This window comes from Gastrolobium bilobum, unplaced genomic scaffold (assembly GCF_033153095.1).
Source record: "Gastrolobium bilobum isolate Gb01-03AN ecotype WA unplaced genomic scaffold, APGP_CSIRO_Gbil_v1 utg5203, whole genome shotgun sequence".
Classification (NCBI taxonomy): Eukaryota; Viridiplantae; Streptophyta; class Magnoliopsida; order Fabales; family Fabaceae; genus Gastrolobium; species Gastrolobium bilobum.
Genome location: NW_026897637.1, coordinates 258692 through 330780, shown reverse-complemented (window position 1 = coordinate 330780; position 72089 = coordinate 258692). Strand labels below are relative to the sequence as shown.

At 33.6% G+C, this 72089-nt stretch overlaps 3 protein-coding genes and 1 pseudogene across 3 annotated transcripts; 3 read left to right on the top strand and 1 right to left on the bottom strand.

The window, feature by feature from the left end:
* Positions 1-31779: 31779 nt before the first annotated feature.
* LOC133308902 (uncharacterized) lies at positions 31780-33370 on the bottom strand. Its single transcript, XM_061509637.1, has 3 exons — positions 32907-33370; positions 32214-32725; positions 31780-32126 (listed from the first exon to the last, which is right to left on the bottom strand). Exons 1-3 carry the CDS (start codon positions 33368-33370, stop codon positions 31780-31782), a joined length of 1323 nt encoding a protein of 440 aa, XP_061365621.1.
* A 4280-nt stretch (positions 33371-37650) lies between these two features.
* On the top strand, positions 37651-44712 carry LOC133308908 (ABC transporter B family member 15-like). Its single transcript, XM_061509645.1, has 7 exons — positions 37651-37899; positions 38024-38078; positions 38185-38363; positions 38472-38929; positions 39048-39588; positions 41729-42664; positions 43308-44712. The coding sequence occupies exons 1-7, from the start codon at positions 37651-37653 to the stop codon at positions 44706-44708; spliced, it is 3819 nt and encodes a 1272-aa protein (XP_061365629.1). The 3' UTR covers positions 44709-44712.
* A 4071-nt stretch (positions 44713-48783) lies between these two features.
* On the top strand, positions 48784-50536 carry LOC133308901 (glycosyl hydrolase 5 family protein-like; annotated as a pseudogene).
* A 6986-nt stretch (positions 50537-57522) lies between these two features.
* On the top strand, positions 57523-70570 carry LOC133308894 (paired amphipathic helix protein Sin3-like 2). The gene is made up of 23 exons (XM_061509629.1): positions 57523-57990; positions 58124-58205; positions 58808-59035; positions 59134-59314; positions 59396-59494; positions 59603-59779; positions 59867-60158; positions 60874-61010; positions 62220-62295; positions 62430-62459; positions 62684-62877; positions 62981-63135; positions 63353-63480; positions 63585-63839; positions 64247-64906; positions 66542-66624; positions 66780-67400; positions 67486-67583; positions 67756-67894; positions 67981-68133; positions 68267-68430; positions 68655-68766; positions 70140-70570. Exons 2-23 carry the CDS (start codon positions 58126-58128, stop codon positions 70272-70274), a joined length of 4197 nt encoding a protein of 1398 aa, XP_061365613.1. The 5' UTR covers positions 57523-57990; positions 58124-58125; the 3' UTR covers positions 70275-70570.
* Positions 70571-72089: the final 1519 nt, after the last annotated feature.

Sequence of the window (72089 nt, the reverse complement as noted above, 5' to 3'; positions counted from 1 at the left end):
TCTTAATAGAGTAGTGGCAAGCTGGTAGTGGCAAGCTGGTATTGTCCTCTGTTTATTAGTACAAAGGCGCGGTAAGTTTGTATCAGCTCTTGAGATAGCTTTCTTGCCTCTGAAGTTAATGCCAAAGGACGGTTTCATGCGCGATGGGACCATCGCATCGCGTCATGCGCGATGGTGGACATCGCGCTTAGTTCTGGGCCCTCGTGAGATTGAGCTTCGTTGTATGTCTTTGAACCTCTAATGGGCCTAATATATTTTATCCAAATCATTTTTCATTCAAAATAAAATTATATATTATATATTTTTAAAAATACATAAATATAATATTAGAGTTTCTTTTTCTCATTAAAAAATATGTCAACATAGATATTACATTTTTATTGACCGGATGTAAATATCACGTTAGCGTATTAAATATTTCTCATCAGCACCACACTTTGTAAACAGGAGAAAAGTTTGGCACCTATCATGCGTACAGTACATGACAGCTTTTGCTTAAGAAAAATTGAAATAAGAAGAAAAGCAAATGGGTATACTATATATATATATATATATATATCAGTTGTTTTAGCATCAGTGGCGGAGCCAGCAAAATATTTTAGTCAGTGCCAACAATTTTAGCTATTACCAAAATAGCTACGACAGTTATATAGCTATGTTCACTAATTTTAAAAAAAAAATTAAACGTGGATAAATTAGTCAGTGTCAAAGTACCTGCTGGCACCAACGTAGCTCCACTGTTTAGCATTGTGACTTTGTGGATGTGGACCATTATGACATTGAATACTGGGAGGCTTGCTATTTGTGTTTCGTGTATATAAGTGCTCTAACGACAACAGCTAAATATGGGATTTCAATTCAACATCAACTTGAAAAAGACTCAAGTTTTGTGGGGAACAAAGGGAGAGGGGGTCCTTCTTTAAGTCACATAAAGAAAGGGACAAGACTAGACTTCCAATTGAGAACCATGTCTCAAAAATAATGAGAAATTCGTGTGTTATGGACTCGTACTCTTTTGGGTTATTGAATTTATGTCACCTCAATTTATGGGTCATCATTGTCCACATCTACATTTTTAATACTGGTTTAAGTTATCATTGTTTACCGGCAGGATCAATTTAAGCATGTATAAAAATAAAAATAAAATCTCACATCAATTTTATTTATTGATCTGCTTGCATTTAATAGCTTATATATCTAACAAAATCAACAGTTAAAATTGATAATATTAATCACTCGGATCGATTTATTGACTTAGCTAAGATACTAGGTCATATGGATCATTGATTTAGTTAGTAGGTCGATGGTTGAATTGTTTGAATTATATATATATATATATATATATATATATATATATATAATAAATTTACAATTATAAGCATTATAACCAATAAGTGAAGTTGGTCTAATGGTAAAGAAATTTTTAATTTTTTCAAGTATTTCAAACTAAATTATATAGGACCGGTTTAATTAAAAAAACTAGTGCGAGTTTGATATTGGTTGAACTTGGTTCATGAGTGATTTACTGATTTCATATCAGGTCAAATATATAATCAATTCTTTAAGTATAATTTACACCGATATAAAATGATATACCTTGCTAATATTATAATTAAGATTATATAAATTTGTAATGATACACAACAAGCTAAAAACTCTAAACAAATTTCTCTTACAAAGTAAAGCTCCACTAACCAAGCATATCGAATCCAGAGAAACATCTCCCTGAAAATAAGAAGATCCTTTTTTAAAAGTAAAGCCGCATCAAGATCCATGACACCTACAAGAACCCCACTTATGGTACTATCATTTCATAACCATCATCCACAGTTGCCAAATGCAACAAAAGCGGCTGTACCTTACCGGTAAAAGTAGTCCATCTAATTTTGAAAACATTTGACCTTATACATATGGCGAAAATAATGGGAGCAGAACATGCTTACATGTCCCACCTCGTAATGGGTTATTATGCTTGTGATTTTGTCTTTTGGAGTTTTCAGAACCCAAACGTATGTACAACTCAATTTTAGTTTTGTTAATAGATATAAATTTATCTCATATATACATATAAAAGTGTGTGGGATCCATATAAGGAGAGGAGAGGAAAGAGAAAAAAAATGGGTCCCGCATATATTTATGTGAGTGTAGGAGATAATAAAGTTTATCTCCTACAACATGAGAAATATTGTTCCCTATGTTAAATATGAATAAAAGATTTGTTGTTTCTCATGTTGCAGGAAGAGATAAAAATATCTCATATACATATATAAAAGTGTGTGGGGCACATGTGAGACTATGTGAATAGAAGAAAGAAAAAATGGATCTTACAAACTTTTATGTATATGTAGGAGATAATTGTATCTCCTATAATATAAGAGACATTAAACCTATAAATAAATTATAATAATTAAGGTAGGGAAGGAGAAAATGTAGGTTCAAAGTAATATTTTTTTATGTATAATAACATGATATGATACCACAAATGTGTTATAAAAGACAAAACACTAACCCTTCTTTACAGTAATACTAGATCCATAATCTTAATTAAATAAAAAATTAGGAAATATATAAAAAGATCATTCAAGATACCGTACGATATATATTGCAAGATACTATAACGATATTATAAAATATATTTAAAATATTATAACACTCGATCCCCTTAAGTTAAAGATTATTAAAACCTCCGAGGGTAGCTCAGTTGGCAACAGAGCTTCCAAGAGTTTGCTTGAGTCAGGGGTTCAAACCTTGCCTCAAGCAAATTCTTGAAAAATCTTTGGGAGCCAGAGGATGTGCCTCCCTCCTCGAGTGGAGGATTAGTCTCATCCTTCCTCCGGTAGCGAAGCTCAATGCACCCGTTGTTCCAATGAGGGGCTAGCCTATAAGGTCGTACCCCGAGAACAAGGTGATCGGAGGAGGTTGATTGGTAATACCTCCAGGTTATACAAAAAAAAAGATTATTAAAATTTAACTTGTTACGTACAATTAAACACATATATATTAAAAGAAAAATAAATTAAAAATATAAACTAGTGCCAAGAGACAAGGTTAAACTGCATCTTGTTGAAAATCGACAATCACACAAATCGCAAACGAAAAGAGAAAAGAGAGAGAGAGAGAGAGAGAGAGAATAGACACAAAGATTTATCCTGGTTCACCCAATTTAGGCTACGCCCCCCCCCCCCCCCCAGACCCCCGCCGCGGCGGCTACCCCGGACCCCCGCCCGCTCACCTGTTGCCTTTCTGCTGACCCCGACAACTAGGGGCCTCATCAGCATGCGAAGTATGAGCCATACCCAACATTCTCCCACTTGGTGAATGTTTCGCATGTTTCTTCAATCCCAATGCAGTTGTACACCATTCAAACTTCTTTGAAGTCACTGCCTTGGTCAGAAAATCAGCATTGTTGACCTTTGTGTCAACCTTCTCCAGCAATACAACCTTGTCTTCAATCTTCTCTCTGATGAAGTGCTACCGTATGCCGATATGCTTGGTCCTCGCATGGAAACCTGGGTTCTTAGCCAAGAAAATGGCGCTTTGACTGTCACACCCAACGATCATCTGTCCTTGTGCAAAGCCAAGCTCTTTGCACAACCTCTATAACCAAATAGCTTCCTTAACAGCATATGTCAAGGCCATGTACTCAGCCTTTGTAGTAGATAAAGCAACAGTGCTCTGCCTCTTACTCATCCAACTGATAGATCCGTCAAATGATGAAACAACATATCCACTTGTAGACCTTCTACTATCAATGTCACCTCCCTAATCAGCATCCACAAAGCATCTCAGTTCTAATAATGTCTGTCCCTTGATCCCTTCACGCCTTCATAGCATAAACCAAGGTCAGACATACCACGAAGATAGCGGAACACACGCTTCACAGCCGTCCAATGCTCTTTTCCTGGCTTGGAAATATACCTGCTGAATACTCCCACTGCTTGAGAAATATCAGGTCGAGCACAAATCATGGCATACATCAGACTCCCAACTGCACTAGCATAAGGAACTGACGCCATCTCCTCTTTTTCTTCTTCCGTCTTGGGACACTGGTCAGCTGATAACTTAGAACCAGTAGACATGAGAGTCAACACAGGCTTTCAGTCAGTCATCTTGAATTTCTTCAAAACATCTTCTATATACTTCCGCTGACTTAACCATAATCTTCCTTTGTCACGCTCCCTCTTAATCTGCATACCCAAGATCACATTTGCAGCGCCTAGATCTTTCATTTCAAACTGCTTTGCTAGCAGTCCTTTAATAGTGTTGATCATCTTCAAACTGTTTTCAACGAGTAACATGTCGTCAACATACAAAGTTAGAATAAAAAAGTCACCTTCTAACCTTTTCACATAAACACAGTGATCAGCAACACAGTGGTCAAAGCCAAGCTTCACCCCATAAGTGTCGAACTTCATGTACCACATCCTTGGGGACTGCTTCAGGCCATACAGAGATTTATTCAGCTTGCAGACTAGCTCCCCTTTGCCTCTTGCTATGAACCCCTCTAGTTGCTTCATGAAAATAACCTCCTCCAAATCACCATGAAGAAAAGTCGTCTTCACATCCTGCTGCTGCACCTCTAAGTCATATGCAGCTGCTACAGACAAAACCAGCCTTATGGAATTTAATTTTGCAATAGGTGAAACACCTCACCATAATTAACCCCTTCTGTCTGTGAATATCCCTTTGCAACCAATCGAGCCTTGTAGCGCTCAATCTCCCCATTGGCACCAACCTTCTTCTTGAACACCCACTTGCAACTAATTGCTTTTCGGTCTGCAGGTAGATTCACCAAACTCCAAGTTTGATTTTTCATCAGAGACTTCATCTCTTCTTTCATAGCTTTCTCCCATTTTTTGGCATCCTCCGAGCTCCTAGCTTGTTTTACAGTGCTCGGATCATCACCTGTAATACTAAATGCACAAACATCATCACTAGCACACAGGATAAAATTTTCAGGTGTATACCTCTCAGATGGTCTTCTTTCCCTCGTGGATCTCCTCAGCACTGGTGCTTCAACCTCAGCCTCGGTTTCAGAAAATTCATCCTCTACCTCGTTATATTCAGCAGCTTCAGAATTCAAATTTCCCAATTCAACCTGTGAGTTTATTTTATCCTCTTTCAAATCCACATTCAACTCCACTGTCTGTGACTTTTCAGGAGCTTCAGGAAAAATTTGATTCAACTTAGATTTTCTGAATACAACGTCTCTACTGTAAGTTACACTTCTAGTATCCGGATTCCACAACTTATAACATTTGACGCCATCTTTGTACCCAATAAAGATACACTTTTCAGATTTACTGTCAAGCTTGCTTCTTTTCTCCTTGGGTATGTGCATATATGCTCACAGCCAACACTCTGACATGAGATACGTCTGACCTTTTTCCAAACAGTGCTTCATACGGAGTCTTCTCCTTCAAGGCCGATGTAGGAGATCTGTTCTTCAAATAACAAGCAGTAGCCAGTGCCTCTGCCCAGAACTCAGCTGCCAAGCCTGCACCGCTTAGCATACTTCGTGCTTTCTCCAAGAGAGATCGATTCAACCTCTCTGCCACCCCATTCTGTTGAGGTGAGTAGGGCATAGTCTTCTGCCTTGCAATTCCATTGCTCACACAAAACTGGTCAAATTTTGTTGAACAGAACTCCCCTTCATTGTCAGTTCTCAGCACCTTGATTTTTCGATCAAACTGATTTTCCACTAAAGCCTTAAACTCGCGGAACTTATTGAACACTTCATCCTTGTTGCGCAAGAAATATAACCACACATATCTTGAAAAATCATCAGTAAAAGAAACATAATACCTTGATTTTCCATGTGATGCTATAGGTGTGGGGCTAAACACGTCGTTGTGTATCAGGTCCAGAATCCCCTTAGCTCTTCCTCCAATGGAATCAAAAGATACCCGATTTTGCTTCCCTTGCAGGCAATGCTCGCAAAATCCAAACCCCATAGAGCAGCTCAGAATTCCATCCACCAGCTTCTTTGATGTTAGAGTCTCCAGACCTTTTCCTCCAATATGCCTCAGCCTCCTATGCCATAACATAGCAATGTCTTCCTCCGCCTGTTCTGAAACATAGCTTTCACCACTGAATACTATGCTACCCAACAATTTCTGCAATTTACCATGGCGCTCTCCCCTTTCAATAACCAAAGCTCCTCTAGTCATCTTGCAAGAATACTTGTCACTGCTGAAATCAATACCAGCGTCTACCATACTACCAACGGAGATTAGATTTCTGGTAAGCCCCAGAATATGCATCACACCCGGCAGATTCTTGACTGTCCCGTCACTCATCTTCAGCTTTACCTTCCCACGACCCACAATAGCATAAGTCGTGTCATCTTCCATTCTAACTGTACCGCCAGAATATGATTCATAGGTGCAGAACCACTCCCTATGAGGTGTCATATAAAACAATGCTCCAGTGTCAATAATCCAGTCATTGCAATCACTATGACTGTCAAACGCCATGTACAGGTCCCCTGTACTATCATCATCATCCTTCTTGGTGCCCGAAGCAGAAGGTTGTGAATCATCCCGCTTCTTAGGACCTACGCTTTTGCTTTTGCAATTTCTACTAAAATGTCCAACATGTTTGCACCTCCAACATCTTATTTCAGATTTATCAGATTTATCACGGGACTTTGACCGTCCCCTCGATCTATCTCTGTTACCAGACTTTGATTTGTCACCACTCCTCCCTCTAACAACCAGAGCCTCATTGTTGGTACCTTTAGAACCTACCCTTCTCATCTCCTCGGACAATAAGGCAGCAACAACTGTCTCGAACGACAGTTTATTAACACCAGTACCAATTGACACAATGATGTGCTCCCAAGAGTTGGGCAGTGAACACAACAAGGTGCAAGCTTTGTCTTCCTCATATAGGATAATGTCTATAGAAGAAAGTTGCGCACAAATAGTATTAAATTCATTTAAATGAGCAGAGAAAGAATCACCTTCGCTCATCCGCAGATTATACAGTCTCCTTCGCAGGAACAACTTGTTCACGAGTGACTTGCTCTGATAGAGACCTCTCAGCTTCGTCCAGAGATCTTTCGCAGTCTTCTCAGAAGTTATGCTCACCAGAACGTTATCTGCCAGGCATAACCTAATCAGGCTTCGCGCCTTTCGATCGTCTCTAGTCCACGCCTTCAACTCCTTCGACTCGCCTTCACCTGACGTTACATCACCGACAGGTTTCGTTGGTACCGATGGCTTCTCATCTTCGATCACGTACCATACCTCCCTGTCAACAAGCAAAGCCTCCATCTTCAGCTTCCATAACTTGAACCCTTTTCCTCCGAACTTTTCAACCTCGATCCGTGATTAGCCAGTCGACATCCTCTCCAGATCAATTTCGCAGTTTTCTCTATGCCAAGAAAAAACCCCAAATCGCGAAACCCCAATCTGTCACAGGAACCCCGGTCGCAGAACCAAAGCTCTTGATACCAAATGTTGGAAAATCGACAATCATACAAATCGCAAACGAAAAGAGAAAAGAGAGAGAGTGAGTGAGTGAGTGAGTGAGAATAGACACAAAGATTTATCCTGGTTCACCCAATTTAGGCTACGTCCAGCTTGTCTGTACTATATTCACCTCACCGCCACTCATTACACGTCACTCGGTTTACAAGAAAAAATAAATAGGATTAGAAAACCCTAACAGCAGCTATTCATGGGCCTAAGCCCAAACTACTAAGAAAATTACAATAAATCAGAGGCCCACAACAGTACCTAGCCTCTACGGGCCTGGGGGCGCTGCCCCCCCGAACCCCCGCCCGCTTATCTGTTGCCTTTCTGCTGACCCCGACAACTAGGGACCTCATCAGCATGCGAAGTATGAGCCATACCCAACACATTTGAGATTAGAGATGAAGTCTGGAAGTGAAATAATCTATAGAAAGATAGGTTATAATAGAGTCAACTGAGTAGAGACAGGCTAAACCGAAGCCAATACGTGAAAAATACATATTCAAATGGAGCTAGCCAATCTACGCAAACACAAACTAGAACGAAATTAATATATAAAAAGATAAACTAGATCAGAATCAACATGTAAAATTAGAAGTTAAAACAGATTCAATTATGTTCAAAAGCTAAAATGACTACAAAGACTCACAATGAAACAAGAGCTCAAGGGCTAAACGTTCCATAGGACAAAAGTCACAAAGGGGATATCCGGAGCAAACAAAAACAAAAAATTGAGTCTGTTTGATTATGTTATGGTTTTTTTGTTCTTAAAACTGTTTTGTAAAATAGTTATGGAAACAGTTGTTTTCTATATTTTTTTCTTTTTGAAAGTTAAAAACCAAAACAGAAAACAAAAACAACTCATACATGTTCTCTAAATTTGATTTTAAAAACAAAAAAACAATTATAGTTTTCAAAACCTTTTTTACAAAACAGGTCTTACCAAACGAGTCTTTTAATTTTTTTGTTCTGGAAACTAAAAAACTGTTTTGCAAAACAGAAATCAAACAAAGCCCTTGGTGGGTAATAAAATTCTATGAACTCAAATTCACGGAAGGGAAGAACTATGTTCATGGAAATTTTTTTATGTATAATAACGTGATATGATGATGTGATAAGTTGTGTTACAAAACATTAAACATTATCCCTTAATTATAATAATGCTAAACTCCTAATCATAACTAAATAAAGAAAAATTAATAAAATATAAAAATCATTTCTACAATATCATCAAGATGGTAATCAAATTCCATGAACTCAAATCAACGGAAGGGAAGAACTATGTTCATGGAATATTTTTATGTATAATAACGTGATATATATGATGTGATAAGTTGTGTTACAAAACATAAAACATTATCCCTTAATTATAATAATAATACTAAACTCCTAATCATAACTAAATAAAGAAAAAATTAATAAAATATAAAAATCATTTCTACAATATCATCAAGATGCTTTACACTATTTTATGATGCAATACTAAAATTAAGAGATGGAGATATTTTCTGAACATCTCATAATTGTAACAGTTTTAAAAAAAATTCCTATTGGCTTCTCCTTCTTGTTGGCTTGTGGTTTTTCTTTTTCTCTTGCATATGATAATTAATATGATACCATTCAAAATTTTAATTTTAATGGAGTAATGGTTCTTAAATTAAAATTCTTTAATCAATTAAGATGCCAGTATTAAACTACTTTATACATTATAATTTATATTTAAGATTATATCGAATGCCACTACTCTTATTATATAATGGAGTTTTTTTTTTTTTTTTTTTTTGTAAATAATGGAGTTTTTTTATAGTGTACTTATAAACTCATTACCTTATTTATAATTTATTGTACCATAGATTTTTGGCAAAAAGTTCATGTAAATGGAATTATTTTTAAAAGTAAATAAAGATGTATATATTCTTAAATTTTAATAATTTAAGATTGTGATATATTTAAAATTAAATTGAAAATAAATATATAATTACTTACTCACATTATAATTAAATATATATATATATATATTTTTTACCAAAAAAATAATAATTTATATATCTATCCAATTGAATTAACTAAACCCAAGATGGCCAACTACCTTACAGTCACAGCACGTAAGAATGTGGAGCATCTAGTTGGTGGGGTCCAATTTCTTTATCAAATTGCCCTTTTTGGGAGACAAATATCTTTGTTAACCAACTATAATAATAGAACTTTGATAACTTGTAATACCACTTCACAAATTATGAAAGTTTAGGAGATAAGAGCTGGGGTTAATCTACCCGGTAATGATTTTTTCTGATGTAACATTGATGATATATAAAGTGGAAAATAGTGAAAGAGAGCACATTATCACAGTTTTTATTAAAATGCATTGTAGGGTTTTTTTTTAAATAAATGTAATGGTATTTATGAGGAAACTTAATTTTAAGTCAATTGAAATTAAGTTTCTTCTAAAATAATCTAAAGGATGAACCAACACATTGTCCTGGTTCATTTTTATTGGAATGTGTTTTTGATATCATGCATTCCATATTTTTGTTTTATTTTTATTTTAAAAATAATTTGTATCTATAATACTATCTGTTAATTAAGGCCATAATGTAAGAATTGAATAATATTATTTAAAAGAATTAATTTGTAAGGAACCATATATTGTTTTGGTGTCTAATTGTTGAGATATATAGTCCACATTGGTTGTATGAGCCAATTAATCTGGAGGTTATAAGGCCTTGGGCACTCCCACCATTTGAGCTAACTTTTGGGGTGGTGTATCCCAAGGTTCTTTACATGGTATCAGAGCCTCGTGTCCCAGGTTCAAACCTCGTCGCCCTCCACTTTCTCTTGTGGAATTTCTTAACACAGGTAGGTTGGGCCTGTTGCATCATCCACTCTTCAAGCCCAATGGGCTCTCGTGTGAGGGGGCGTGTTGAGATATATAGTCACATATTAGTTGTATGAGCCAACTAATGTGGAATTTATAAGGCCTTGGGCACTCCCACCCTTTGAACTAGCTTTTGGGGTGGTGTAAGGTTCTTTACACTAATTGCAGTAAACTTGTAACATCTAAAAAATGTAGTTTTTTAAAATAAAAATCATGAATTTATTTTAAAAAAAATTCCAGTGACCAGTCTCTTTAGAGCTCATTTGTTTGAGCTTATAGAAAAAGTTTTTTTATCACTTTCTTATTTTAGAAGTATTTTTTATAAAAGTTAAAGTTGTTTATATTTTTATAAAAACATTTAGTTTTTGAAAAAAGTATTTGACATTTGATTTCTGCTTTTTTTAGAAGCTAACATTTTTAGCTTATTAAAAAAAGCAGATTTTTGATTTTTTTTTATTTCGGCTTTTTTTAAAAAACAGACATCCAAATGAGTTTAAAGTGAGAAGTGCTTTTTTTCATTAAAAAAAGTAGCTTTTAGAGAAAAAAAAGTCCATCGACATAGCTTCTGTCCCAGGTATGTACCACAGGAAGGCCCACCGAGTTTAGTCCCATGCAGATTAAGCCCAAGAGGATTAATCTAACTGATATAATTCGTAAGGCTTCTCTACCCGCCCAAGGCTTATCTGCCTTGGGCTCAGACTTCTGAGCTTGGGGTCATGGGATCCAACCCATGATCCTTTCTCATTTGCTAATACTCATGATTAGCCTAAAGGTAAATTGCGCCATGCCCACAATATGAAGGTATATCATCAGAAACGCAGAAGCGCATCGTACCGATGCGATGAAGAATAAAGATACCGCTTTGATTACCTGGGGTGAAGTAGCGAGCGTGACACTTTCTCACGTTCAGTTCTCTTTCTCACGTCTCACGATCTGCAGTAACGCACCACAAACGGTCGCAATTCCGCTCTACGATTGATCTTCCAGGCTATAACTCAAGGGGATTAGGGGGTCGTGTGGGCAACCGTTCAGATGATAAACGTCTGCCTCTTTGGTGTGTTTCTGATGTCTGTAACCCTTGGAGGCACAAGGGAGAAAAGAGTGTTTATATACCCTGTCCAATCTAAAACTAACCCTAAGCTTCATGGGTTAAAATTAGACTTTGGGCTCACTCTCACTAAAGCTATTGGGCGTAAGTGAAAAATGCATACTAAACCCAACAATCTCCTACTTGCTCTTTTGAATACAAACTTGAGTTCATAAACCCAAGACTATGTAGCCCACAAGCCATCATCATCTGATTATACAATCCATCCCTTGTCTCAAGCTAGCCTGGGGATCTACCATTTGTCACGCATCAAGGCTCCTGATAATCTTTGAAAGATTATCTAATTCGGCGGTACTCCACTAAAAGCCCGAACGTGAACTCCAAGATTAATGACCTTTATAACATGAATATGCATTGCCCCTTTACAGAATGTCTATAATTGATTGATTAATTTTCTATAACTCAATCAATTATTTATTCACTTGACTATGATAGTTTCTCTAATGGATTAATTGCACTGGCTTGTGTCTTTAATATCCAAGTACTGAATCATATTAAGAGGACATTTCCTATAAACTCCTTGTTGTTTATTTCATAAAAATCGATAATCAAATAATCTCACTCCCAAAATAGAGAGTATTGGCCCTCAATAGATCGAACCTCACTCGTTGGTAAATCAAAGAATGAAAACTATTTGATTACCTATTTATAATAAACTCAGGATTTAGAGCAATTACATAACTATATTTAAGTGGAGATTTGATACCTTATGACAAGAAAACAACCTTAATCAAATCTCTCCTTGATCTTTTCAATGTGAATATTAATTCACACCAATACTTTACAATGATTCGGACAAAACCATTTCATAAAATATTGCAGCCTAAATAAAGCGCCCAACTTTATTTAACAGCTATGAATCTATTCATCAATTGTGAGAACCTATGATCATGTCCTCCATGAACGTATCCATATGATCATATACTCCACAATTGATCCGGACCTTTATGTCTGTAAATAGTGCGCAAAATAAATAATACCTTATTGTAAAATTCAGAAAATGATTACATTATTTCATTGTCTTACTCCAAGAGCACAATGAACCCAATATCTCCCACTCGTTTAATGCAAGTCTGGGATCCTCCTAAGACCCAAAGAAGTAACATGCCTCTCGAACACAAGTTCAGGCAAACTCTTAGTAACTGGGTCTGCAAGATCCACCTCTAATGCTATCTGAGTTTAGTGAAAAACTCATAGCTCGAGGTTGATTTCTTGAGTCAATATTCGCTTGAAATAACAGAATTAGTGAAAACTCAGCTTTTCAAGACTCCCACTAGAATATACTAGCATATAATCTCTCGTTATCCAAAGAACTTGAGTACATGCTTAAAAACAATCTAGTATTCCTCTAGGTTCAAAATGGTACCTACTCACTACTCCCACTGCGTGACAGATGTCTAGTTTAATGGCCAACATGATATGCATGAGACTACCTTTGCCAAAACATAAGATATCCTGCTCATACATTCTTCCTTTTCAGAAGTCTTTGGTTACTCCTTAGGAAGATGAATTCCACATCTGAGAAATTATAATTCTTCTCTTAGAATTCTCATGTTGAATTTTGTCAAGAGTTTTGACAATGTAAGTAGCCTGAGGTGATGCCAACAACTTATTCTTCCGGCATCATAAGAGTCTTATACCAAGAATATAATTGGCTTTCCCAGTACTTCCATACCAAAACCCTAACTTAGCCAACTCTTTATGCTTGATATTACCTCCGCATTGTTTCCAATAAGGAGCATATCATCTACATAAAGTACCAGAAAAACTACTGTCTTCCGTTGGATCCTTTACATACAAATACACATCATTCATCAAGGTTCTCTCAAAATCAAAATTTTGATAACCTGATCAAAACTGATGTTCCAATACCTGGATGCTTGCTTAAGTCTATGAAATAGACTTTCACAACTTGCATATCGTGTGATCCTACCCATTTGCTATAAACTCTTTTGGTTATTGTAAGTAGATATCCTGACATTCAACTCCCAAAATGAAATCTCATAATTGAGACTTATAGCAACTAAGAGAATTCGGATAGACTCAAGCATGGCGTCAGGCAAAAAATTGCCTCCAAACTAGCTTTGAAGGTTTTCACCTTCCTGTCCATTCTCTCTTTGCATTTTATGTCCACATGAACTTTGTGGGTTTTACCCCTCTTGGTGTCTTTACTAGGACCGAACGGAGTTGAAATACGAGTATTTCATCTCATTGTTCATAGCTTGAGCAACACTTGATCAACAACATCTTCTAGTGCATTATCGTAACTAGTAGGATCAATGTCACTCAACAAGAGACAACTTGAGAGTTAACAAGGTTCTCTCCAACTACGAATGTACTGCACTAGACCTTGTGTATTTATAGGTAAAACAAAGAGTGGGTCAAATGGTGGATCTTTAATTTCTTGAGGATCCGCTTATTCTTGATATTGTTCCTCCACATGTGATACTAATATTTCTACTAGTTTCACTTATATATTATCATGTTGAATTTCCAATTACGGTTCTCTTGTTTGTTCACCTAGAGATATATTTATCCCCTCTTGAACAATCAAGGGAACAATGGATGAAGCTTCTAAATATTCTGGAAATTCTTGATCTGAGATAAATCTCATCAGGAATAACCTTACTTAAGATCTTATAATTTCTCATCTAGTCCTCCTTTAGGAAAATCATATGAATGCTCACTTAGATTATCTTGTCCTTAAGACTAAATAAGAAATCATCCCTAGATCTCTTAGGGTAGCCAAAAGATATGCACTCTTCCATACAAGATTCTATCTTATTTGACTGCTGTTGTAGGACGTGTGCAGTAGCACCCTAAATCCGAATATGGTTTGTTCTGGGCTTGCACCCTTTCCATAATTCTTTAGGTGTCTTTACAATAAACTTTGACGGAACCAAGTTAAGAAGGTATATTTTCTTCTCTTAGGCATCTCCTTTGAACAACATTGGCAAAGATGAATAACTGAACATGATCTTCACCAAGTCTAAAATATTTGATTTTTGCATACTGCAACTTCATTCAACTAACGAGTTCTTAGAATTGATAGTTACGAAAAATTATCCCCTCTTAAATGAAGTAAGACCTGAACTTACCAGACAGGTAGCCAACACTTTAGTCAGACCAAAGTGTTTTGATTTGAACACCTACATGTTTTTCTGCCTCAGACTTAAACCTCTTGGAAATTTCCAAAAGCTTTAAACTTATGGCTCACTTGGTTCATCTGTCTAAATCCAGAGCAAACATTATATAATGAAGTACTCATCACCTCTTCTGGTCTGAACGCTAATTGGTCTGCATATATTAGTATGTACCAGTTTTAGTTGAATAGTTGCGCAAATCTTTTTGGCCCCTTGTAGAATTGCTTGGCCACTTTACCTTCCAAAATAGGACTAACATGTAGCTTTTAGTTAAAAGATTCTTGAACTTTCAATCCCTCTTTTAATCTAAAAGATGTTTCCTACTTGAGGTAAAGTGACTCAATCACAAAGGCCAAAGTTATGTTTCATTTGAAACTTTTATTTCTTTGGCGAAAATCCTTGTTCATCATCTTTTCCATTCAACATAATAAATTAAATGGGATATATAACTCAAGTAATAAAGACAATTTAATATACCAGAATAAAAGAAGATGAACTTCTTATTGAAACTGAGGAATTAAATTGTACTATTAAATCCTGTTTCCACAAAACAACTAACAGAAATAAAATTCCTCTTCAAATCCGGAATAAATAAACAGTCATTCAAAACTAAAGTCATAAATTATCAAAAGATAAAATAACTTGTTCTACTGCTAATGCAGACACAAGCTCCCCATCTTCAAGCTTAAAATATCTTTGTCCAATGGTAATAGGCCCTTTATGCTTGAACCACTACAAAGAGCAACAAACATAGTTAGTGGTTCCTGAATCATAGATTCATCCACTAATTAAGCCTTTTAAATTACCCTTACCTTTTTCTTTTTATCACCTCTGGGGCAATCTTTCATCAAGTGTCCCTTCAGCCTGCACTTGAAGCACTTGCCTTTCGGCTTCTTCATTGCAACTGGTTTGACAACTGATAACCAAGTCATTTTGTTCTTGTTACCACCCTTGGGTTTCCCTTTGGATTTAACAAGACTCTTAGCAAAACCTGCACCGACTGCATTCTGTCTAGCAGAGCTGCTAGACGCAGCAAATATGTCATTTAGAGTCTGAAGCATTTCTACTCCACTCTTAATCATGTACATTTGCTTCTGCAAGTATTTGGAAAGACTGACAACAATGTAGCAGCGAACTACCATATTTGTCCTTTCCCAATCTGAGAAATGCATCTTAGTTTCCTTAGATACACTCTCTACAGGTTGCCATGGCTTTGGTACGGTAAGGACAAATTTCAGTTTTTCATGTTTAAGAACAATATCAAGGTTCCTTTTTCATTCTTCATAGTTTGTACCATCTAGAGGTTTTTGACTCAAAATCATGGCTATAGGATTTAAGGAAGTCATTTTCTGAAGAAAAAAAAAAAAAAATAATAACATATACAGCACACAATGTCAAACAAAAAATGCAATAAACAAACGAAGTGCAAGTAGATTCTCATAACTACTCATGTTTATTGTTAACAATCCTTCAGTTTTCTTAACAAGGCTTACGATGGGCAAGCCACTTGTAAAAACCAAAATTGTTATTTGGGCCTTCAGTGCCATTGCCAGAGCCTCGATGGGAGGGTTAACAATTTTACCAAAGTTGAATGCAATTAACCATTGTTTAATTTTAAAAATTATCCTTAGTGTCTAAGCATTGCGGACGATGGGTCGTACAATACTTTACTAAAATTTTGAAATTATTAAGATTTAATCTAGTGAAATCTGATTATCCTTATCCGATGGGGCTTCAGCGATAACCATTTCACTAATAAACCCACAAATGGAGCCCGCAAGTTTTAAAATTAATTAATTTTTAAAACCTTCACCCATTCAACATTTTTGTTTGAGAATTTTCATAAGCCCTGTCGAATTCATTGTTTAATTTTAAAATTATCTTTAATAACTTAGTATTATCGACGATGGACCATACAATACTTTATTAAAATTTTAAAATTATTAAGGCCCAATAAAATCCAATCATGCTTATCCGTTGGGGCCTCACATGATTATTTTATTGATAGGCTCACGATGCGCCTGGAGGTTAAATTAATTTCTTAATTTAAATCTCCTCCCATAATTATTTAGATCCAATCTAATAAAAATCCAATCATGCTTATTCGATGGGACTTCACATGATTATTTTATTAATGGTCCTATAATGTGCTAGAAGGTTAAATTAAATTCTTAAATTAAATCTCCTTCCATTCAACATAAGCAATATTTTCCAATTTCCAAGAATTATTTAATTGAGAGTATCATTTGTTTGATTTTAAAAAATTATGTAAGCAAGAGCGCCGATGAACGTGCATCACTTAGCTTATCTGAATTTTCAAATCATTAAGGTCCTAAAATCCTGTCATGATAGGCAGCGTGTGCTTCACACAATCATGATACATGATTGTGGTATACAGCGCATGTTTAACACATGACCATTTTAGTAGACCCACAAATTACTCGCAAAATAAAAAAATTCTCTTAGGAAATTTTCTTACTACTTTGTCTTGATTTTAAACTCCAAAAATAATCAATTTGATTATTCTAGATTTTACCAAAATCATAATAATTAATTAATTTTCGAAATTAATATAACCATTAATCTAGATTTTGTTTCTAAAATCATAATCTTATTTTACCGAAATATTTAAAATCAAAAACTACGTGCATAAACTATCATACTAGTCGGTAATGACATAATAGTAAATATGCACGTATGACATGTGATCATGCAACAATATGACACCTTCCTATCCTATATGACATGTTATCGCAAATATCATGTTAATCGCACAAATAATTCATACCAATCAATAAAAGCATTAAATAATAAATTCTAATTACTTTAATCCATGGCCTTCCTATTCTAAAGAAAATAAAAATAAAAATAAAAATAAAATATTACAACTTTGGAATTCGACTTTCGCTTAGCCTATAGTATCTGTCTCAAGCCCCTTTAGGGTTTCCATGGACCCAAAAGTCCAAAGACTCAATCCTTTGGCGAGAAACCCTAGGACGCGAAAGAGGAACCCTAGCTGTCAGGTCTGCCGTGACGTCACCCGAAGTCAACTCAGGCCGAAACTCCAGGGGAAGGACCGCCACATTGAAACGAGGTCTCCGCCATCGGAACCACCCAAAAAGGTGGCCGCACGCTCCCACATGCACTGGTTCTTTGCCGGAGAGTGGCGGCCACTCGCAGCCTCTTGTGGCAACGCATGGAGGCTCAGGTGGCGGCGATCCACCCACCGTTGTGTTTTTCTTTCCGTCCTCTTTCCAACCATAAATGGATCGCCCCATTCTGAGCTCGGGAAGTCCTCGAAAAGTCTCTGACAGTGCTGACTGCGCATCTTCCTCGCGGTCTCTCGATCTTGAACTTTTACAAAATATTGGAAAAATACACAGAAATTCCAAAAAATAAATAAAAACAGCAAGGAGGAAACCTAATCATATGGGATTAGCCTCCTTGTTACAAATTGAGAAATACACGAGAGACCCTAACCATGAATTAAAGTATTTTTACCGATTAAAATTTAAACTTTTATGAAAAAGAACTATAATGAATCAACATGAATATAAATAACAAATACAGAATAAAGGTGTCATATTTTGAAAAATCACATAGAAAAAATAAATCAAAACTGATCTTAATCCCCATCACAATCCGGCTCTGATACCACATGAAGGTATATCATCAGAAACGCGGAAGCGCATCGTACCGATGCGATGAAGAATAAAGACACCGCTTTGATTACCTAGGGTGAAGTAGCGAGCGTGACACTTTCTCACGTTCAGTTCTCCTTCTCAAGCCTCACGATCTGCAGCAACGCACCACGAACAGTTGCAATCCGCTCTACGGTTGATCTTCCAGGCTATGACTCAAGGGGATCAGGGGGTTGTGTGGGCAACCGTTCAGATGATGAACGTCTGCCGCTTTAGTGTGTTTCTGATGTCTGTAACCCTTGGAGGCACAAGGGAGAAAAGAGTGTTTATATACCCTGCCCAATCCAAAACTAACCCTAAGCTTCATGGGTTAAAATTAAACTTTGGACTTAAGTGAAAAGAGCATACTAAACCCAACACAATCACCACGATAAGTCGATAATTGTACCTTAAGTTTAATATATAAACTACGTACCGTACCAAAGAAAAGACACTTCAGTTACATTGCATCCAACCACTCGTAGCCTACACATTCGTCATTCAATACACTTTGAGTAAATCCACACTTAGCCTTACTGAATATCCCATACACTATACATTATCCTATCGTTCACTCTGAACAGCTTCAATGGGCGATTTAATAGTTTTTTACTTTTAAACTGTAAACTTTTTCAATGTATTAAAATAGGTCTTGAAGAGGTACCAAAACTAGAATGTGGTCTTAACACAATCTCCTCCAATATAGATTAGTTTCCTTTCACTAAGCCATGATTACGATCCTAGATACAACTCCTGTACATAAAGGAGATTATCATGGTAGTGATTTCAAATCTTAAGAACACTTTGATGAAGTGCCCATTGTGTGTTCTTACATATATATATGTGGTTGTCTAGTCACAATCACAATATTGTTGAATCGATTCTCAATTAGCATCACAAATCAAATAAATCTTTTTAGAAGTACGGGCAACTTAATGAACTTATTTTATTAATCTGTCATCTTTATCTTTCTATTGCTTTTCACATCTCAAGATACAAGTAGGGGGACACAAGTGATTTGCAAAGTGGGAGAAAGGAATCCATGCTAATTACCTTTCTTTTCTAGTCAAATTTGTCACCTTTTGAGACAAATTGGTTCTTTTCAATCAAATAATTGAAGAACTAAATTAAAGTCAATAAAATTAATAAGTAGAAAACTGTTGTTTGATTATAGTGATTTTTTTTTTTCAACTTGCAGATGGAACTCATACTCAAATTTAGTAGGGAAGGGAAAACACCCTCTTACAAAAATTACTCTTTTTTAACTTCGGACAAAAATACTAAATTATGACTTTTGATTTGTAAAGTTATTTTTCTTACTCCACACACTTTTGTGTGTGTATAAGATAATTTTATATTCTACAACATGAGAAATATTAATTCCATAAAACTTTTATATAAAAAAAATCGACAAGAAAAGTTTTCCTTATTAGTTACTATTTCTTTGAAGACATGCCACATATATATATATATATATATATATATATATATATATATATATATATATCTTTCATTCATTAAAATATTAAACACTACTCATTAACCACTAAACATTAAAATTCAAAGAGAGAAGTTGCAATAAAAATATCACTATTCTAATTTTGTTACAATAAAAATAGTAATAAACAAGGAATAATTTGGTTATAGTAAAAATAATAATAAACAGGGAATAATTACTATGCATTTAAATAGTAATTTTGTTACAGTAAAAATAATATTTTTATGATTTTGCAGTAATTTTGTAATTACTATTTTTACTGCATAGTAATAATTTTGTTGCGATAAAAAAATGTTGATTAATATTAGAGTTTCTTTTAAATTAATGAATTAGTGAATTGTTGTTATAATTTTTTTAAGTTAATTCTTTTTTTATCCTAACATAGGCATGTGTGATTAATAATATGTAGAGATTTTATGGTTAATGAATAGTGTTTAGTATTTTAATGAATGAACGGGAAACGAGGAATGAGTGAAAGGCTAGGATTATGCCACTTGACACATCCGTGTGAATTCCGTGGTGGCTCAGTTGGTAGCATGAGGACTGAGTCGTGGGAGAGGACCTTGGTTTGAATCCCACCAACACCATATGGGGAGGGGCATAAGTACCGTAATCTTTAGACTCGCACCCGAACTCTAGATTAGTCTCATAGACGGCTTAAAAAATCGAACCCGTGGAGATACCAGAGGATTCTGATTCGCCTCAAAGAAGTAATTAGGATCAGTTTATAAAAAAAAACTTAATTGCGGGAGAAGGGGTGCGGGGCTCAAACCTGTTACGCCCCGACGGAACTTGAAAACCTTAAACGATAATATATCTCAATCAAATACCAAATTGTTATATTTAAAGTTCAACGCCCTAGTCAAAGAACCCCGTATATACCTTTACTTTACTCGTCTCAAATCTTACATCGGTCTTGGAGTTTTTATAGTTTAAAAACATCACATTAAAACGGTGAGATAGCAATATACAACAAAGATTGTTCCGTATATACGGGGGGAAATTAAAATATTAGTATTCTAATAAAAAGTTATGAAAATATAGCTATTTTGAATTACTTTATGGATCTATTGATTCACTGATGGTTAAAATAAGCATGACCATTCACGTCTTAGTTAAGTGATCAACATAGTACTCACGTTCTTTTTGTGACCATTCACATTCAAATTAGACATAACCAACATATTGGTCATGCCTTTTCTAAGCTCGACCATGCTGCAGTGAGAATGAAAATAGAAAAAAATAAAACGTTACTTTGCTTGTGCCGGAGTATCCTTTGGAAGCTCTGCCACTAGGTGTGCAGCTAGATGAAGTTGTAGACATGAAAATGCGTCACAGCAAAATAAAAAAGATTTGGAAAGGAAATCATGTGAGTATAGTTTTGTCAAAATCTTTGTTTTAACTTGATACTAGCTCAAAGTCTTTTAAAGCTAATTAATTTTCTTACTTTCCCTTAACCTTTTTGATTTTGACTGATTAGTTTTTCGCAAAGCTGAAGTTCATTGATGTGATTAGTCAATCAACATTATAAAAAGAAGACACCAAAATTATTTCTTTTTTATTTTTTGGCTGCAAAGTTATATTTTAGTACTTTGCAATGTGAACAAGTTTTGTAACCTTTACCTCACCAAAAAAAAAAAAAAAAAGTTTTGTAACCTTTTATTTAATTGTTTGTGACAACTACTTATGTTAATTAATATTTGTTCAACAATCATCTATCTATATCGAGGCATTACTTGTCAATATGAACATATGGAGCTATATAAACATTATTTAACATGAGACGTAAATGTGGACTCTACACGTGCATCAGAATCTGATGCCTTTATATTTTATTAAATCCTAATGTTCCCGAGTATGATTAACTGCAATTCAATAGGAAGAGACAGATAATCATGCTTTGAAAACTCTTCATGTATATAACACTATCATTAAAATAATCGATTTATCGATATTCAAACCCTAACTAAATAATAATAATAATAATAATAATAATAATAATAATAAGTACAGAAACAGATTTCTCGTACACCGAACTTGCTTATAAAGATACATTCCCATTAATAGTCAAAATTCATGGGATTATCTTTATTTATTTATTTATTTGTTTTTAATATTGCAATTACGCACGTTTAGGCGTGCGAGGTATCACGTATATAAAGTTGTGACATCTATATCTTCATTATATCGTATGCAAATACGTCAAACTTGATTAAATATGTTTTCAAGTACTTGTACCAAAGCAACGGCCAGTGTTGCTATAAATTTTAAATCAGGTACAAACTGCAAAATACATTTTAAAATGAATTTTATATACTGAGAAAAGTTTATATTTAACCCCATTCGGGATACCAAAAAAAGTTTATATTAACCATTAAAGAGCATATCAAGAGATAGGAAAGTAAGAGAGTTAAAGAAACAAGTTGATAAAAATAATAAATCACGTAAAAGCTTGAGCAGGATGCTATATATCAATAATTACCTCCTAGACGAAAGTCAATTGTGTAACAAATTATAAAATAGGATTATATAAAATTAGAACACTAAAAGAGTTTAGACTTATTTGTTTACGACATGATTCTTGATACTTTAGTTATAGTGTTTGCTCCGGTATTACTGCAAAGGTTGAAGAGATCAAGATCTTCATCTACAGTTCACACCACTCCATAATCACAACTCTCGATGGGACAAGCTGTGGAGTGATGGTTTTTCTACACACTGCAATGCAGAGGGGACCTAGCCAAACTTATTAACCCTAGTTCCCTTCCCATCATGGGCCTTTGGGTTAGGCCTACACTGTTATCCACACTAATCAGTTTATAGATATCCAAGCTCAAACAAAAAGTTCACTTAATTAAATGAGTTTTATACTGCACCCCGTATGGATCATGACTTAACCCGTTTTTATCAAAACAAGAAAAACTACAATTGATTGAAGCCCATAATAATTATAAAAATTTCTAACAATTGAGCTTGAAAGATGAATGATGAATGATACATCAGGTTTGCTTACCTATATTAAGAAACTCTATAATATTTAATTATTTTTATTAATAAAATGAAGGACAATGAGGATTGAACTCATTATTACCACTTGGTCATAGAGATTTTGATACCATGATAAAACAATCATTTCACCTAAAAGCTTGAGATGATGTTACATTAATGATCTTATATGTCTTTTAAAAAAAAAAAAGACTTGAGTTCGACTCTATCTTTCCCATATTGTAATCCAAATACTTAAGCTACTTTGTACCTTTGCCAAAAAAAAGTAAAATTAGCTATAATTGTTTTTATATTTATTTTTCCTTATAACATGATCCTTTGGTGTTAGTGAATAACATAAAAGGATCCTAATTTATTACATATAAATCAAGATTGATATCTCGTTATGAGAGGTGAGAGGAGTCAATCTTAATTAACTATTCAATTTCACTTGGATGGTCAAGATTTGATCGAATTTACTTAAAGCTCATATAATCGTTTAAAAATGTAAGGTGAAGTGCTCTAATCTTGATTATACATGGGAGGATCTAATGTTCGTGAGTAGCACCTCTCACTCTCACGGTAAACTATTCCTCCCATCCCAATGCTTTATACATAGTGGAGTGTTCATCAATCGATTCAAACCGCGGTGATCGAACCGAAAAATCGAAAATCGAATTAACCGAAAATCAAAAAATCAAAAAACGAAAAAGAACCGCAAAATTTAATTGGATTGAATCGATTTTTGGATGGATTGATGAAAACCGATTCAATCCAAACCGATCTAATAATTTTCCAACCTTACCATCTACCAACTTGAGCCTTTTCCCAATCATAGCCCAAAAATCATATAGCAAAATTCTAAATCCAAGATCCATTAACCCATCATGTTGGAGAAAGTGGGTTGTGCTTGATCTATGTTATGCTTTCTTTGTTTTGGTAAGATACATAATATATTTTTATTACATAGGTTATTGTTGTACAACATCTCCTCTATTTGATGAAAATTTGGATTACTTCATATCTCAGGCAACCATATTATAAATTTTTTGTTGGAAGTAAAAGATGAAATTTAACTTTTTATTGTATAATGCTTCTAGATTGCACAAAAAACATTATACAAACTTTACAAAGCCGTTACATATAAAAGATTTGTTATTTGCACAATAATTATCATACAAATCTTAGACTTTTCAAAAAACTAAAAACCGATCCAATCCAAACTGAATAAAATTGGATTGGATCGGATCGGATTTGAAAAAAGAATTCAAACCGAATGGATGATTACTTGATTAAATCGAAGGGATAGGATTAAATGATTTTTACTTCTAAGATCTATCAAATCCAGGCCGCAAACACCCCTATAATACACAGTAAAGGGACTTACATGACTCCCTTTATAAGCATGTGATCTTAGGTCTAATTTCAAGATTTATATAAATTTGGATATAATTTACAATGAATAATTTTATGAGACAATCAATGGATAATTATGTATCATCCTAATTAATTTTTTTAATAATTATCCTAATTTTTAAAGGAAGAAAGTATTGAATGATCTTTTACGAAATATACTTTTTATTATTTTATTATAGTATTAGGGTTATTATTAATTTAGACGATGTTTTAGACAATATAAAATTCTTAAAAGAAATAAGAAAAAAAGATCTTTTGAGTTATACAAAAGTGGGATAGGTTATACTTATCGCTTTTTTTTTATCACCTCTTGTAACAAATCTTGTTATCGTTATATCAAAATCAAAACAATAACCCCTTACTTCATGCCATTTTGTAATCGTTAAGTTGATTTTGATCTTGCAATAACAATATTAGTTATAAGAGATGTTAAGAAAAAAATGATGATGAATATAACCTTCCCATTAAAAAAAAATAATGTTTTAAGAAGATATAGCATTATTCAATTGATAACCATTCGAATATATATCTACTCATTAACAGATGTGTATCTCCATAAATTTTCATACATGAACTTGATTTAACTTTTTTGTGCATAATCATATTAATAAAAAAGTTGACGCTTTACCCGCAAAGGATTGGACGCATATAGCATCTTTGACACATTTCTTTAAGTTAAAAATTACTTTTAAGTTAAAATTTAAAAAAACTTAAAAAATAAAGTTAAAAGTTATTTTAGGGTTTTGAAGGGAGGGACATGAAATAATTTACTATTAGGGTGACTTATAAAATTTATAAATAATAATTTGAAATAAGGGCATAATTAGAAAATAAATATCAAAATTCCAAAAAACTGACATGTATTTAAAAAAAAAACACTTCTTAAGAGTTTTTTGCTTTTAACTTTTTTTTTAATAAGAGTTTTTATAAAATTATATTTGATAAAATTTCTTTTTATAAAAATAAGAAAAGCTAAAATAAGAACTCCCAAACGGGCAGAGTAAGTAAATTGTATTTGTTGGAATGACTGTGGTTTGAATTGGAGACCCCACTTGTGTAATGGACCTAATAGTATTCCTTCATGTTAATTTGAAGAAATTAGTCTCACAATCATAAGATGTGGGAACACTCAAATTTATGCCACACAACATTTTTATTTTTTTAAATATAAAGTTGGAGGGGCAAAAACTTTTAGAAAAATGTTAAAATGACACGAAAATCTCTATTATCGATCATATTATTTTATTTTTCTTCTTAATTCTATTATTACGCTTAAAGGTAAACTTTTGAATTAGTCATGTAAAGATTAAAGTTTTATCACATTAGTTTTTCAGAAAATTTTATCAACATATCAGTTTTTTAAAGATCTAAAACGTAATACAATCGTCCTTATTAAGGACTAAAATAGTTTCATAAAAAGATAAATTTAATAACTATTTTATATCTTTAAAGTATTAATTCGGTAAAAAAAAATGTCTTTGGATGACTATTATCTTAAACTTGTATTTATAAAATATTAAATAAAAACACAACAATGCAAGGATAATTGATGACTAAATGAATAATTTGAGTGATAGTTACTAAATCTTTAATCAATCATTGAAATTTTATAATTTAATCTTTGAGTATTACTTTTGTACGCCATACATTACTTTTATATGTTAGAATTAATTGTAAAATAATTATGGTTATATATTAAGAAGAAATTGAGAAAGAAAGAGGAAAAGAGGTGTGAAGTCTAGATGACATTTGGTGCATAATATTATTTTAGATTATTTTTCCTTCTTCACTTTAAAATCTGCGTATACGTACATGTACTTGTAATTATTCAGATTTTAATATCTTAATCTAAAAATTTGTAATTTTTTATAAATATTTTTTTCATATAAAAACCAATCAAGATTATATATCAAAATTTTCTTCATTTGAACAATTCTAAACCATAATATATTTCAATAATTTGTAGTCAACAATTATTAATAATATCCTAAATAAAACAATTTTAAAAGTACTAGTACTGACGAAATAGTTATAAAAAATTAGTAAACTATATGTTTTTGTTAAATTCATTTCTATGGATGTTTTTTTTAAAATATATGCAGGTCATCCATTGATAAAATAACCTACCTGTGTCAAAAATAAAATATTGTCGGCAACGTAAATGAGGAAAATTTAATGCAACGGATCACATTCAAGGCTTGAAAAGATTCCCTTTCCCTTTCACCAATTTACCAAAAAAAAAAATATTCCCTTTCACCATCTATTATTGCAAAAGACCCCACCCCACATGTACCTACAGGTACATGAGTGCATCTAGAGAAGAACAGTAAGACAAAGATACTCCCAAAATCACCCGATGATTTTTTTTTATTTTTTTTGGGATAAATCACAAATATTTTTTTTATAGGAAGCTAGTTCTTTCAAAGGAGATTTTTTATATTCACAAGGATTTGAAATCAAAATCTTACTTACGGAAAATCAAGCATGTATCACTTGAACCAATGGAGACCATTTGGTTTTGAATCTTTCTATTTTCTTCATGTGATAAGTTTGCATGATTACATGTGATGCACTTTCACATGACCCATTGTATATAGCTCAACCATTCAATGTTGTCAACATCGAATTTCTACGTAGAAACGGAATGGAATGATAGAGACGTAAATCGTAGAAACGACACGAGACGTAAAGTTTCTACTACTTAAAGGTCAAAATATAAAACTATATATATATATATATATATATATATATATATATATATATGCATGTAAAAAAACATATCACGTAAGTTGTAACAGCCCGTTCTAGAACCGGATTGTTATCATTGCGTACGGCATTAAGCGCAGTTACAATCACATTGGTTCAATTAGAAAACCGGATAAATTTTTCCTCTTTAAACAAGCCGGATTTAAATAGCCAAGTGCGTGATCATAACTATATATACTTCGCGGAATAGTGGGACTAAACTTAATATTATATTCTCATTCTACTTGAAATTACGTCGTTAAATGTCTTCATCACTTTAATTATCAAATTAATTCTAAACTCCTTTCCTGATTCCCATCTTCTACTATGTTATAGTATTTTTCATTAGCTACGCGTGGGTTCAAACCGCGCTCAAATCGGAGCACCGTAACCAAAGTTATGCATTTTCTAAGAAAAAGGTGTGAAATCTCCAGAACCCCGCGCCCGTAGCGTGAGATCCACACCCAGAGCGTGGGAAAACAGAAAGTTGGCGCCCCAAGCGTGGGAGTGGCGCCCTCAGCGTGGATGCTACTGTCTGATCCCGTAATTTGGCGCCCCAAGCGTGAATCTGGCGCCCCAGGCGCCATCCACAGGGCTGGGTGACCCAAAACAAGGTCATTTAACCTACTTATGGTTTTCCACTCATAACTTGAGCTATACTCACTCAAATTACACCATTTTGGTCTCTATGGAAAGCTAAGAGAAATGTCTACAACTTCCATAAGACATCAAAGTCCAATTCCATCACATTGGGTATGAAAATTGGTCAACCGGACAGGATGTATTTGTTTTCTCAACATTTCCCAATTTAAACAAAAGGTACCTAATTGATTCTCAGCTCAACAATCCAATATTCATCATGCATTCATAACCTTGAAGTAAATAGCATTAATACAAGTTTAATTACATAACGGGGAACTTTCAAAAGGCTATGATCATCTCTTGGCTCTCATCAACCAAAGAGATATCCAATGGCATGATCATAGGCTAAGTCCATCAAATATAACGAGATATACATACGTCAATGCTATCAATGATCAATCCTATACATGTAAATCTACAAAATAACATGTATGATCTCAAAACATCATTTTCTTCATGCATGATCTACTGCAAATAAGGCCACTTGCCATCAGAGGCTCCTGCAGCTTCCTTACCTGAAAGGGGGTCCCCACAACACGGGGTGAGATATACGAATATATCCAGTAAACCAGGGGTCCTTGGAGCATCTCTCCACCCCACAGTTCCATATCAGTGTAATAGCAATAACAATAATAATGCAGTAAATACATATCTATGCAAAGTGCAATACATCTCCAGGAGAAATCCCTCGAGCTCTCAAGCTGTCCTAAGGAAACTCAGATGCAAATAGTCCTACTGGCCAGCTAAACTACCAAGTATGATTTACGCATCGTCATGCAACATACCAACATAGGGAAACACCATCCTATGCCACACCAAAGCATACACATACGTATAACAAAGCATTAAACATTTTCATTGCATTTATATACACTATCACAACCACTACCCAATCAGGGCTTGGTGGAACAATCAAGGGAATTACACCCAAGGTCCGAAGGCTTACCTCAAAGCTTCAGCAACCTTTGTTCACCACCAACAGGTTCCACAGTCAGTCAATTACAATACTTCACTTCTCAAACAAAACCTATCCAATGGAGCTAATCAAGCTCCATAGCTTGCTCCAATGGTTGATCACTCATGGTTGGTCCAAATGTCTCAATCCTAGACATCACAAGGACACAATCATCAATCAACCAAGCCAAACCACTGATCATAATTGCAAGAAAACTCTTCAACAAGCATGATAATCTTGCAATATACCAAGTATAGTCATTTAACTAACTAGGCTCATTTTTACCGATTAAGTGACATTCCTAGCATTTTTCACAACATGCTCTAAGCTCCATTCTTCCTAGAACATAGCTAATTTAACAACATTTCATCAAAACCCTAAAACACTATTCATAAACCCTAACTCATGCAATTTCAAAGAATCATGAGGTTCAAGGGTTAGAATCTTACCACCAATGGTCACACAACCAAGGGTTGATGGCTCCTCAAGCTTCAATGGAGGTTGAAGCACTCAAAACCCCAAAATCTCACAAAGAGTCGAATTTTTGAGAGCCAATATCTCACCACACAAATCTCCCCACTAAGAACTAAGCTTGGATCATGAAAGAGGGGAAGATTTAGAGTGGTTTAGGCTTTTGAATCACTCCAATCGGTGGAGGATTGCTCCCTCCTCTCTTTCTCCTTCTCTCTCCCTTTCTTCTCCTTCTCCTTCTTCTTCTTTTCTCCTCTTGTGGCTCGACGGAAATGGGGTGGGAATTGGGTTCTTTTTGTGTTTTTAAGTCACTTACTTAGTTAAGTGACTTATGTGGGTATTGGTTCGTCTATCTATTCAACTCCATTAATTACCAAACTTTACCCAAAAGTCTGGAATATTATTCTAGGAATATTACTATTTTTATTTTTATATTTTGGGCACTTTCGCCAGTACCCATTTATACCCCTTAATTTTCACTGGGTACACTTTTTACTTCCAAAGTGACTCAAATTCATTTAATTAAGTCTTATACTTAATTTTACTCACTAAAGCATGTTTAATTTACTTAATAACCTGTAATTTACTATTTAATTAGGTTAGGGATATTATATAAGTCACTATTCAAAATTCAATGAACAACTTTATATTTAAAAGATATAAATCCTATAACTATATAAGACATAAGTCCGAAAATACACAAAAAAAAATTAACAACTTCTATAACCAAATTCCTAAACATCAAAAGAATAAAGTTTAACAACTCCTAAATGGAAATACAGCCGCCTCTCACAAGTTTTTTTTTTTTTCCAGATAGCTGAAAGAAGATATTGTGCATTTGATTTGAGGAAAATGGAAATAAGGTTTTTTTTTTTTGAAAAATAAAATAAAATAAGGTCATAGGTTAAATGTTGACTCGGTTTAGTTTGTTGGTTTAAGTAAAAACATAGAAACTTGTGTTTCTACCATTTTTACGTTTTTACACGTAGTTTTTACCATTTTTATCGACGAGAGTTTTTACTTGTGTTTTAACACGTAGCACTTCAGTGAAAACGTAAAAGTAAGTTTTTACATTTTCACACTAGTTTTTGACATCAATGCAACCATTGATTCAAGGAGCTCTGAGTCAATCAGAATTGTGGTCCAATTATTAAAAGAAGTAGTAATTTGAAATATAATAAATTACGATCAAATCCAAATTCAAATTAATGAAGCAACAGATATAATTGTAATTTATTTGTCAGGTAAAGGAAAGCAACACATTTGGTATTTATATATAAAATTTGGGACGTGTTTTGAATGATTTAATTGTAATTGTTTATTTATTTTTAGAAGTTAATTACTGTTATATTTATTTTAGAAAAATTTTTATTTTTAGGATTTTAGATTTTGAATTTTGGAACAATTTGCAATTAGTGTATAAAAGGTTGCTTATGCCCCTTATTATAGGAGTTGAATTTTGTTATGTTGTTAATAGAAATTGAGAGCCAGATAGTTATTCTTTTATGAAATTCTAACTTTCTGTTTAGTCACCTTTTACACAGTGGCGGAGCCAAGATTTTATTTTAGCTGGGGCCAAAAAATTTGACACATCAAATTATCAAAACATTTACATAATTACACAAATCTATTAGGAAAAAAATTTACCATTAATTCTAGCATGTTTATCTAAATTATTTACTAAATAATGTCACATAATATTGAAAATTTAAATAAACAATAGGCGACTATTATATATCAAAGCAAACATATAAAAAAAAGTTAACCTTTCCGGCAAGCATTCCAAACAAAAGAATCACACTTTTCTTCCACAGCATAATAAGTAATGAACATGCATTGTCCTAGGGATATAAATACACACAAATATAATAATTATATGTATAACAACATTTAATAAGTAATTTAAAATGTAATAAAAAAATACATACCTAAAATGGTAAACGACGCTCTTTTAAACTGACGAAATCTTCAAAAATAGAATCTGTAGTAAAAGTTTCAGTAATATCTCTTTCAATATACAAAACCAAATTATTTGCAAGAAAGTCATCATCCATTTTGTTTCGAAGCCTTGTTTTCACAATTTTCATTGCTGAGAATGCACGTTCACCACTTGTTGTTGAAACTGGTAGTGTTAAGATAAGACGAATTAGCCTATCCACCAAATGATAGGAATTTGACTTTCCTGTCTTAGCTAATCCTTGACACAACTCAGAAATTGAAGATAAGTTTTGAAGTTCTAAATGTTTTGGGATGTCTTTGTGAAAATGCTTCAATTGACAATTCAAAATAATTCTCTCTTGCTCAGAAAAATCAAGAGGATAGTATTTCTCTGCAAGGCTACAAATATCATCAAACATTAAATTCTTTCTAACCATTCTTCGGATCTAATGAAGAGCTAAGGGATAAAAGTTCCATTGTTTGCTCATTAAATCTTATATCTAACTCTTGTAATTGAAAGTCAATAGTTGAATTAAATATATCAAAGTGATAGTGATGCTCAATAGTTATTTGATCATGCTGTCGACGGCCACGACCTTCAATATATTGAGTATCAAGATCTGGAACATCTATTTCATGAAGCTTGGAGAAATTCACAACACTTTCAAGTATTCTTTTCCAACCATCATCTCGTAATTCTTGAATAAGTTCCTTTGTACTTGAAACTAATTGTATAACATCCAAAATATCTTGAGATTTTTGTTGTAATGCCTGACAAAGAATTTCAGTGATGCCCATAATCTCTTTCATCAAAAGTAAATTAAAGATAAACTCAAAAGAAGTGATCATCTTATAAGCTGCAGTAGCATCTCCTCTTTGAGAGTAATTTGAGCCTTCACTACGAATTTTTCAAGGACTGAACACGATTCATTATACCCTCGTTGAAGACTACATATAGAATAAAAATGAGAACCCCATCTAGGATCACTAGCCCTCTTTAGTGTACCTACTTGGTTAGAACCTGTCCAAGTTTCAAGCTCATCAATAGCCTGCAAACGTTCAAATTCAAAAATTTGGGCAGCTTGGAATTGATCATGACGCTTAGAAGAAGCATTGATAATATTAATGATGAAATTCAAATTCTGAAAGAATTGATAAACAGAAGAAACTTCCTTAGAGGCAGCAATCAAGGCTAATTGTAATCAATGAGCAAAACAATGCACATAATAAGCACAAGGACATTCTTTAAGAAATAATGCTTGCAATCCATTCCATTCACCACGCATGTTACTAGCACCATCATATCCTCGGCCATGGATATTCTGAATATCAAGACAATGATGCGAGAGTATTTCACTAATAGCATTTTTAAGTGTCATAGATGATGTATCTTGAACATGATAAAGATCAAAAAATCTCTCTTTAATGAAACCATATTTGTCAATAAATCTCAAGACAAGAGCCATTTGTTCCCTTTTGGATTCATCACGTGCTTCATCCACAATAATACAAAACTTAGAGTCACCAATATCTTTGCAAATCTGTTTTCGCACTTTGTTTGCGAGAACATATAAAATCTCCTTTTGTATTTGAGGTGAAGTATATTTGGCTGTCAATGGAGCATTCATTAGAACAACATCTGCGACATTTTCATTGTAAGATGCCAAAAGTTTGATCATTTCAATAAAGTTACCACTATTTCTTGAATTAATAGTCTCATCATGCCCTCTAAAATCACATCCTTGAAAAGCAAGCCAACGAGCAACATCAATTGAAGTCTTAACACGCAGCCTATTTTTTTCAATCTGTTAGGAGCTTTTAGCATGCATAACTTTATCAATATGGCAAGACTGATTCATTAAATCTACACATGAGACAAGTGCATTAGTATGTAGTGAACAAGGATCATCTCCCATGTGACTTAAAAAAACACAATTCTTTCCACCATGAACTTTTTTCCAAGTATTAAAACCTTTGATTGTGAATGCAACCATGTCGCCCACCGGCCTTTGTAGTGAAAAGATAACACGGTAAACAAAATGCAGCATCTATAGAAGGTGAATACTCAAGCCACGAAGAAAATTTTTTGAACCAAGAAGCTTGAAAACGTCGAAGATGCTTTTCCTTTGAAAATGGGTAGGAGCATTGAGGTTGATATGGCCCAACCATTAAATAAGCTCTTTGTATCTCATCGACTTCATTAGCTGAATATTCCCAAATTGGCTTACGTTTGCCTGGATCACGTTCAAAAAATTTATTTCTGACTGTAATAATGTCATCAGTATGTTCAATTCTGCGACACTTGGAAGGAGGTTGCTCTTGAGAAGGTGCATCACTTTCAGAAATTATGTTTGTAGGAGCATCACTTGATTTACTTTCAGAGACTACTTTTTTTTTAAAGAATACATCTATACTTTTATGTTTAACCTTGCCCATACTTTTTCAACCTACATGTTAATTTGTAGTTAGACATTTCATGGGGAGAGGTTTAAGGCAATTTCGAAATGCCTTATGCATAAGTCCAAAATCCATCTAAAGAGAGTGGTTGAGAAATCTGTAAGAGTATGAATATACCGGACAAGAAGTTAAGCTGATAGCTAGCTTCACCAACTCTAGGTCACATGCTATGTCCACGTGAGTTGCTCCCCCTATAAGCACATGGCATTTCAATACATAGTCACTGACATTAGTATGTTAGTTTGTAATGTCAAATACTTCATAGAAGAAAGCATAAGAAAATAATACCATTTACAATTTGGTCAAAGATTTATATTAGAAATTCATGCAGGTGCGCAGGAGGAGTCCCATTTCCAAACACAACATCATTCTAAATGTCCAGAGTCTAATAACAAGGAGAATAATTCATATGCATAGTTCTTGAGTCATCTATCAGCTATCAGATACAAAACCAGTGCATGAATTCTAGATCTTATTTTTCCGTGGATGAATAGTACATAACATACAGAGCTGAAGAATTGGGGGAAATGTAAAAAGAGAGAATAAAGAACCTTATCTGCAGCAATGACAACATAGACAACATTGTCTTTATTAAAATTCTACAAGCCTGAGATAATCTTCAAAAGAAGTCAAAGGTTTGTTAAGTGTTAACATACATAGAATTAAAACACCAAAAAAATCTGACACATAATTAGACTTCAATGAATGAATTCAACGAAATAATGAAAAAAAAAAACGGATATTGACGCCATCATTATGTAGGCCACCTAAGTAAGTGGTTATATCTTTTGTCCTCAACAGGATTGGCCTTAAGAAACATCAAACAAACATGCTAAAGACACTATACATACAGAGAGAAAAACTACATTTTTGGTGAATAAAATCAACATAATGAGAACAGAGAACATAAAAGGAAAAAAAAAAGGGTTTTGCTATATACCTTGAGAGCTCTTTGTTCTTGGAAATCCTTCAAGACAGATTCTTTGGTGGATGAAAGTAGAGCTCTGGACAACCGCGAGAACATGAAGACACCGCTGTGCTGGGGTCTCCAAGAAGGGGAAAAATTTTAACTTTAGAAGGGGCTAAATAATAATTAATTATATAAATATATATAATAAATTTTTTTAAAAAAGTCAGCAGGGGCCCAGGCCCCATCTAGGGACTAAGTGGCTATGCCACTGCTTTTACATGCGCTTTTTTGGTATCATTTAGTATCAGAGCACTAGGTTGCCTTATACCAATGGCTGAACAAAGAATCGTAGAGGTCATCGATGACGGAGTTATGAAGGCAAGAGACGTGAATCCGTTCATAAAGAAGATAGACAACCGTGTCAAATAGACCCGCGTGACATAGAAAATGCAGAGTTCAGAATTTGAAGTGACAATTTGAGCAGGCATTTTCGAACGACTATTTGTGCGGGCGCAGAGAAAGAAAATCCAAATTTTGAAGCGACATCTTGTGGAGTTGCGGAGCATGAAAATCCAAGGTTTGGAGCGTCGACTTGCGCGAACAAAGTTGGGTATTCAATCCAAATAAGGACTGGAATTAGAGAATGCATCTAATGACGAAGAGAAGGACGTTAATCATTCGGGGATCCTAAACCAGAGATAGAATCGGGAAGTACGACCTAAAAACTAGTCCTTTTTTCAAGATATCGAGATGCAAATCAACATTCCTGACTTTGATGTCTATGATCATAACATAGTTTATGATAATTATCTAATTTATAATGATTATCCCATTTAAGATGAAAATTCAATTTGTGATGATAATCCAGTCTATGATAAATCGAATGGAGAATCTGATGATAAAGATCTAATAAATAAAGAATTATCAATTGAGTTTTTAACTAAAGAAGATTCGAGGACGAATCTTTTCCTAGCATGAGATAATGATGCACTTACTGATAGGAGTGTTCATCAACCGATCCAAACCGATTCAAACTGCAGTGATCGAACCGAAAAATTGATAATCGAATAAATTGAAAATTGAAAAATCGAAAACTGAAATAAATCGTAAATTTTAATTGGATTGATTGGTTTTCGAATTGGTTGATGAAAATCGATCCTAACCGATCCAGTATATTAATTCCCCTCTACCTACTTGGGCTTTTCCGCAATCGTAGCCCAAAAATTTCTAAACCCAAGACCCATTAACTAAACCCAAGAAAAAACTTAGTCACATCTCATTAACAAAATTTCATCTGTGTAGAGCTTCTTATCTCATTGCCCAAAAAAAAATTATATTATCATTTACTGAAACTTTTGTATTTCAAATTTTTTTTACTAAGCCAATATATACAAAAGATGTTATTTGCACAATAATTATGAAACAAATTTTAGGATTTTCAAAAAGTCAAAAATCGATCATATCCAAACCAAAAAAATTGGATTGGATCGGATCAGATTTTAAAAAAAAATCCAAAGTGAATGGATGATTACATGATCAAACCGAAAGGATTAGCTCGGATGATTTTTTATTCCAAAATCGATCCAATCCAGACCGCGAACACCCCTACTTACTGATGGCCCATTGCATATAGTTCAACCTTTGATTCAAGAAGCTCACAATTAACCATAATTGTGGCCGAATAAGTATGGTACAATTGTTAAAAGAAGCACTAATTTGAAATATAATAAATTATGATCAAATCTAAGTCCAAATGAAGCAGTAGATATAATTGTAATTTGAGATATAATTGTGATTTTGTTTGGCAATAAAAGGAAAGCAACACATTTGGCATGATTTGAGATATAAGATTTAAGACGTGTTTTGAATGATTTAATTGTATTTGTTTATTTATTTTTATAAGTTAATTACCATCATATTTATTTAGGGATTTTTCTTATTTTTAGAATGTTAAATTTTGAATTTTAAATTTTGGATTAATTTGTAATTAGTCTATAAAATGACACTTCTGACTCTTATTGTAGAAGTTAAATTTTATTATTTTGTTAATAGAAATTAAGAACCAAAGAATAATTTTTTTTTATAAAATCGTAACTTTTTATTTAGTCACATTTTTATACACTTTTCCGCGTCACCATGCAACTCATGACATACATCAAGACGCATAAAAGTGGCCATAGTATTCACAGTTATAGCATAAGCTTCTTGAATTTCCCACATATGGATCATAAGATGGTTCCACTCCAAGTAGCCAAGGCACTTTTATATATATATATATATATATATATATATATAGGGCTTAACATTTCTGCAGCAACCGTAGATAGTGTTATCTACAGCTGACACAGAAAAGTGGGCCCCACGGCTATTTAAGAAAAAAAAAAAAACCCAGGATCCGTTGCCGTATCCTAGGATTCGGACGCGGATCCTTGCTTGCTGTAGGTACAGCAGCTGCAGAAATCATTTTGCCATATATATATATATTATTTTATTTTTTTCTGGATTGAAGTTATATATATAAATATGGAAATGAATTATCAAATAATATACTCAGATTATTTGAGATGGTCTCAACTGTTATAAAAAAAAAAAAATTTATCTGACTCCAAATAGCAAGGCATTTTTTTATACTTACTGTTCTCTCTATCTAAATTGAAGTTATATATGAAACGTTTTTCTTTGAAATGTTTGTACCAAAAAAAGGGGATGAATCATTTCATGTCTCACTTGGCATAATTAAATCAACTCATGAGATATGAACATTCAACGATTATCTTTCTCATTCTCTATTCTTAAGTGCTTTCTCTTATAGTTAAAATTATCTTATATGAACTAATTGATCATATCAAATAGATATGAAAAGATCCATTCATAAAAATGAAAGATAACTTGTTACATTGGCTACTTCATGCATTATTTGTCTCTATATGTTTGAGTCAGCTCGACCATGATATAAAAACTTCATTCTATAAAGTGTAAACAAAATATCGAAAAAAAACCCCTTGAAAAAAAAAAAAAAACTGTGTTTGTCTCTCTCTGTGGATTACCCTGCACAACCACAAATCGTCACTAATGACGCTTTTGCAGAAACATTATTATAAAGTCAAACATGTGAATTTCCCTTTCAACATGTCACTCCACCTTCCTTATAATAAGCCTCTCCACATGCAATCAGGAATCACCAAAACCCCACCACTTCACACTACAATCTCTGATTCCTATAAATGCATAATAACCTCCCCATATTGAATAAGAAGGCCACAAAGCAGGTCTTGGAAGCAAGCACAAAGAAGAAGCCACACACACACACACTAGTGGTCAGAGAATCTTACTGTGAGGAAGGTGGCAAATGGATGGGGATCACAACACTGTTTCCATGGTTAGCAAAAAGAAGAAGAACAACAACAATGGCTCTATGAGGTCCATTTTCATGCATGCTGATGGCCTAGACTGGTTTTTCATGGTTTTAGGTGTCATTGGGGCCATTGGTGATGGCATAGGTACCCCTTTGGTGTTGTATGTCACTAGCCATATTATGAACAATTTAGGCACTTTTTCTAGCAATGGAGGAAACACTTTTATCCATGACATCAATAAGGTTCTTTTCTCTCTTTCTTTCTTTCTTTCTCTTTTACTAGCTCAACACACACAGAGAGAACATGAAAAAAAAAAAAAAAAGGAGTATAGCTAACTTGGTTTGGCTTTATTGATTTGTGATGTAGAATGCACTGACTTTGGTATATATGGCTTGTGGGTCTTTTGTTGCTTGCTTCCTTGGTGAGTTTTCAGTTTTGCTATGATTTTGATCATTTTGTCTCCTACAAAAGGTATTAACATGTGTAATACTCTCTTCTTGCTTTTACTTTTTGGGGAATATTATCAGAAGGTTATTGTTGGACAAGAACAGGTGAAAGACAAGCTACGAGAATGAGAGCAAGGTACTTAAAAGCAGTGCTGAGACAAGAAGTTGCATACTTTGATTTGCATGTCACAAGCACTTCCGAGGTCATCATCAGTGTCTCTAGTGACAGCCTCGTAATTCAAGATGTTCTTAGTGAAAAGGTGACACCAAAAACAAAAACAAAAAAATCATAACATTAATTAATTACATTTGTGACATTAATTAATTAACAGTTAATTAATTTCTTCTAATTTGTAAAACTTATATAGGTTCCAAATTTTTTGATGAATGCCTCTATGTTTGTTGGGAGCTACATAGTGGCTTTTGCATTATTATGGAGATTTGCCATAGTGGGGTTCCCTTTTGTGGTTCTACTTGTGATCCCTGGTTTAATTTATGGAAGGACTTTGATGGGGTTGGCTAGAAAGATCAGTAAAGAGTATAATCAAGCTGGTACAATAGCAGAACAAGCAATATCTTCCATCAGAACTGTGTATTCCTTTGTTGGGGAAAGCAAGACCATAGTTGCTTTCTCTGATGCTCTTGAAGGTTCAGTTAAGTTGGGATTGAAACAAGGCTTAGCTAAAGGCTTAGCCATTGGAAGCAATGGTGTTGTCTTTGCCATCTGGTCTTTCATGTCCTATTATGGTAGTAAATTGGTCATGTACCATGGTGCTAAAGGTGGAACTGTATTTGCAGTTGGAGCATCCATAGCACTTGGTGGATTGTAATTATACCTATACCCTTTATCTCATTTCCATTCAATTTGGCTAAAAAAAGTTTCATAATTATTTTGTAAGCTAATTAAGTGTATATTTTTTGTTACTATTTTCTTTGTGACACAGAGCATTAGGTGCTGGTTTATCCAATGTGAAGTACTTTTCAGAGGCTAGTACTGCAGGAGAACGCATAATGGAAGTGATAAAAAGGGTTCCTAAGATTGATTCCGAGAACATGGCTGGGGAGATTCTGGAGAATGTTTCAGGGGAAGTGGAATTTTATAATGTTGAATTTGTGTACCCTTCAAGGCCAGATAGCATTATATTGAAAGATTTTTGCCTTAAGGTTCCAGCAGGGAAGACAGTGGCCTTAGTTGGAGGGAGTGGCTCAGGAAAATCAACTGTGGTATCACTTTTGCAGAGATTTTATGACCCAATTGGGGGAGAGATACGTGTTGATGGGGTAGCTATTCAAAGGTTGCAACTCAAATGGCTGAGGTCTCAGATGGGTTTGGTTAGCCAAGAACCTGCACTGTTTGCAACCAGCATTAAGGAGAACATACTATTTGGAAAAGAGGATGCTACAGAGGAAGAGGTTGTGGAAGCTGCCAAAGCTTCCAATGCTCATAATTTCATTTCACAGTTACCACAAGGATATGATACTCAGGTTAGTGCTGCTTGTCATTTGTTTACTAACACAATATTTGAGGCACTTTAGAATGATTGTAGGTTACAGTATTCTAAAAAATCAGGCTTATTAGTACATTTATTGATGGCAATTCAAGTAACCATCAATATGCATCTTATTGAGCATATTTGGAAGACATCTGCATTTCGAGTAACAGTAACCATTTGGACAAAAAAATTATCAGACTGCTACGTCAACAGTAAATTATGTCGCGTGGCATTTTGATAAAATTTACTGTTGGCGTGGCAGTCTGATAATTTTTTTGTCCAAACGTAACACTTTGGTCACTGTCCCTGCATTTCGATCAGTCTAATTATTAACACATGGCATCTCTTTGCTAACAACTAAGTTAGGTATATAGTGGGTTAGGAATCATTTTGATTGGCAAATTATTGACTCAACTTTAACATATCAACTTATAATAAATACATAAAATAAACCAAATGTGACCGATGTGTCAAAACATGTTATAACACGTGGGTCGACCCGTAATACGACATAATTAATTCGTGTTAGGGTTGAATCGTAAAAAAATTCATGTCATGTCGCGTGTTATGTCGTATCAACACAAATTCAACTCATTTTTAAAAAAAAAAATTTGTTAATTATTCCCATGTTTTATATCTTATCGTATCAATCTGTAAAAAATTCATGTCATGTTCATATTGTATGTATTTGTGTCTATCCTTTTTGACATTTTCTCTAATTTTTATTCATATTATTAGCACATAGCATCTCTTTCAAAGCAAAATCTTACGACAGCTCATGACGAAACAAAAATATTAAAAAATATACAAAGGCATATACTTACTGTACATAGTAGTTAACTTATTTTTTTGGTAGTTACAGTTATCTTATTATTACAAATATGTGATTTGGAAAAAGTCAAAAATATTTATTTATAAAAAAATGTGCGAAATTTCATATTCATTACACCTAACTTATTAGTGATCTAACCAGAAAGAACATGATTCAGGTAGTTGAAACAGTATAAGAAACATTATCTGTCTGTTTATACGTACCAATCTAATAGTTTCATTTAAAAACTAATCCACATGAAAGTGACTCATGGGAAAGATATAGTACTAACTTCTCAAGCGAAAGATATACAAGGACATTAATCGTTGACTTTACCGAAACAAATAGACAATTACCTATATACCCTTTCACACCTACTCTAACACTGTCATTCTTTCATTTAAATAAATTATTGATTTTACACAAATCATGACAACATTTTATAATAATAACTGGACAGAACCCTTCCCCCATACTTTCTATTTTTGTATAGATTCAGTGTTCTCGGTAATTTAAGTCCATTAAAGGATCATTAACAAGTACTAGTGGACAAAATATTTGATTAATAAAAAATGTGGTCATTGTCACTTAGGAATAAATTTTCGGCATTTCAAAGGGTATGGATGCTCTCAAATTTAGCTGCCATGTGAAATAATTTTAATAGTTCATAATCGATTCTTCAGTCTCTATCATAAATATGCTTCTCTCTCTTTTTGTGTTCATATAAATGATTATGATCGTTTACCATTATAGGGTACAATATTGTAATATATAAAATACTCTATAACCATCAAGCACATATATCATTTGTTTTGAATTGTTTCAATTTAATCATAGTCTCAAGTTTAAGTCCTAAAAATACAGTTATATTAAAATTTGATAAGGAAAGTTTTGACACTTCACTTGTGAAAATTTACTCGTCATTTAGCATTTTTTCCTTCTCTCAAAAACCAAAATTGACTCAATCTAAACTCTGACAAATCTATTAACAAAAAAAGATTACATGCATACAAGGAACAAATCTTTAGTATTATCGTCCCTGGCTGCTATAGTAATATTATAACTATGTAATTCAGGAACTACGTAGTTATAGTATTAAGTTTTTTTCCTTTCTGTTTAGAAATTTGTCGGCTAATGTGTCACGTTCTTACTGGTACGATGTATACATATAGTAATATTATAGCTATGTAATCCAGGAATTACGTAGTTATAGTATTTAGTTTTTTTCCTTTCTGTTTAGAAATTTGTCGGCTAATGTGTCACGTTCCTACTGGTACGATGTATACATATGACCACCGGAGTACTAAAGATTTATTCGCAGGTAGGGGAGAGAGGAGTTCAAATGTCAGGGGGACAAAAACAAAGGATTGCTATTGCAAGAGCAATAATAAAAAAACCAAGAATTCTTCTACTAGATGAAGCAACAAGTGCACTAGATTCTGAATCAGAACGAGTTGTTCAAGAAGCTTTAGACAAAGCAGCAGTGGGACGCACCACTATCATCATTGCTCACAGATTATCCACCATAAGAAACGCAGATGTCATAGCTGTCGTTCAGAGTGGGAAGATCATGGAAATGGGGTCACACCACCAACTCATCCAAAACGACAATGGACTTTACACCTCACTAGTTCATCTCCAACAAACAGATAAAACAAACAATGAACAAGACGACACTAACGTTTTCTCTCATCCTAATTCATCAATAACATCAAACCGGGACATTATTCAAAACACAAGTAGTCGTAGACTTTCCCTCTTGAGTCGTTCTAGCTCTGCAAACTCTGTTGCTCGTGCTTCATTTGGTGCTGCTGCTGGTGGTGATGATGTTGTTGAAGAGGTTGTATCAGAAGATATGAAGCTACCTATTCCCTCGTTTCGAAGGTTGTTAGCATTGAACATCCCTGAGTGGAAGCAAGCATGTTTAGGATGTTTGAATGCGGTTTTGTTTGGTGCTGTTCAGCCTGTGTATGCATTTGCAATGGGGTCAGTGATATCTGTTTATTTTCTCACAGATCATGATGAGATCAAGAAGAAGACAATGATTTACTCGCTTAGTTTTTTGGGGTTGGCTATTTTCTCGTTTGTTGTTAATATCCTTCAGCATTATAGTTTTGCTTACATGGGTGAGCACTTGACCAAAAGGATCAGAGAGAGAATGCTTTCCAAGATACTCACTTTTGAAGTTGGGTGGTTCGATCAGGACCAAAATTCCAGTGGTGCTGTTTGCTCTAGGCTTGCCAAAGAAGCCAATGTGGTATGTTTCTTATTACTTTTTTTTTGCCTAAGATTTTTATGCATTATTAATTGCACCTTTGTGTACGTTTTCTTTTTTGTTCATGCTGTGATGAACAAATAGTTATGTTTCAAGAAAAGGGGTTTTGGAATTTTATTGTTGTTCATATTTTTATTTTCTTTTTTGAGTAATTGTTTGTGTTTTCTGTTCCGGGTTTGTAACTCGGATAGGCCTATTTATTCATAACCGAGAAGCCAGTACCTGAATAAGGTAACCGAGTAGATTTTGAGCCCGTATATTCGGAAGCACTAATCATAGCCTTAATTCACGTTTCTATCCACATATACAATGATATACCACGATTCTTATAATTGCCAAGTTGGTAACTGTCCTATATCCACTAATAATAACCGTTAATATAACATATATAAAGGAGGAATTGAAGAGGAAGAAATTAAATTCAGATTACGGAGAATCACCATCAAACCAACCTAACCTTTAATGTTCATATTGAACATTTTCATTCATTTTAGGCCACGTATCTCTTTATCTATGTATTTCATGATTTAATGTCTAGCTTGTGCATTATGATTGTGACTCAATTGTTGGGAATTCTGTTTTTTTAACTTTGTTTTCACTTGTGTTGTGGTGTTTCACATTACAGGTAAGGTCTTTAGTGGGGGACAGAATGGCTCTAGTGGTACAAACTATATCAGCTGTGGTAATAGCCTTCACTATGGGCCTAGTCATTGCATGGAGGCTTGCCCTTGTTATGATAGCCGTGCAACCCGTTATCATAGCATGCTTTTACACAAGACGTGTCCTTCTTAAGAGCATGTCAAGTAAGGCCATGAAGGCCCAAGACGAAAGCAGCAAGATAGCTGCTGAAGCTGTTTCCAACCTTAGAACCATCACTGCCTTTTCTTCCCAAGACAGGATCCTCAAAATACTAGAAAAAGCCCAAGAAGGCCCAAGACGTGAAAGCATTAGACAATCATGGTTTGCTGGAATTGGGCTTGCGTGTTCACAAAGTCTCACATTTTGCACCTGGGCTTTAGATTTTTGGTATGGTGGTAAGCTTGTGTTTCATGGGTACATCAAAGCCAAAGCACTATTTGAGACTTTCATGATCTTGGTGAGCACGGGTAGGGTCATTGCAGATGCTGGTAGCATGACCAATGACCTTTCTAAAGGATCAGATGCTGTGGGCTCAGTTTTTGCAATTCTAGATAGGTACACAAAAATTGAGCCTCATGATATAGATGGGTACAAGCCTGAAAAGTTAACAGGCAAGATAGAACTCCATGATGTTCATTTTGCATACCCTGCTAGGCCCAATGTAATGATCTTCCAAGGCTTCTCAATCAAAATTGATGCAGGCAAATCAACTGCATTGGTGGGACAAAGTGGTTCTGGCAAATCAACAATCATAGGCTTAATAGAGAGGTTCTATGACCCACTTAAAGGGAAAGTGACCATAGATGGTAGAGACATAAAATCATATCACCTTAGGACACTGAGGGAGCACATTGCACTTGTGAGCCAAGAGCCAACACTGTTTGGTGGGACCATAAGGGAGAACATTGCATATGGAGCATCTAATAAGGTTGATGAAACTGAGATCATAGAGGCAGCAAGGGCAGCAAATGCTCATGATTTCATTGCTAGCTTAAAGGAAGGTTATGACACATTGTGTGGGGATAGAGGAGTGCAAATTTCTGGGGGTCAGAAGCAAAGGATTGCAATAGCTAGAGCCATATTGAAGAATCCAGAGGTGTTGTTGCTGGATGAAGCAACAAGTGCCCTTGATAGCCAGTCAGAGAAATTGGTGCAAGATGCTCTTGAAAGGGTTATGGTAGGAAGGACTAGTGTTGTGGTGGCTCACAGGTTGAGCACCATACAAAACTGTGATCTCATTACTGTGTTAGATAAGGGAAGGGTGGTGGAGAAAGGGACCCACTCTTCTTTGTTGGCTAAGGGACCTAGTGGAGCTTATTACTCTTTGGTAAGTCTGCAAAGAAGACCAACCATCACTAGTGCTGACTCTGCACATGAAATCAGCTAACCAAACCAAATTGGCATGTCTATTTGAGATTACAATAAGACCTCTTTTTTGAGTTTAAGGGGAGATGATTACAAAGAAGAATCATGGGAAGAGGAAGAGGGAAGGGAATGCTTAGAAAAAATAGCACAAATGCCATATTATATGCTTATATTGTAAGATAATTAAATCCTTTTTTAACTTAAAAATGTATGTAGTCTTTGATCTCGGCTCCCTAAGATTAAAATCTTGGCTTTGCCCTTGAAACTGAGGAGTTGGGGGGGATGACACTTTGAAGTTGTGCAGTATTTCTTGTTTGCAATTTGTATTAATGTGCCTAGCTATAACGTCATTTTTGCTGAAATGTATATATAATTATGTATGGATGGATGTTACCAACATCAAGTCTTGGAGTAAAATTTTCTTTCAGATATGATTACCAAGTATCATTTCCATTCCTAAATGATCATAAGAGATCTTTTTTCAACAATAAGTAAATATATTGTTGCGAATGTTAAATTAAATAATTGAAGAATCCTTGTCTTTTATCATGAACATACCTCACTTTTAGGCACTTGACCCATTGAGAAAATTTCTCATTCTCAAAACACCACCCAAAAGGCTATCATTGACAGATAGTAAGTGCTTCTTCAGCTTGAGAGTTTATATACATGTTTGCATTTGTTGCTTCGAGTTGCACGAATATGATGAAATCCCTTGACCACAAGCAATTATTTAACAAGTTGATATATTTATTGGTCCAGAAGCTTCAAGTGAAAGATGATCTTGTTGGGCTTTTCCTCCTTCCTTCAATGGTGCACAAGGTCCAATGTTATTTTGTGGGGCTCAAGAAACTCTAGTTTCCATTTTTCATATTATAGAATTTCCCTTCCTCTCCTATATAAGCTTGTGGTATGAGAGGTTAGGGTTACACAATGTGAGACAATTTCGAGAGCAGAAGCTTGAGTATTAGACCTCCTTACGGAAGTTTGAGAGAGTACCACTATCGTAGGTGAGATTTGAGTATACTACAATTGTTTGTGAAGTTTGATATCTTGTACCCATTATTTTCATAGTGAAAGTTTGGTTCTGGACTAGTATAGCGTGGATTTTTACTTCTTTACATTGAGAAAAGTTTTCTTACATTAAAAGATTATTGTATTTTTTTCTGTCTCTCTCCTCTTGCATTTTTTCTATTTTCGTTATGTACAGACCGACCTGGTGACTTTGGCCGACCTCTGATTGTGATTGCTTAGCTCCGAGCTCAACGTTTGATTTGCGACACACTTCCCTACCGAGTCATGGAAACCGAGTTCCCAAAAACTCTAACGATGTTAACGATAAAGTTGGATGAAAAAAATCATATGATTAAAAAAAAAGAATGGGATAAGTGATTCAAAACGAAAGTATATGAGATTTTTGGAACATTAGTTTAAAAACTATATGAAAGTTTCAAAGAAAATTAAAATGATGGTCACTTAAAAACACTTGTATTATTTTGGCGGCTGCTGCTGCTACTTTTCAATCACTGATTGGAGTGTCTGGGAAGAATATATTGAACACTCAGGAAGATGATACATCATTTGCTGCTAATATAGCACTTTCGACAAAAGCAGCATATATATGTTTCAACCTTAATCGAGTGTGTGTCTCTGAGTGATGGTTAGGTTATGCTATCTTTACTGTTTATGAGGGGGGATACAATTAATCAATTATGCTATACCATTAGCATTTTTGTAATTAAATACCTGTATATACTCTTTCCTCTATGAGGGGGAATTGCATAATAAGATTATCATAATAAATCAAGATTAATAGGCACCTTAATCAATTCAATACTGTTCCGGGTTAACACAGCGAGCTAGACGTGCTTCTACAAATGAGATACTCGGAACCAGGAATAGGCGAGTAGGCATGTCCCTAACTGCTGCACGTACTGGAGTAGCAGTCAGTTGAGTCAGCCAGCACTTCCAGTAAGGGAGTCTTAAGTGGGCCTGCCACGATGTCATGATGGTAACCACCAATCCCACGACACAGGTAACCGTTCCAAGACTACACCTATATATAGTCTAAGGATTAAGATAAGAGAGGACATTAACTACACAGAGAATCCAGATTAATGTTCGTCCAGAACAAATACCACCTTTAGAAAAGGCACACACCAATCAATGACATGAGCATGTTACCATTTCAGTTTCTAAAAGAGACCTAAATCATATAAAGTATCAAAATTCAGAATAACTTGTCTTCCCAAAATAACTTGTAATTTGTCTTTCCATAACTCCAGTTCAAACTCAAATAAGCGACGATGTGGGAAGGAATTGAACAAGAGAATTAATTCCATTTCAGTTTCTTCATAATATCAAATATTGAAATTCAGAATAAATCACTACCTAAAAATTAAAAAAACAAAAAACAAATTCCTATTTCAGTTTCTAAACGACCTAAATCACATCAAATATAGAAAATCAGAATACATTGCTAGTTAAAAATAAAAAATAATGTTATCAAAAAAATAAAAAAATAAAAAAATCCCACATGAATATAATAAGATGGTCACAGTGAATCACATCAGCGTCCAATTTGTATCTGATAATGTTTTCGCACATGAATATAATATAGAAATCCCACATGAACATAAAAATGCGATACATCTCCTTTTTTTTTAATAAAAAAAAAATACATAGTGAAGTCCACGTGTTTTTTTTTTTAAAAAAAAAATTGCATTTTGAAATCATCAGAATTTTGGAATCCAAAAATTGGAAGAGTGATTTGAAAATTATGGGCCCAAATAAGAGAAGGAAAACAAATCAAAAAAAATATATATATGTATCCAAAAAAGAAAGAGTTATATACTTATATATAGACAGAAAGAGAGAAAACATAACTATCAAAATGCAAAACACAGGTTAAAAGTGAAAAGTGAAAACCCATAAAATAAAAAAGGTAAAAAAGAAAAAGAAAAAAGGATGTGCTTAATCCATGGATTAAGTAGCATTAAGCATTAGGAAAGTACCCACCCAACAAGGTATCATAAACGGGACCAACAAAACTAGGAATCAACCATCACACATGCCAAACAAAAACATAAACACATAAGCTATTCCTCATTCTTCGCATAAATTTACTTTACATAAGGAATAACGATACCATCATATCTTGATAGTTGATGTATATTAGAACATTCTATCATTGGCAAACTCCAAAATGAACAATGCATACAGGAGGTAGAAAGGAAAAAAAAAAAAAACTGTCAGATCCAAGATAGAGGAATTTAAAAAACAAAATAATTAACTAAACAATGTAAAAGCGAAGCCAAAAACATCAACTCTCTTTTTTCCCTCTCTCTTTGTATCACCTTGAGTGTTCCAAGAGCTATTCACATAAACATTATAATACTATAAATTTGTATTCATCCGTATCAGGAATCTCAAGCATCAATATGTATGAAGAAAAAAGATATTTTAGTTTGATTAGTGACTCCTTTTTTATGAAGTAATTAACCATAGTGATATTAATTTAACAATGTATTTGGAGATAATAAATTGGCTTAAAACTTTAGGGTCAAAAAAACAAATTTTACTTAAAACTTTCATTATATTAGGCTAAGCAACATTCGGGGATAATAATTTTCTTTTCTTTTGTGTGTTAGTATGTATAAAATTCCATAGAATTGAAAAAAAAAAAAATAAGAGTTTTAAACAATTATCTCAAAAAGTTATTTTTCCTTTCTTTGTATAGAGCTTTCAAATAATAGAAAAGTTAACCTAAAATTCTTTATTTAAGCTTTTAACCTAAACATATGCTTAGTTGGCCATATAAAAAAGTATATTAGAAGTTCAATAAAACATACTTTCATTATTAAAATTATAAAATATCGATTATTTAAAGTAATAGTTTGAATTGCCATATGTTGTTGTTTTAGACTTTTAGTATGATAACGGATTACTATCTATTTGTGACTTTGTTGTTCCTAAAATGAAGTTATATTAGGAAACTTTCTATATAAGATCTATTTTTGTGTAAGAAACTTTCAATATAAGCATTTAACAATGTACCGTGCTTGTATCTCAAGGTCACGTTTATCTTCCACACAAAAATGTTGTGCAAAACCTCACAATTGGTTTTACTTGTCCTAGTTTCTTTCTCTACTTTGTTTGCATCTTGTTCTGATGCTTATCCTCTCGCAATCCACAATAGATGGATCATAGATGATTCCATTGAAGGACCTTGTAACTCAGGTTGTTAAACACAAGTTTAATTGTGTTCATCTCACATATGCAATATATATGTGGACACGCTATGACAATCATATTGTGGAAGATACCTTGAAGACTTTGGACATACCAGAGGTGGTGGAAGGGATAGCCAAAACCAACCCTTCTTTGTTGAAAATGACACAAATAAAAGCTTTTGAAATGGTGGTTAAATTAGAGAACTTGGAGCTCAAAATGTGAAGGTGTTGCTAGATAACCATGTTAGCGAGCCAAAATGGTGATATAATGATGATGATGATGATGAGAATGGCTTCTTTAATGATAGACATTTTAATCCCTTGGAATGGATGCAAGGCCTTAGTTTAGCAGCCAAACACTTTGCTAAAAATTCTGCTGTATGTATTATATGATGATTTACATTGCTATCTACTATAAAGCCAAGTTCTATGTTCATGGACAAATAGGATGTGACATAAATGTTTGTTGTGATTGATTTTGTTAAAAATAGGTGGTGGCAATGAACTTGAGGAATGAATTGCATGTACACGCCAGAATGAGGTTGATTGGTACAATTACATAACCCAAGGGAGAACATTTTTGGTACTACCATCGCACTGAGTACGGGGTACGACTCCCATTCAAAACGAAATTACAAATTATGTATTTTTCAAAATACATAAATATAATATTAAAATTATTTTTTCCTTCTTGGGAAAACATATCAGTTGATTTATTATGCTTCTATTGGTGAGATGTAGCTAGGTAATAGGTACAATGTAGTATATTCAATTTTTTCGACCAGAGGAGCAATAGCCATTAACATGGCTAACCCACAAGTGCTAGTGATTGTCTCAGGTTTGAATTATGACAAAGGAGTTTCAATTCTTGAAGAGAAAACCCTTGAAGATATACTTAGGCAAAAAATTGGTGTATGAGACACATTTGTATTCTTGGTTCTGAATTGGAACACTCAAATTGAAAGATATCTGGACTTTGCAACCATTAAACAGGATCTGTGCTAATAGTATTGAAAGATTGGACAACCAAGCAGGGTTCCTTACCAATGGTAAGGATGCAGCTCCTTTAATCTTTATTGAATTTGGGTTTGACCAGAAAGGTTCTACAGAAGCAGACAACAAGTTCTTGACTTGCCTTCAAAGTTCAAACCAACCTTGTTAAGAAGGACTTGGATTGAGGCTTGTGGGCATTTCATGGTAGCTATTACCTAAGAGAAGACAAAGTTCAACTTGATGAGTCATTTGGGGTAATGGATGCCTCTTGGAAGCAACTTAGATACCCAAACTTCACTGAGAAGTTTCAACTTTTGCAAAGAAAGAATCAAGGTAAACATTTTCAAGTTACTTAATCAAACAAATTCAATTCATGTATACAAAAGCTAATGTAAACAAGTATCTAACAACATTTATGTTATTGATGCAAATCCTACTTACTAAAGGCCCCAATGAATCTATATTGTATTACCTCTTGAGTGGTCAATGTGTCCAAGTGAATAGCAAGAATGAACTTGAAGTGGGTAGTTGTGAGACCAAAGATAGATGGATGCATGATGGAGATGGGGTTCATGTCCTTTTGATTAGCACTAAGAAGTGCCTAAATGCAATTGGTGAATTCTGATTGCCAAAACAAGAAGAGTTCTTGCAGATTTGTATCACTTTCTAATTAAGCTTCATTTAGCTACCACAGATCAACAAGGGGTGAACTTGTGCTTGCAGAAGGATTCCAACTCATCCAACATTGTGACTTCAAAATGTATTTGCATAACTGATGATGGGAAAAACACTTCTCATGTTGACGAGAAGTGTTTTCTAGTGTTATGACCCATCGATTTGTAAGCAAATTTTTTTTTTTTTAATAAATGTGGGATCCACCACTAGTTGAGTCATAACATAAGAAAATAATTCTCATACAACGTAAAAAAATCAAAGCCCAGTAATGTTTCTAAGTGTTTAGACGATCTCCAAATAGTTTGTTGCCACCAATGTGTAGTTTGGGTTGATTGTGTTTAGGATATGTACATAATGGCATGTTTAGTGCATAGTATAGGATAAGGCCTGATAGTATAAGACCTGATTGTATAAGACCTGATTAAATTTTAATACTATCCAGCGTTTGGTATGATATTGTATAAAGATAATATCCTCCAATATTTTAAAAATTAATATATTAAAAAAAATTATTTTAATATATAAATATTAAAATGATATATTAGTTCTTGGAAATTGTACTTGTAAAACAATATTAATACATCAACTCCTTATCAGGCCTAATCCACCACTCCTAGGCCGGATTAAGTTATACATCATTTTGATGTATAAAGGGATCCTGCTGTATAAGCTTATACTATACGATGGTCACACCAAACAACTGAAAATGTCATAACGTATAGAATAAGCTTATACTATCAGACCTTATACATCACACCAAACATGCCCTAAACCACATAACTTTTTTTCTTTTTTCTTGTTGGGAAAAAGGTGTGTCATTTTAAATGACACATCTTATATTCTTTCACTCTCACAAAGAGGTGAGATTCACACATTTAAAACTTTTTTCATCCATTTTCTCTCCCATAATTTATTTCTTTCTCTAACTTAAAATGACACAACTTTGTGTCCTTCAATATGACACAACTTTGTGTCCTTCAAAATGACACAACTTTGTTTCCTTGAAAATGATACTCAATTTTCTCTTTTTGGTTACATATAAACCACATAACCTTTTTATTGTACATATATTGCAGCAATTTACATGTTAATAGTATCTAATTCAATGCTGTCTCACTCTCTCTATTCCATGTAGTGGTACACTTGGTTTTAAATATCTCTTTACACATGTGCATGAAACCTTACAATATACTCTAAAAATATATAATAGTATGTAAACAACACATACAATCAAGGAATTATTTAAGATTAATCTTGATTCATTGAACTATAATTCATAGTTTAGCTAGCCATTAAAGACTTTCTTGGATTCAAGATCTAGTGGCGGCGGCGGCCAGCGTGTAAATTAAAATGCAATATGTCTTATTTTTGGCCAATCACTTTTCGATCTCTGGTATGAGTTTTCCTATTTTTGACTTAAGTCTAACCAACGTCATTGGAATTTTTTTTATGAATTTTGCATATATTGTATAAATTATTTGAAATTAACTGTAATTGTATTTTTTAGATTATGAATAACAATTTATTTGTGAGAATATGAGTCTATTTGTGAATACAAGGGACATATCTCAAAAGAGAAAAAAGACAAGGTGTGTAAACACAAGAAATTAAATACTACGAAATGGGAAAACAAATATGAGAGACTAAAATAAAGAAAATAAAAAATAAATTAAATACAATATTAACAAAATTTAAATAATTAATCAATAATAATTTATTGTCAATATTAATAATGATTGATTAGATAATCAATTTAAAATTGAAAGCCTAATTAAGATGAATGGATAATTAAATTGATCATGTCTTCCTAATTACAAGGGTTAGGCGTGCGCATTTAGTTTTATAGATTAGTTTTTTCTTTTTTTTAAAGGACATAAGACTGTGATATTTTAATCAAAATGGCTGTATTTTATGATAAGAAAAACCGAAAATCATGGTGGAAGAAAGTGAATTTTTTTAAAAAATTTATATATTAAATAAAAAATATTAATTTTAACTAAAATGACTGTCTTCTAAAAGAACAAATATTTTTCCCTTAATTTTAATACAAAATAATTGAATCTATATTTAAGGGTTAGGGGGTGGGTATTTAAGTTTAAATTTTAATACGAAAGGTTAAATTTTATTCACTCAGATAAAAGTTCCATCATGCCTTCTTCATCTTATTTAAAATAAGGTACGCAACTATGCTTCTATAAATATGAGAATTATGAAGACAAAATCCAAATTATATTAAGTTTGTACTTCATGTTTTTTAACATGTATTAAACCAAATGAGACTAAGAAGAAAAAACTAGAAGTAGCTTTGGAAGATCAAGAGAATGATTTCATAACTTATGTGTTTTTGACAAATAAATGATTATTTAATCAATATAAAACGCAAATAACATTAATGTTATTATGCTTTTGTTTCTGAATTAGATGAACTTTTATGATTTTTAATTACTTAAGTTGCCCGAGGGAGAAAATAAGTAAGGAAGAAATATGTATCATTTTGATGGATACAAAGTTAGTTGTATCATTTTAAGTAAGAGAAAGAGATAAATTACGAGAGAGAGAATGAGTGGAAAAAATTTTAAATGTATGAATCTCACTTCTTTGTGAGAGTGAAATTGAAAAAATTTGTGACACCTGAGTTAATTAATATTTTACTATTATACCTCTTGCTTAAGTAGAGGTAGAATTTTGAATATAAATTGTTTGTAGAAATTCTTGAACGAACATTCCCTTTATATCTTCGAAGAAGTTTTTCAGCTAATTCTTTCCCTGAATTTTTAGACCACCCATGTAATTTAATGTATTTTATTTAAAATTATGAATTTAAATTATTTTAAAGTAAAACTAATATTAAAATAAGTTAAAAAGAACAATTAAAATTCAATTTAAAAAATTATATAAAATTTTGTTATTAAGAATATTTTTGTCTATTATATTATATATTGACCTTACCTGATTCATGTCAAACACAATACTTATCCATCTATTATCATATATGTTCATCAGATGAATCCTTATTTTTATTATGACTTAAGTATTAACTAAATTTAAACTCAATAATTAAGTAATTTCAGAAATTGATATAACAAGTTAAAAATATTGTAATTAAAAAAAGTATTATTATTGATGGTGAAGCGAGTAAAGGGCTAGGGGCATGACACCCCTTTAATTTTATATAAATGTTTTTTTTGTAAACAATTTATATAAATCCTCTTTTTTGGTAAACAATTTATATAAATCCTCTTTTTTGGTAAACAATTTATATAATTTTTTTTTGGGTAAACAATTTATATAAATCTTTAGTAGTAAGTGTCATTTGTGTTTTTTATTTTTTATTTTCATATAAACAGTGATAGTCCTCTTAACTACATAGATAGTTATAATTTACAAAGAATATTAAACTTGAGATTTCATCATTTTCATAAAATTTTATAGCTCCACCATTATTTATTATAGAGCAATATTTCTCTTATTTAATATAAGAAAAGTTTTTTCTCCGGCCGAAACAAGAAATATGTGACCTATGGGTTTAAAAAAATATATATATTGTCACATGTTTCGATGTCTATGTGATAAGAGATTAGTTTCTCCTTTCGTCCGAGAAACTAATTCCCCTCTTTTTTTTTAGAGGTTACAAGGAATTGAACACAACATCTCACACAACTAGGCTAACCCTAGTGGGTAAACTAATTCCCCTCTATTATAATATATCTTTGTTTATCTTTTAAATTTGTTGATCACACATATCTTGCATAAACTATTAGATCATGAAAACTTTACCCTTTTTTTTAGGGGTGTTCGTGGTCTAGATTTGATCGGTTTTGGAAGCAAAAATCATCCGATCCAATCCCTTCGGTTTAATCATGTAATCATCCATTCGGTTTGGAGTTTTTTTCAAATCTGATCCGATTCAATCCAATTTTTTTCGATTTGGATTGAATCGGTTTTCGGTTTTTTGAAAATCCTAAAATTTGTTTCATACTTATTATGCAAATAACATCTTTTGTATAATACGCTTTATGAATTTTTTTTTTAAATACAAGTACATCAATGAACGATAATATAGTTTTTTTTTTTGTCAATGAGATATGAAGCTCTACACAGATAAAATTTTGTTGATGAGATGTGACTAGGTTTTTTCTTGGGTTTAGTTGATAGATTAATGGGTTTTGAGTTTGGAAATTTTTAGACTATGATTAGGGAAAGACCCAAGTAGGTAGAGGGGAATTAATATATTGGATTGATTTGGATTGGATCGGTTTTCATCAACTCATCCGAAAACCGATCCTATCCAATTAAAATTTGCGAGTTTTTTTCGGTTTTCAGTTTTTTGATTTTCAGTTTATTCGGTTATCGATTTTTCGATTCGGTTACCGCGGTTTGAATCGGTTTGGATCGGTTGATGAACATCCCTATTTTTTTTTAAGGAGTTGGTAGAGCAATAATTCGATTAGTCATATATAAATGCTGCATGCAATACATTATTGTCACTTTTTTCAATAAAAATACTTAATTGTTATATCTTGCCAAAACGATTTTATATTTACTTATTTTATGTATTTTATATAAGAATCACTTGAAATCAAGTGCAAAGATCTCAGTAAGATGCAATACATTAGTTAGCTACACATTCATCTATATGACTACTATTCACTTTACGACAAATAAGCTAATATACATCCAAGTGAAAAAAAAAACAATGTAATTCATCTCTTTTTTATTGAATAAAATAAAAAAGCCATACTTAATTTGCATTTTGAAATAAAAAATAAAATTGGAAGAGTGATTTGAAAAATATGGGCCAAATAGGCCTAGTTTGAATGAGGTTTCTAAAAATAATTTCTTTGTTTTCATAACAAAAAAAAGTCATTTGATAAGAATAAAACCTATGAAGCACCGACACTTCTAAAATCTTGACGTATCGTATTCGACATTTTTTGACACTTCCCGACACTCCAACACTCATTGCAAAGACTCAAAAAAAGGTTCCAAAATTACGTTGCGTTGCACTTTGAGCTCCAACTATTAGATTTGTTCGATTACGATTATGATTTTATTGAGTTTAATATAAACATTTGAGAAATATTATGTTTCTTTACAAAATTGATGGGTATAATAAGTTTAGCTTTATTTTTTTGTTAAATTATTGAATACTAAATATAACATACATTACATAAATTAAAAATATAATATAATATCAAAACGTATCCTAACATATCTAAATTTAATATTTTTTACAATTAACATGTCGAAATGTCATCGATGTTGGTGCAACATAGAATAAAATTTTAGTATTACAGAAGTACCTAAGTGGTTATTCGTTTTTTTGAAAGTGCGAAAAAAATTCACTTTTCAAAAACCTGACACATTGCAAAAAAATTCACATTTGAAAAAAGGGAAATATAAGAATCATGTTGCAGGAATGAACAAGGAATGACACTGTTCATTCCTGAGGATACGGCGTCGTATCCTGACTTTGGTCTGACTTTTTTTTTTTAAGCGTGAGACCCACATTTGATTTGTGTGTGTAGGAAAGTGCTCTTGTTATGTCAAAAGACAAAAAGGGAACCCTTGAAAAAAAAGAGAGTACCCTAAACCCTAATCTTTAAATTCAAGTGGGTACTCTCGTAATACTAAAATTTTATTCGTTTTATAAGGCTTATTTTGTAAAAATAATTTAAAAATTATAACTGTTTTATTTTTGGGAAGAGTGTTTGTCATTTTAAATGGCAGAAAGTTATGTCATTTTAAGAGAGATACAGACACAGAAAATTTGAATTTTAAATTAAAAAAACCACACACTTTCTCTCTCCCATGATTTCTGTTTTTCTGTATCTATCTTTCTCTTAAAATGACAAACACCAAACCCTTTATTTTTTTAGAATTGAATTTAGAGGATATGGAAAAAGAGAAAGGGAGATGTACCGAGAGAAAAAAACAAAAAACTATTAAAACGCAAAACACAAGTAAAAATCAAAAGTTAAAACCAAAATAAATAAAGGGACACTTAGGGATGTCTATCAACCGATTCAAACCGCGGTAACCAAACCGAAAAATTGATAACCGAATAAATCGAAAATCGAAAAATTGAAAACCGAATGAAAACAACAAATTTTAATTGGATAGGATCGATTTTCGGATTGGTAGATGAAAACCGATCCAATCCAAACCGATCCAATATATTAATTTTCCTCTACCTACTTGGGTCTTTCCTTAATCATAGTCCAAAAATTTCTAAACACAAGACTCATTAACTCATCAACTAAACCCAAGAAAAAATCTAATCACATCTCATCAACAAAATTTTATCTATGTAGAACTTCATATCTCATTGTCCAAAAAAAACTATATTATCTGATGCTTTTGTATTTAAAAAAAAAAATTACAAAGCCAATATGCACAAAATATGTTATTTGCACAATAATCATGAAACAAATTTTAGGATTTTCAAAAAACCGAAAACCGATCCAATCCAAACCGAAAAAATTGGATTGGATCGGATCGGATTTGAAAAAAAATCCAAACCGAATGGATGATTACATGATCAAACCGAAGGAATTGGATCGGATGATTTTTTCTTTCAAAACCAATCCAATCCAGACCGCGAACACCTCTAGGGACAGTCACCGGAGATATTATCTCCAGTGAGCTCAAAACGACGTCGTTTTGAGATTATATGGTTAAAAAATTATAATGATAAAGACTAATATAATCTGCAATATATTATAATTATAAAAACACGTTGATTTCTGCTCCCAAAACGATGTCATTTTGATCTCCCTGAAGATAACTTATCTTCTTTACCCATAAATAAATAAATAATCAAGAAAAAAAAGTAAAGCAAAAAAAAAAAACAATGGGCTTAATCCATGGATCAAGTAGGCATTGAAGCATTAGGAGAAGTAAACCCACCCAAGAATACAACACACACATAAACGAGACCAACAAAACTCGGAACCAACCCTCCCCCACATTCGAAACAATAACAACATAAACACAAGCTATTCCTCTCATTCTTCACATAAATTCACTTCCCCTTTTCTTTTCTTTTTTTTCCAAATGCTTTTGTTGTCTGTTATTTTTTCCTTCTGACTCCAAATTTTGAGTTTTGAGTTTTGAGTTAGAGAGTTGCACGTACCCACCGCTTCTCTTCCTCTGTTTCCATCTCAAAATTCTCTCTTTCTCTCTCTGCAAATCTTGCTTTTCACTCTTTCTGTCTCAATTCCTTTCTAACGTAACAACGTAAGAGAGACAGAGAAAGAAGAAACCTATTTTTTTTTTTCTTGTTTACCTTACTTGTTGTTCTGTCCGATCAAACCCTTCACTTTTTTTTTCTCTTGTCCCTCAGAGATCTACTCGACTTGTTTTCCAGCAAATTTTCCTAGGAAAATCTGGAGAACCGATAAAGTACCATTCTTTTTCCCTTTTCACTATCTGGGTTTTCTTTATATGCCTTCAATTCAATGTTTTTCTTCATATCTTGTTTCTTGTTATTGTTCTTTTAATTCGATTTTTTTTTTTTGTGCTTTTGATTTGGCAGAGATGAAGAGAGTAAGGGATGACATTTATGCTGGTTCTGGCTCTCAATTCAAACGCCCCTTTAGTTCCTCACGTGGTGATTCGTAAGTTTTCTTTTTCGAAGAATCGTTTTGCCCTATTTTCTATTCACTAATTTTATGTGCCAATTTTGTGTTTCTCTCTCTCTCTTGAATTGCTTGTTTACCCTATTTCGTGCCGCGAGAATGGAGCCTGTGTCTTTTGTCATGTTCTTGCTTTTTGCTTCCCCCATTAATAAATTAAGCGTGTCTTTTGTTTCTTTTTTTCACTTGTGTGACAAATTGTTGCTGAATTTCCTTAGGGTTCTCTTTAATTTAACTTAATCTGACTGTGGAATGGGTTCTATGGTGGGATCATTTGTCAAAAGGAAAGGATGTGTTTGAAAATGGCCTGAGCATTTTGATTTGCTTAAGTCTATGAATGAATCTTACCAAGCAAGTAATATCGAGTAATGTTGTAAATTAACTTATTGATTAACTCAAAAAAACGGATAGAAGCACTGCATGCATTTATGTGGGGACTCTATTCTTTCATCTTGAGGATATTATAAATTTTGGATAGATTGAACATTGAACAAGTTGAACATTTGATATCTTGTAGATATTAGCATGCTATAGTTGTTAATATTCTGGGTATCTGAAATTGTGATTGCATTCTGTGTATGAAGCTATGGCCAAACCCAAGTCCCTGGAGGAGGAGGAGGAGGAGGAGGAGGAGGAGGAGGAGGGGGAGGAGGAGGAGGAGGAGGTAGTGTTGGTGGGGGAGCAACTACTTCCCAGAAACTGACTACCAATGATGCCTTATCCTATTTGAAGGAAGTGAAAGACATGTTTCAGGACAAAAGAGAAAAATATGACATGTTCCTTGAGGTCATGAAAGATTTCAAGGCTCAAAGGTAAACTCTCAGCCCCTTTTACACTATGTGATGATTTTGAAAAGTGGAGTGTTGTGCATAAAAAATCAATGGGTCTCTATTTTTTTGGTCCTTTCCAGGACTGACACGGCTGGTGTCATAGCAAGGGTGAAGGAGCTATTCAAAGGGCACAACAATTTGATTTTTGGATTTAACACTTTCCTGCCAAAGGGATATGAGATAACCCTTGACGAGGATGAGGCTCCTCCAAAGAAAACTGTTGAATTTGAAGAAGCTATTAGTTTTGTGAACAAGATAAAGGTGAACTTGCTTTTCAGTTGGTGAGTTATTTTACTGGCAATGTTGATTCCTAGCCCTAATTGATAGGTTTTGCTTCCACAGAAACGATTCCAAAGTGATGAGCATGTTTACAAATCGTTCTTGGACATTTTGAATATGTACCGCAAAGAGCATAAGGACATCGGTGAAGTTTATAGTGAGGTAATATGCTTTGTCCTTTTTTCGGGCACTCTTTGTTGATTTTTCTCGTTCTCTTTAAAAAATCTTATTTGTTGAATTGTTTATAATTTTTTTTTTATTATTCTCTAGGTTGCTACCCTGTTTAAGGATCATCGAGATTTGCTTGAGGAGTTCACTAGATTCTTACCAGATACTTCCGCAGCACCTTCTACACAGCATGCTCCATATGCTCGAAATTCATTGCAGCGCTTTAGTGAGCGGAGTTCTATGGCACCCATGATGCGGCAAATGCAAGTAGACAAGACAGTAAGTGTTGCTCTCCCCCTCCCCTTTTATATGAATTTTTTTGTAAGCTTCTGTTTTAATGATTGAGTTACAAACTTCTTTTTACAGCAACGATATCGACGAGAGAGGCTTCCTTCTCATGACCGTGAGCGTGATCTGAGTGTTGAACACCCTGAGCTGGATGATGACAAAACAATGATGAACATGCACAAGGAGCAGAGGAAACGTGAGAGTAAGGATAGGAGGATTCGTGATCAGGATGAGAGAGAACCTGATCTTGATAACAGCAGGGATTTGAACTTGCAGCGCTTTCCTGAGAAAAAGAAATCTGTCAAGAAGGCTGAAGGTTTTGGGTTGGCTTCAGACTTTTCTTCTAATGAAGACAAGGATACCTTAAAGAGTAAGCCATCATGCTATGCTTTGGACAAAGTACATTGCTTGAACACTTGATTATGTTTCTTGCATTTTAGATTCATACAGTTATTTTAGTTTGCAGGTAAGCTATCTTGTTTACAATACGCTGTTGGTTTTTATCTATTTCTACGTCATAAAATAGTGTAATTATTGGCAGAAGTGAAGCGAACCACCACCTAAGAAAATTGAGAAGAGGAAAGGAAACTATAATTACTTTTCTCTGGTGTCAAATTTCATCTGTAACTAGAGTAAACCAATGCCGTTTTTGAAATTGGTTTAACGGGAGAAATATGTGAGACAAGTCCGGGTTTATACATTGATCAATGTTATGAAACTATCATGTATCTTGTGATATTTGATATTTCTGATACTGTCATCTCTTCCCGGCCCCCTTTTCTCTTTTTTTTTTTTTTTTGAGAGATAGATACATCTCACCATTAGGACCAACCAATGTGTTGAGTGTTGTAATCTAGTATTTATTGGGAAAAAAACACATGCGTGATTAAATGTAGTCGTCACTGTTTTGGAGTTCTTATACTTCCTTTATTAGCATTTCTTTGTCCTGTTAGTATCTTTCTTGATTACAAGTTTTTCTGCTTTTCATTTATAGATAAATAATGGGGATGAATAGGACTGGGTCATCATATTGATCTGTATAGTTTTCTAACCTGTTGATTTTTGGTTTTTGTTATTCATGCCAGACATGTATAGTCAAGCATTCAGTTTCTGTGAGAAAGTTAAGGAGAAGTTGAACAGTGCTGATGACTACCAAGCTTTCTTGAAGTGCCTTCATATTTTCAGCAGTGGAATAATAAAAAGGAATGATTTGCAAAATTTGGTATGTGATTGCTTCTCTGAGTCATATACTTAAAAATTATGCGCGAAGACATGTCTGCTTTTACTCCTATACATAATTTTTTGGGTATTCTTGCTGGCATTGAATCATTTATGTTACTTCCTTTAGTTCTGTAGGAGTTTTATAAAGTTTCGTTAGTTGAAGTATGAAGATTAGTTGGTAGTAGTTTTTTCTCAAAATTCTGGAAGAAATTTAGAGAAATTAATGTTTCATATTATTGACTACTCAATGCTTTGACTAATGATATATGGTACTTGGGACAAATTAGTGGTATTTATTTTGTGTCAGTATTGAGATAAAGGATTTGGCAGAAAAGAAAATGGAAGGGGCTTAATACAGTGTATGAACTATGAAGGTTTTGTAGTCACAGAAAAAATGCTGGTCTCATGTTAGACTGTTAGAAAGCTTCATTTGTATAACAGTTTCAAGATCTGTGAATGAAAATAAAATGAAATGACCCGTTTATCTACCATTTTATATTTCATAAACAAATCATCTTGTGATTTGTGAATTTCTGACCTAGTTCTACAATTTTGGCTGCAGTATCTAAAATGTTTCAGAATGCAATTTTAATGGGGAAAATGTTTCTGCTTTTTGCTGTAGAAAATTTTTTCTTCACACTTACATAAAAGTTAGTGGGTCCCATTGTAAAGTGGAGAGAGAAAAGATTAATGGGACCCACTCATTTTTATGTGAGTGTGGCATAGAAATTTTTTCTACAGTTAAAGAAGAAACATTAAACCCAGTTTTAATATTGCACTTATATATAATTATATACTTTATGTCTTACTAGATTGTATGGATATGGTTTTCTGAGATCCTGATGCCAGTCTCTGGTTGTCACTGTCTGCTGGTTTGTACTTTTAAGATATTTAAATTATTTTCTGTTACTAGGCTCATGATCTTACCACCTTTATGAGTAAAACTTGAATTTAAATTTATGTTTCAAGTATGAAGGAACTTCAATTGTATTCCAATTTAGCCTTTTCAGTTGTATGCTGATATTATGTTATTTTCATCAACATCTGTTTAGTACTTCGTCTAAGTGATGACATTAAATATGTGAGGAGATCTAGGTGGTCAGACTTCTTTCACAAGCTCAAACCCTCTGGATTTTGATATGTTCCACATTCTGGGAAGTATTAGCTTGTGAATTTCTGTTGCAACTATTCATAATCTATATCATTTCAGGTAACCGATTTACTTGGAAAGCATCCTGATCTTATGGAGGAATTCAATGATTTCCTGGAGCGTTGTGAAAATATTGGTAATTGTTTTTCAACTTTCTTCTTCTTGGAAAGCATCCTGATCTTATGGATGAATTCAATGATTTCTTGAAGCGTTGTGAAAATCTTGATATTATTATTATTATTTCTAATACCTTGAGGTTGTATCTTGCAGATGGGTTCCTTGCTGGTGTCATGAGTAAAAGTACGTCAACGCACAATACATATTAATTATCCTCCTTATTATTATTGTGTTTTTATTTTCTTATTTTGGGGAGGAGGACTGTAAGTTGACTGCATTACAAGTTTCTTCTTTTAAGGAATCATTGGGAGGTTTATGCTGTTTAATTATGCTGAGCATTTTAAATGATTTTTTTTTCTTCCATATATTGTTGGTCAATTTTGATGTTGCAAATATGTTGATTTCAGAGTCACTGTCTACTGATGGTCATTTATCAAGATCATCAAAGTTGGAGGACAAAGACAAAGAGCAGAAGCGTGAGATGGATGGAGCTAAAGAGAAGGAAAGATACAGGGAGAAGTACATGGGAAAATCCATTCAAGAACTTGACCTTAGTGACTGTAAACGTTGCACTCCCAGCTACCGGCTTCTACCTGCAGATGTAATATATAGCTTCTGTTTGATTTCTTTCTTTGTTGCTCTATCAATGTGTTGTTCTTGTGTAATGCCTTGTTGCTTTATTTATTTATTTATTTATTTTGCAGTATCCAATTCCTACAGCTAGTCAGAGATCTGAGCTTGGTGCTCAAGTATTGAATGATCACTGGGTATCTGTGACTTCAGGAAGTGAGGATTACTCTTTCAAACATATGCGCAGGAATCAATACGAAGAGAGCTTGTTCAGATGTGAAGATGACAGGTAAAACTTGGGCTGCTTTTTTTGTTTCCCTTTTATTTTGGGTAGTTCATTATTTGTTTTTTTTACTTTCCTTTTCTTGGATCTGACAGTTTTTCTTTGATTCTATTATTCATTTTTCCTCCAAGATGCAATATTCATTTTGGAGTCATTATTTTGTCAAAAGATAAAATGTTTTAATATGTAGCAAGAGATGATGATATTGTTATTTCTGATGTAGATTTGAGCTGGACATGTTATTAGAGTCTGTGAGTTCTGCAGCTAAACGTGTAGAGGAATTATATAATAACATGAATGAAAATAAGATCAATATGGAGACTCTGAACCGTATTGAAGATTACTTTACTGGTTAGTATCAAAATAATCTCAATAAAAAATGTTAATTTCTTTAATATTATTGTTCTCCATTATTTTAGCATTATGAATTGATTGTCTGAGGTTACGTATTGCAGTTCTAAATTTAAGGTGCATTGAACGTCTATATGGTGACCATGGTCTTGACGTTATAGACATATTGCGTAAAAACCCAACTCATGCGCTCCCTGTAATATTGACTCGACTGAAGCAGAAACAGGAGGAGTGGAGTCGGTGTCGTTCAGATTTCAATAAAGTTTGGGCTGAAATTTATTCTAAAAATCACTACAAATCACTTGATCATCGTAGCTTCTATTTCAAGCAACAAGATTCCAAGAACGTGGGCGCAAAATGTAAGTTGAGCTTAAGTCATATGATGGAATTATAAGTGTATTTGCTCATTGATATTTACATTTCATTGCTTTGATTTGCCATTAGCTCCTTGAATATGCATCAATAAGTCGGGGTAGAATCGTAGAAGTATTATTATGCTTGGAATCAAAAGGTACATGGGTTAGTTTGGCAATTTTTTCATCTCCTTGAAGCATTGAAGCTATGTAATGGTTGCTTAGTGGCTTCAATGGCCATTATTTTGTTACGGGTTTCAAATAATAGAAATTTTGAACCTAGCTATGGCATAAGCATGAGAAAAAGTACTTATAGTTCTTGATTGCTTTCATTATATTTATATTGTTACAGGGTACAGATTGTATTGTAAATCCTTCTAATCTGTTCGAATATTCTGTTTGATAATATACAGCTTTTGTGGCTGAGATTAAAGAAATTAAAGAGAAGCAGCAGAAAGAGGATGATATTCTTCAGTCTATTGCAGCTGGAAATAAACAGCCTCTAATTCCACATCTGGATTTTGAATATTCTGATGCTGGTATTCATGATGATCTGTATAAACTAGTTCGGTATTCATGTGAAGAGGTATTCTCAAGTAAAGAGCTATTAAATAAGATTATGAGGCTCTATAGTACCTTCTTGGAGCCTATGCTTGATGTTCCTTCTCATGGAACAGAAAGGGCAGAGGACAGGAAAGCAGGTCATAATGTTCGCAATTTTGTTGCACCAAATATAGTGGGTGATGGAAGCACTAATGGAGACTCTATTCCAATAAATTCAAGGTTACCAAAATCTGATAAGAATGAGGCTGATGGTAGAGTAACTGAGGTAAAGAATGTTCACCGGACTAGTGTAGCAGCCAGTGATAAAGAAAATGGACCTGTTGGTGGTGAGCTTGTTAGTAGAGATGATCCGTTAATGGAAAAAGCGCAGAAAAATGTAGAATTCAGTGATAAAGCCTCGGGGTTTAGTAAACCATTTGCCTCTGATGAGCAAGGAGCTAAAAACAGTGCACCAACTGCAATTAGAGGAGAAAACAGCATAAGCAGAACCAACCTAGATTCAACTCCAGGTCTGTATACAACATAGTTTGCAAAATTGACATCCTCCATGATTTTGGTTTTTCTGTTTATGTTTGCTCACTTCAATTCTCTTTCATTACTGGTTTAATGAATTTTATTCAAGGTTGTTGAATCGCAATACATATCGTGTATCGTTTGGCTGGTTTTTCGTATTGTGTATTGTGAATCTAAGATACAAAGACACTATAAAAAATAATTTAAAAATAAAAAATATATTTAATATCATATAAAACCAAATTCCTTAAAGGATCCGATAAGTAAAATACATAAGTAACTAAAGTATAAACTAGTTATTCTCCTACTCATCAATCATCAAAACTAATATTATCACTACCATACTTATTAATCTCGGATAGCGGCGCGTAGCGCCCGACCCTCCAATATAGCGCTACAACGCTATTGTGCAAAGTGTACCTAAGAGATACACTAAATTGTACTCCACAAATATAAAACTTAAAATATGAAAATGTGACATAAAAAACAAATTTGAAGGATCTCAAACATAAATCATTTCAAACATTAAAATTCATATCATAAGCAAATTGAAGGAATTAAAGTCTCAAATAATGTAACACAACAAAATAAAGTGGCAAAATTAGTCAAAATTCAAACCGCCACTTAATTGAAATGTCAAAATCAAAGAATTTAAGGAACTAATCATAATTGAAATCATGAACATCCAAATCTTCATCTTCACTTTCACTTGTATCTAAGTTGTAAATCTCTTCCTTCTACGACGAGAACACCTTTGCATAAACTATTGCGCCGCGATTCAGCCAAACGGAATGCAACATTCGCTACACTATTGCGCCGCAACATTCGCTACACTTCGCCAAACCGTCGCGACGAGGTCTATGGCTGCCGGCCGCTGCACCACAACGCAACTCCGCTATAGCGTGCTAAGGCGGGGCTATTCACAAGTATGATTTCTACTATCACTATCATCATCTATGAAGCACCGATACTCCGAATTTTTTTTTTCCAACGTATCGGAAACGTATTGTATCATATCAACGAATTAACAGTCGTATCGAGAACGTATTGGGAACGTATCGAAAACGCCGTGTCAGAGTCGGTGCTTCATAGATCATCATGTATTAGTGATTTTTCGACTTCGTAAGGCTAAAGCAAAGCGGTAAAGATATTTTGAAAAGGCACTTTTTTGCTTTTTGTTTATGCAACCTTCTGTTGCTTTAATTTGAATCAGTTTTGTATTGATTTATTTTTTTTATTTTGAAGATTGAAGAGATTTAGAACATTTATTTAATTATTTCCTTTATTAATACAGATTTTTCATATTGATTTTTAAGTTTAAATCACAAATCAAATCTTTATTTTCTTTTCCTTATTAATATTAATATTTTATATTTTTTTAAATTTAAATCACTAATTAAATCATTATTTCTTTTTCTTTTTTATATTAAAAATTACAAATTTTGATTGAATTTTTGTATTAGCATACAATGCGTATCGTATCGTCCAATACCACCCCGTTTCTGATACACCCTCTCGATATGTATTGTTGAGCCTGTGAATCGTATCACGGCGTACGATACGTATCATGTATCTTATGCTAACTATAATTTTATTCTTGTCAAAATACTAAGTTTTGTTTATATTTCAAGGCTGTGTCCTTACTCCATCACGACCTAATGATGCTGATGATTCTGTGGCCAAGTCTCAGAGTGTTAATGTACCATTGGTGGAGGTATGGGTTCTCAACTGTGGTAAATTTCACCTCGTACCTATTTTAGTAAAAGTATTTGTTATCAGTTGTGTCCTAATTTTTTTATTAAACCAAGGGATTTTTTATTTTATCCCATTTGATATTGGCATGTTTCTGTGCTTATCTTTGTGTTTCAGGGATGTGACATTGCAGCTCCAGTACCAGTGGCCAATGGGGTGCTAATTGAGAGCAGTAATGTTAAAAGCCATGAAGAATCTGCTGGGCCTTGCAAAATTGAAAAGGAAGAGGGTGAATTATCACCAAATGGTGATTCTGAGGAGGATAACTTTGTTGCTTATGCAGATTCAAATGGGCAGTCAATGCCTAAGTCAAAGCACAATATGGAAAGAAGGAAATATCAGTCTAGAAATGGAGAGGACGAGTGCTGTCCAGAGGCTGGAGGTGATAATGATGCAGATGCTGATGATGAGGACAGTGAAAATGTTTCTGAAGGTGGTGAAGATGTCTCAGGCAGTGAGTCTGCTGGTGATGAATGCTTTCGGGATGATCACGAGGAGGAAGAAGATATAGAACACGATGATGTTGATGGTAAGGCTGAGAGTGAAGGTGAAGCTGAGGGGATGTGTGATGCACAAGCTGGCGGAGATGGCTCATCATTACCGTTGTCAGAAAAGTTCCTTTCGTCTGTGAAACCTCTCACAAAGCATGTCTCAGCAGTTTCATTTGTTGAAGAAATGAAGGATTCAAGGGTGTTTTACGGAAATGATGATTTCTATGTACTTTTTAGGCTTCATCAAGTAAGGATAATGTTATTACCTGGTGTTTGATATTGAAATTTCTTCTTGGTGTGGATGTCATACACATTCTTTTTGAACTTGGCAGATTCTTTATGAAAGGATCTTATCAGCAAAAACAAATTCAATGAGTGCAGAAATGAAATGGAAAGCAAAAGATACTAGTTCCCCAGATCCTTATTCAAGGTATATTTTCATCTTATCCTTAGCAACGCCCAAGATCCCCATTTTATTATTATTATTATTATTATTTTATAATAATAATAATAATAATAATAATAATAATAATAATAAAATGAATAAATAAAATAGAGTGCTCATTGCACTTTTGGATTGATTGTCCATGTTCTCTCTTTAGATTTATGAATGCGTTGTACAACTTGCTTGACGGATCTGCCGAGAATGCAAAGTTTGAAGATGAATGCCGAGCTATTATTGGGAATCAGTCATATGTGTTATTCACATTGGACAAGTTAATATATAAATTGGTCAGACAGGTGTGTTGCTTTGTTTATCTATCTTATTTCTTCTTGCTTATTACTTGTTTTCGTTTAAAGGTTCTGAATATTAACCTTTTCTGCAGCTTCAAACTGTTGCAACCGATGAGTTAGACAATAAACTACTCCAATTATATGAGTATGAAAAGTCTCGGAAACCTGGGAAATTAATTGATTCAGTATATCATGCAAATGCACATGTCATCCTTCATGAGGAGAATATATACCGTTTGCAATGTGTAGGTCCTTTGTGACTCCCCTTTCTCCTTATTCTTAAAAAAAGAATTGGGAACAGGAACATGTGTTCTGGACTTTATAAATTGTTATTGTTATCTGTGGTTAATGTTATTTTCCATTGTTATCTTATTGCAGTCCTCTACCCCCACTCGTCTATCCATCCAGCTCATGGACAACATGAATGAAAAGCCTGAGTTGTTTGCGGTTTCTATTGATCCGAATTTTTCTTTTTATCTGCACAATGAGTTTCTGTCTGTCATTCCTGGCAAAAAAGAACCCCATGGCATTATAATGCAAAGGTACAGATTCTGCAAGCTTAATCTTTTTGTTTGGTGCATTTATTGTTTAGTTATATTCCCCGTTTTTTTTAAAAAAATTCTTGCTTAATTCTTTATTTGCAAATTGGGGCTTTAACATTTTGGTTTTTGGATTTTACTGCATGCTCTTAGCTACGTGGATACATTGGCAATCATTTTCAATTAGGTAATGCATAAGCTGCTGCTTTATATTTTGATATATGCAGAAACAAACGCAAATATGGAGACGTAGATGAGCTTTCTGCAATATGCTCTGCCATGGAAGGTGTTAAAGTGATTAATGGATTGGAATGTAAGATAGCTTGCAACTCATCCAAGGTATGCTTCTCTTTCATACTTGTGTTTTCATTTTTGCAGCTTTCTGCTTTATTTTGCAACATTATTAGACATATGTGGAACCTTTCCTTCCTTATGTTTATCTTCTCTCTCTTTCTCTCCAATGATGTAGAGATGCCCTTTGTCCTTCTTCCTCCAAGGTTTTAAATTGTAGTTAGTGCTGCAGTGGCAGTTGTGTGGCCATTATAGAAATTCCAAACGAGTGCAAACCACAATTTAAAACCCTCTATCATCTTTAAAAAGTTTTCTCCGAAAAAATAAGGCACTAGTGAAACATAGAGAAGAGGAAGCATGGACATAACACATTGATTTCATCTAAACGATAAGAAAATAAATAAATCTTTAAATCTATAAAAGTCAGTTAATATGTTTAAATTAATATAACATTGTTATGATATTCATGTTAATCATCCGTGTATTCACAGATAATGAGGAGTAGATGAATATCAAGTTTGCCATCTCGTAAGATTCCTGCAGTTTCACACAGTTCAAGAAATTTTTCATCTTCATCCATTTAAGGGGAGCAAGTTTTTCTTAAAGTTTCCTAGAATGCCATAGAGATAGGTGTTTGAACATGTAGGATGGATTGTAAGCTGTTGGAGAAGTGTCAGATGTTGATATTTAATAATTTTTTTGACTTGTCAAGTTTATCTAGCAAAGGATATATTTGGAGCTTTGATGGTGAATGCTTTATTCTTCCCGGTGCTTAATGGTTATGATAACATAGGTGTGAAACTTTAGTTGTTCTTTTAGCATATGGGTTTTTATGTGCCATTACGAGACTGTAGGGGTGTCCACAATTTGGTTTTTCTATTCCGAACCGGAAAAGTGATTTGGTTCGGAAAAACCAAACTGGTTTTAAAATGTTGCTTGGTTCTTGAACCGGTTTGGAGAAAATATATGGGTTCTAGTTTGGAAAAATGTGCAGCAGTTCAGTTTTGTTCGTTATTCGGTTAAGTTCATTTGATTCTTTTACATACTTAGGAATGGATATTGGTTCGGTTCAGCTTGGTTTTTAGCCTGAACCGAATCGGTAAGGTTTTGAATAAATGATCAGGTTCTTGAATCGGTTCGAAGAAAATGGTTCGATTCTTAAATCAGATTGAAAAAATTTGGTGCGGTTCGAATTGGTTCACGGTTTGGTTCAGTTCATTTGATTTTTTCCACACCCCTAATTATATGAGCAATCAAACATTGACAAGGCAATTTGATCTTCTGGTTTATTATTTCCTTAAAACCAATAGCTGTAGAAGAATGCTTTGTGTTTGGTTTCTTTTGGCTGTGTTATGCTCGTTCATAGTGAGTGGCACACAAACTCTGGTTCTGTTTTTCTTAATCACTAGTTTCATATGCAGATTTCCTATGTTCTTGACACACAAGATTTTTTCTTCCGTCCTAGGAAGAAAAGACGAACATCATCAGGGACCACATCCTCACAGCATCGAAGGGATAGAGAGGAAAGATTCCGCAGAATGTTGGCATGCTCCTAATTTGTATCTAAAGAGTTGTTCTCTCTGACACATCTATTAGACTCACATACATAACTTCTATGTTTATAAAGAGTCTTGGTGTACCAACCTTGGAACCCTTTGGTTTCACAATTTTATTGTCTGTGATAATGTACTTGAATTTTCACATGAAAGTGGAGGAGGAGGGGAGAATATTGATGGGACTGTGTAATATTTCTATGAGGTCTCATCTTCCTTTGTAAATAGTTTACTTCATTATAATATTTGTAGAATATTGTTTACCAAATTGATCTTGTCCTTCATTTGTTGCAACACAACTTGCTTTCCTCCCTTCCAAGCTTTTGCATGGCATTATTGTTCTTTTCATTTTGTTTCTCTCTAATATTTCGTATTCTTGGATTCAAGCCTCAATGTTTTTTCTTTTTTCCCTTTATTTCTTGACCATTATTTTTCTCCAACATTTCTCTATCATTGAAGTCCACTCAAGTTTTAGAAGTGTATATATTTGTGTAATGTTGGAATGAACAAGAATACATCATAGGTCTTCGATTCACTATAGCTTTTAGTCAATTGCCTTGTATAACGAAAAATCTGAGTTAAGTGCCTAAAACTGGGTTTGACTCATCCCCATTTATGCTTTATTATATTGTAGAGTTGGGTTTGACAAAAGAATGGGACATAAATATTAGGGGTTTATACTTATGTAAGAATTTTTACAGTATATACATATTCAGTTGGGTCTCATTGAAAAAAGTAAATAAAAAAAATTAAAAATATTGGCACGTAAAATGGTATGAGTATAGCATGAGGAAACTCTTTTTATGTTACACAAGAAGTAGTCTAAAGAATTAATGTGTCAAATGGATTGGCCTTTGTGCTGAATCAAAAAATAAAATAAAATTAAATAAGTAAAATAAAATTGGTTTAACATATTTTTGGTCATGCTAATAAAAGAATGACTTTTGTTTAATTTCTACTTTGGATCTTTTATCAGTAAAGTCTTTGTAAGTGTTATTGTAAATTCTCTACTGATCTTGAGATCAGATTAACTTGTTCTCCTTCTAAGCTTTTTATAAGGAAAAGAAAATATTTTAAACATTAATATGAAGGGCAAAGAACTTCTTACGTAATATGAGAAGAGAAAATTTTCTTACTAACCCTTCAATTTTTGTGTTGACTCTTTTTTTTTTTTTTTTGTAACTTGTGGATTCCACATGACTTTTTCTCTCTATAGTATAAGAAAATACTTCTCAAATAACATGTAAAACCCTAATATGTAATTCAAGAGGCTATTAGCTTCAAGTCTTCAATCTGTCCTTCAAACAAATTGAAAAAAGTTTTCAACAAAATAAAATAGGTAAATTTGATTCTTAAAAATAAGAAATAATTATATTTTTTAGAACTATTTTTACAAAATAGACCTATTCAAATAGGTTTTTTAATTTTTTTTGTTCTAAAAATAAAAAAAATTATTTCTGAAAACAGAATTCAAACATGCCGATGGTAATTTCTTTCTCATATAATTTTTTGTGTAAGGATTTGATCAGACCAAATACGGTATGGATAGTCCAATACGTATTAAGCCCAAATCACACACGGTTGGACTCCTTCGGTAGTTTCTGGTCTGGGCCTGGTATTGCAGTTGGGGTGAGCCTGAGCTCTCTGTCCTTTGTCCTTCTCGTTGCACCAAATGGGGTGAACTATGTAGCACCGATACTGACACGGGACACGTGACACGACACGACACTCTGACACGTTAATTTAAAAAATATTAGATTTCGACACATTAGGACACGTTTTGATATTAAATAATATTTTTAATTTATATAGTGTATA

Bases quoted from the DNA above. Each gene is read 5' to 3' on its own strand.
- LOC133308902 (XM_061509637.1), bottom strand. From the start codon at position 33,370: ATGGGCAAGGTTAAACATAAAAGTATAGATGTATTCTTTAAAAAAAAA. The intron at 32,726-32,906 runs GTTTTAATACTT...TGAAAAAAATAG, and splicing joins GGTTGCATTCACAATCAAAG to GCTGCGTGTTAAGACTTCAA. The intron at 32,127-32,213 runs GTGAATGGAATG...GATTACAATTAG, and splicing joins TGGTGCTAGTAACATGCGTG to CCTTGATTGCTGCCTCTAAG.
- LOC133308908 (XM_061509645.1), top strand. From the start codon at position 37,651: ATGGATGGGGATCACAACACTGTTTCCATGGTTAGCAAAAAGAAGAAG. The intron at 37,900-38,023 runs GTTCTTTTCTCT...TTTGTGATGTAG, and splicing joins TTATCCATGACATCAATAAG to AATGCACTGACTTTGGTATA. The intron at 38,364-38,471 runs GTGACACCAAAA...AAACTTATATAG, and splicing joins AAGATGTTCTTAGTGAAAAG to GTTCCAAATTTTTTGATGAA.
- LOC133308894 (XM_061509629.1), top strand. From the start codon at position 58,126: ATGAAGAGAGTAAGGGATGACATTTATGCTGGTTCTGGCTCTCAATTC. The intron at 59,036-59,133 runs GTAAACTCTCAG...GGTCCTTTCCAG, and splicing joins AAAGATTTCAAGGCTCAAAG to GACTGACACGGCTGGTGTCA. The intron at 68,134-68,266 runs GTAGGTCCTTTG...ATCTTATTGCAG, and splicing joins ATATATACCGTTTGCAATGT to TCCTCTACCCCCACTCGTCT.